General features: G+C 41.8%; 1 protein-coding gene and 1 long non-coding RNA gene across 3 annotated transcripts in view; both read left to right on the forward strand.

Annotated features, from left to right (window-relative positions):
* LOC119019479 overlaps positions 1–18,286 on the forward strand; it is a 39,218-nt gene extending 20,932 nt beyond the window's left edge. Inside the window, exons 3-4 of the long non-coding RNA XR_005075059.1 lie at positions 14,016–14,108; positions 17,826–18,286. This is a non-coding gene — a long non-coding RNA (uncharacterized LOC119019479). The remainder of the gene's footprint in view (positions 1–14,015; positions 14,109–17,825) is intronic.
* A 22,872-nt stretch (positions 18,287–41,158) lies between these two features.
* On the forward strand, positions 41,159–59,359 carry tmem161b (transmembrane protein 161B). Of its 2 annotated transcripts, none has more exons than XM_037098901.1 (12): positions 41,159–41,382; positions 45,611–45,714; positions 46,834–46,914; positions 49,134–49,231; positions 49,343–49,499; positions 50,968–51,119; positions 51,224–51,284; positions 51,399–51,539; positions 53,005–53,118; positions 54,164–54,338; positions 55,826–55,922; positions 56,014–59,359. In XM_037098901.1, exons 1-12 carry the CDS (start codon positions 41,380–41,382, stop codon positions 56,301–56,303), a joined length of 1,473 nt encoding a protein of 490 aa, XP_036954796.1. In that variant the 5' UTR covers positions 41,159–41,379; the 3' UTR covers positions 56,304–59,359. The 2 variants fall into 2 exon arrangements, with proteins under 2 accessions (XP_036954796.1, XP_036954798.1); XM_037098903.1 differs by lacking the exon at positions 41,159–41,382 and adding an exon at positions 41,773–41,896.
* The last annotated feature ends 12,730 nt before the right edge of the window (positions 59,360–72,089 follow it).

Below are 72,089 nucleotides of genomic sequence, written 5' to 3' on the forward strand. Positions count from 1 at the left end.
TTCAGTTCTTTTGAAGGTTCATCTAAATTGAATATTCACTTACAAATAAATGTTTATATATGATAATGGAAAGTAATTCAGTGTTCAAATTTCAAAAGCAGACATTTTTGATTTTCAAGTAGTGTAAAGAGAAATGTTGCTGCATGTTCTGGTCACTGACAACAATCTCTGAAGCTCAATTTATACCTAGTGGCATATAACATTAAAAATTCATGCATATTAGTCTTCCTTTAACCTTGTTGCTTGGCAATAGCTGTCTTTTTACCCCTCTGACTTCCAAGGGTGGGCTATATTTGACTATGTTTTTTATTTATTTCAGGTTTTCTCCATTATCGATGAGTAATTGTGTCCCTCTGATAACCTCATGTCTACTAGCTGCGGACACAACCCCACCTATATACATATATATTTTTTTCAGTTTTCATGTTTTTTTCTCAGTGGTTAACACAGATGTAGTAAATATGTTGAACATATTTTTAAAACAGTGATGTGTAAATGCACGCTTTTAATTTAAGACAATATGCACCGGGTCTTCACTGCATTTGTGTGCATCTGTGCGTGTCTATGCATGCGTAACTATGCGTGTATGTTTTTCTGAATGATTTTGCGCAATTTCACATGCACGATCAAGTGCACGGAGCCGCACTATATTTTCTATTGCAAAGTGTTAAATGCCTTATTGCAGAGAAAGGGATTATGCATTTGTCAGTCGTGCTTACGCTGATGTATGCCCCTGCCCCACAAATGTCACATCCCATAACCCAGAAAAATTACACCAGTCCCACCTAATTACGCATATTCATGATGCTGTTTTGCATAGTGCTGCTAGCAAACTTCTGTTACAAGCCACAGAGCTGAGGGATGTGGTTGAGTGAAAAGGCTTTCAATCCACTGATTCAGTGCGTCTCCGCCACGAGCATCAGCTTGATAACGCCACCTCCGTGCCATTTTTTTTTTTTTTTATGATCTGAGACCATTATGGAGAAAGAGAGAGTTTTCTCTTATTTCATGCAGTCAGTCATATTGCCAGTGCCTGCAGCATGTTCAAACCTAGTGGGAATTTTTAATAAAGAAATTAGCTTTGTCCTAGATTATGAAGGTCATTTTGAAATAGATCCGATTCAACTAATGGTTTTTGAAATACTTTTTGTCATTTATATCTCTGCGCTGCCTCTTTTTTTCCTCCTCTGTGTTTTTATTTCTCCCTCTTATACTCTTACGATGAATGCGATTCTTGTGGTCACTGCTGATGAGCACTATATAAATCACAGGGGCAACAATGCCTGCAAGTGGAGGCAGGGATGGGTTTATTCAGATAAAGTTATGCCTGTAGAAGAAATACAGAGGAGGAAAAGTTGAAGAAAGAGATGGAGGAAGAGACAGAGGAGGGTGGATGAATCGTAGGGGCTGGCTCAGCGGCTTATTGTGGCACTTGCGGAACAGACTTAATCAGACTTGGCCCGGCTGTAATGAAGGAGAGGGTCCAGGCTGTGCCACTGCTTGGGTAAACAGCGATTGTTTCAGTCCAGGGTTCCCAAACACGGGCAACAATGGTACTATTGTCCCGCCAGCTCTTATTAAGAGGCGAACCAGAGATGGGGCGAGGAGCAGAAGTGGGGAAGGGAGGTGGGTGAAAAGGGGGCAAGAGGGGAGAAGGGGGGGGGGGAAGCAAGAGCGAGTGGGAACCTGACAGGAACAGAGGATGGGTACGGAGGGGGAGGTGGAAAAAAACGAGAGGGATGCAGGGAGATGGTGAGAGGTGCTTCTCTGATCCTCCTTTTTTTCCTCCACACTTGCGTTGTGTATTCTTTTTTCCCCACCATGTTCCCTTTTCCATCTTCTTCTACCTTCTCAACCATCATCATCTCCTTCTTGTCCTTTCCTCTCGTCCTTTCGTCCATACTTCCTTCCTGCATCGTCCTACCAGCCACCTACTCTATTCCTTCCATCTGTCCTTTGTTCCTCTTCATTTTCACATTTGGGGTGGTGAGGGATGCTTTGCCTGTCATACCACCTTTGCATCACCTTTTGAGAGAGAGAGGGAGAGAGAGACACAGAGAAAGAAAAGAAGCGAGAAAGGAGAAGGGGATTGGGAGGAGGGAATGAGAGGAGCAGGGAAGAGAAAAGGGGCCAGAGCAAGACAAAAAGGAAAGATCACGCTGCTTCCTGGCTTAATGAACATGGGCAACGGATGATCACAATAGAATACATTATGCTCTTGTTAGTAGAGGCAATCAATTAGCAGAGAGCACACCACTGGCACACCATCTTTCCTGCTTGGCCACTGGCTCATTCACAGCCCAAATGAGTGGCCCAAGGAACCCCCTCGCCTCGCCGTTTTTTCCCACCCTTACTGCCCAGCAGCCACAAAAGCTTTGATTTAATTCCTCGATGTGAAAAGGGACACTGTTGAATTTGCATTTCCGCTGCATTCACTCCACCTTATTTGAAATATTAGTCTGGTTCCGCTACAGTCAAAGGTCCTGGCTCAATGTAAAATGTTTGTGTGCGTATGTTTGAATGTGTGTATACAGGTAATAGCACATATATTAACCACAGTAAATCCGCAAACCTTATTTTATTCCTATCAGCTATGCAAATGGTATTGTGATGCTCAATGGAAAACTGCCCTCTGACAGCAAACTGGATCCATTACCCAATTGCCAAAATAAATGTTGACCATGTACATTTCTGCAAACCACTGCAACTTAACATTTCTCTAGGTTTCATTTTCAATTTTATGTTGTGACAATGCTGTGCATGTTGTCTGGTTAGTGTAATTGGTTAGGGTTAGGAAAAGATAAGGTTTTAGTTGACCCCGTTCTGTTGCCACGATCATAGCTAGTAAATGACATCATCTTGTCAAAAATATGTCCACACATCTACTTAAATACATTAAATACATACATGGTTTCACGCTTACAAATGTTCACATTCTGCATCTAACACTCGTGCTTGGCAACCATCTTGGCCTATCTCTGTACAAAGGCCCTTCAGAACAGTTAAAAGTGGAATTGGATGAAATGTTCCCCTGTGGAAAGGGACAACCCTTGAAGGGCCTCAAAAGTCATCAGTAGACGCTGATGGTGTGTACACGATGACTGGACATTTCCAACATGGCGTCTTTCGCTGTTGTGATTACTGTTGTGGCAATCCCGGTATTACCACAATGCAGTTTGATGAAGATAGAAAAGCATGGATGCCTCCAGATTTTTTCACAACAGCGGTACCAAGTGTGGCAACTTTGCTGCTGGACTATAATTGAATGTTGGGCTTCAAATACCATCAAAGATGGGATGCAACATTAAAATATGTCAAAATGTTGGACTATCATGCACAAATCAGCAATGACACTATAACACTAGCAAGCTTAGCTAGTTTGCTACCAAGACATCAGCAAACTGGTTGCAATTGTTTTATGCTTGTTATAAAGAAAAGGACCAAAACACACTGAAACAATAGCGATGTCCTCACAACCCTTGGTTTGAACTGTGCTTCTCCGTTTGGAGGCCAAGTTGCCCTCACACTTAACCCTACCCCTCTATCCAAACAATCGGGGCAACCTACCCCTTGATGCCAACACGCAAAACAAAATGGTAGGGTTAAGTGGTGTTTTGGGATCGTGCCAAAGTCAGCTCATATACATGTAATATGAACGTGACACCTATTGTCGAAATGTTGATACGATAGGCTACGTATAACACATACAAATTTCAATGTATCCATGATTTGTGGACATGTAAAATAGCACATTTTATTCTGAAGATTGAGCTGGTGCCCACTAAAGCTCGGCTCCACAGGATGGGAATCAGACATGACAATGTCTCTGTGACTGACAATGACAATTGCATACCAAATTGTCACTCAGGTCCCTTCAGCAATTCATACAGTGGTTGGGTGAAATTCCTTCATCCTTTTACCCCCATGTTTTCTTCTTCTTTTTTTGTGTCAGCTAGCGGAATAGCTCCAGATAATGGCAGCAATCTATATTGTGAAAGAGGCAAGGAGTAGTTCTGCCTTAACACAGGCACAAATCACCGCTGTCTGGCTGAGGATCTGTAAAAGTGTCGGTGATGAGTAGAACACACTGCTTTCACTGAGGAACTTCGCTGTGATTCCAGGCAGAGGTTAGAGATGGAGGAAACAAAAGGAAATGAAGGGAAGAGGGATAAAGGAAAATTGTATTAAAACTCAGGATGCGGGCTTGTGCTTGTGTGTGCTGAGAGGAGGATGGCCTCAGGTTTAGGTTCAAGGAGCCTGTTGCTGTTTTTGCCAGGGCGTTTATAATCTATGGTCATCTGGAGATTGTGCATGTGTGTCTGTGTGTCTATGTGTGTGTATCTATTTGTGTGTATTTCAGGCACATTTCCTGTCATGCTATGGGTAGCCTTGAACTCAATTAGTGAGAGTTGCATCTATTCTATAATACACATGACACTTTTGAGTCAAAGGGTGTAATATGTAAGAATTTTGCTTGGGAACATTCAAAACTTGAATTAAACCATCAACCTAATATGAAGGAATGACTTGGTTGATTTGCTTTAACTTCTATGTGTTGCATTGCAAGGCATATTTAGCATGCTAACCAGCTAGCCTTTTCCTGGTTTGAACTCCTGTGCTAGCAGTGGAAACACAAACACTTTGCTGATGCTTTGAGCTCCCAGTCCAGACTGCTAGCTGCGTGCAGCAAACTGTGCTAACTAGCAAATGGTAGCTACTGTTGGAAGCATTTAGCAATCATTCTGGGTATTTTCTGCTGTTTTAAATAAGCTGAAAAGAATAGCAACATGACTGTGCTTTTTTGATAAAACATGCACCATTTACTATTTTTTTAGTGCTAATACTGATAATATTGGTCTGCAGGAAACACCTATCAAGGCTAAAATTAAAATAACTCTTTTCATGTGTTATAATGTCTGATTTTGACCCTTTGGGCTGTAAAAATATAATGCTACCCTTTCTTGTGTGTTTGGTTGTCTGTGACCTTGTGATTGTGTGTCTCGCTTATTTGTACTTCCAGTTTGCATGTTAAATCCCGCAATATTCATGCAGTTTGTACCTATACAAAAAAAAAAAAAAAAAAACACACACAGCGATTAAATTGTACATAACAATACAAGGCTCCTGCTCACAGTCCATACACTATGTCTATAAGAGCTCCTTCACTAATGCACGGATGAATAGGAAATGTATCACAATGTACACACTTTCTTTTGTTACCTGAGGAGCTGTAAAGTGGATTTTATCTCTTTGTACAATGGGTGCATGTACAGCAGTGTTTTTTGTCGGTCTTCAAAGTGCCTCGAAATAGTGCAGGGTTGACCTTTAAAGGAGAGACTGAGAAAAAAAAAAAGCATTGAATTTTCCTCAGAATATCAGTGTATACTATATGCAGACTTGTTTGTTTGTGTCTGTTGGAATATTAAAGTGCAAGTGCAAAATACTTAATGTATTCAGTGTTTTTAGGCTGCAGAGGGCATTGTGTTCTCACTCCATTTTGAAAGTTGAAATGTTGAACAGCTAATGGAAGGCGAGCATGAACAGGGCCTGAGAAGGAGGGGTCCATGCACTATCTGTATGAGTAACGTGAAGTGATAAAAAATGTTAAAAAGAAAAAAAACAAACAAAAAAAAGCATAGCTGGTTCATGGAAAGAGGGTAAGACACTCGGCAAAACTTGGCTTTGAAAAGAAAATCTGACCTGACATACTGGCATTGGAACACTTGTGGTGGAAAAAGTATTGACACTCAGAGAAGTCCTTGCCCAAAAAAAAAAAATTGAAACCACACAAAACATTTGAGATGAAAAGACATGGTTTGTGCTCTGTTTGTGTTGCATCTTTAAATCCTGAAACATTTTAGGCTTTGGGTAAAACTGTTTTTCTGAGAACCTGTTGAGATTTTCCAGCCCCATCGCCCAGATCAGCAGTAAACATTTCTGCGATCTACAGATATGTCCAAAGTTGACATTTGTACCAAACATGGAAAGTCACATTCATATTATGCTCATGAGCCACCTTTCATATCAGAATGTATAGGGGATGGTGGGGCCGTTATTAGAAGCCAGCAAAGCTGCCAAATGACCACTAGATTTTTAAGGAAATTTCTTTTTTTTGTGGAGACCAAAATCTTATTTTTAAGAGGAAGTCAAACCATCTCCATTCATTTTTTTCCTAGTGTTTATTTGGGCAATTGGGTTGAGTTTTCCCTCGACCTTATGTACCTCCTTTGCTTTGCGGTAATGTCTGTTCCTCTCTCTTTGTACTTTCTCTTGACGATCTCCTCTGCTCTCTCGCCGCTGGATCCACATGTACAGGTAGTCATGCTGCTGACATTTGTGTCCAAGCTGGGCCCAGTGACATGGCCTTTACCGCCCCTCGCTGGGTGTCCCTTAGCCATCTCTACCCCCTACTGTTGTTCTTAACCCACCAAGTCCTCTTCATCAGCGTGCGCATAAACATGTGTATGTTTGTGTGTGTATTTGTGCGCTTTGGAGCCGTTCTGTGTGTACGGTGTCTGTGTGTTTAAGCCATGTCCAGACCAGCCATGTTCATACTCGCCTGTAGCCTGTGTGCGCAGTAGGGGACACGGTATGGAGCCTGCCTCTTTCTCTGCTGAATGCAGGCTGAGCAAATACAGTCACTGTGGGCTGTGAGGTAGCGGCGCACACAATGGAAAGAGGTTAGCTCATGCTGGTGTGATAACGGACACATCCGTCTTAAATTGGTTTTGTTGTTAAAAATTGAATTAAGCTTTCATTTTTGTGGAAAGAAACACTAACTTGCTCATGAATGCAATGGACATCTTACCTACGCCACTCACTATGGGTTTTTTGGAAAAATGTTTTGACCGTCTGCGTTACAGAAATTCGGAGGGCTGCTATGTGCACAGACAAAGTGCAAAGCCTCATTGTTCTTCTCCTCAAACACACATACACAAAGATACAGACACGCTCACCGTCCCTGCAGCCATGGGAATGGAGAATGCTGAGGTTCAAGGTCATTTCAAGTATTCAGCAGCCCGGGGCTCTCCATTGTCAGTGCAACACATCCTTTTTGCTCACACATGCACTCAGATGCGTGCACACACGCATGCACACACAACACATTGTGGTGGGTGCAGCATTGTAACAATCGCATCCGAGAGAGCAAAGGGTCCATCAGGTGAGAACATGACACTTCGCGGGTCCATTCACATACACAGTCACAGATGTGAATCTTCAATAGAGACGCAATTATCCATTTTTGTTCCTGTAACTGTCCAGATATGAAAGAATGAAAGGTACGGCTGTTGGACACTTGCCATTTTCTGTCATCATTGCTGTGACTGTTTACTCTTCATGCTCTACAGTCTGCAGATTTGTACACTATTGTCTAAAATTTGGTAAACAGTCACCACTGTTTGGCACCGACTGATTACTTATATTTGGTTTCTATTCAGTAAATGATTGAGATGGGAGGCAGAAATAGATGAGATGGAGATTTTAGAGAAAGAGCGAAGGTGAGGGAGAGAGGGAGAAAGAGAGAGAGAGAGAGAGAGATAGAGAGAGCAGCAGTGGGTGTGATTAGCTCCTTTGTTGGAGGTCTGTTGAGCTTCATTGGCTCCAGAGAATAGGTTCCTAATGAACCCAGCCAAGCTTGGACCAAACTTTGTGCTGAAGACAAACTAAGTTATGGTGGTCTGGCAGAGCGCTGAGGGCGAGCCGACTGATATACAACGCCTGGACATATGGTCCCCCCATCAGGGCCTCTCCCAGCCACTTTCTCATGTCCTGGCTTCTGTGTGTGTGTGTGTGTGTGTGTGTGTGTGTGTGTGTGTGTGTGTGTGTGTGTGTGTGTGTGCACTTTGGTGTGTGGCTGTGTCAGAGGGGATACACAGAAGAAGAATATTTATAGTAAGATATTTCTATATTTGTTTGATCGCTCATTGCAACACAGAAACAGAGAGCTGGAAGAGAAACACAGAGAGTGGAGGGGGGGGCAGAGGGAGGGGGGAGAGAGACTGGTTGATGCTTACTGAAAGCGACAGAGGAGAGAGGGCTGCAGGCTTTGTCTTTCCAGCTGACCCCAATACAGAATCCTTTCTGACACGTCCTACAAGACATGGAGTAACTGAGTAAATCAGGCCAACCTGGCTGTGGTGTAGAAGTGACTGCACCATAACAGATGCGATATGGATGAGAAGCACATGGTATCAAGATGAACTCACAACACAGGCAAGAATATAAAAGAAAGAAGTGTGAAGGCCTGTATTGCATGTTGCAAATAGAAAAGGGTTAGCTCCACAGCACTTTTGGTGCTTTCGTAAGTCCATGCATGTGTGGCCATATGTAAAGAGGAGGCGCAGGTGAGCCTGAGTGCGCTTTGAGGCTAATTGTTTGGGTCAGGGTGGGAGCGTGGGGACGGATGGCTTCCGTGTCCACCAACAAGGCTCTCGGTAACTGAGCCGGCGAGGGGGAGAATGGGCCCACTACAGGGCCACACAGCAGGCTCAAACAACACTTATTCTACTGGCCAAACTGTCAGCCAGAACAACTTCATTGTGCCTAAAATTGGAGTTGAAAGCAAGGCAGAGACTTGGGAGGGGTAGGGGCAGTGGAAAGTAGGGAGAAAGAAGGGGAGGATGCAGGGCGAGAAGGAGGGGGGTCTGTGGGAAACCGGGGGACTGGAAAAGGGGGAGTCCAAGAGAAAGTGCAGTCTTGGGGATGAATAGGGTCAGACGGTGTGAGTTCATTTCAGTGAGGAGAATTCCCATAGAGCCTACACCAGGGCCAGGCAGCCAGGAGCAAGGCAGTGGCTTGAATGGAAATTTATTTAAATTCTGGAAAGGAGGGGACGAACTGCAGCAATTCTGTATTCTAGTGTCTGTACCACATTTTGTTCACAGCCATGATAAGACCAGTTCTCAGACAATGGTGACATAACCAGCTGATGGCACTACATGCAGCATTTTACTAATGTGCAACTCACTCAACTGCTGCTTTTAAGCTTTGAATACATTTTTTGCAGACCTGAGTACAACTGAAATCACGTAACACTGGTTCTCCTTGTGTTGCTGCCTCTCCATCATTTTATATCATGCCAATAATATGTGTGCATATTTCTCAAGCTTATGGAATAAATGACTGTGCCACACACACACACACACACACACACACAGGCTACCCACAAGTATTAGACACTTCCCTGCAGGATTTCCCAGCCTTGGACCCCAGGAGGGAACCCAGCCACGGGCTTTGAACTGTGATTTGTATATAGTACAACAGAAAGTCTCTTTAGACTGACACTAAACCAGTCTAAATCAGTCCAACACTGATTTACGTCACCCTCTTTGTCTCTTCTCTCTTCTCCTGCTGGCTATTTCAAATTCATCTTCCTGCCCTTGGAAACTACTGCGAAAGGGTGAAAAAGTTTACTTAGTCACACTGAGTTTAGGGAGATGAGGAAAGTCTGTGATTGTGTGTGTGGGCGAAGGTGTGTGTGTTCAATCCTGCACGTCAGTGCGATTTGCCCGTGTATGTGTGTTTGCGTGCTTGCGCGTGTGCAAAAATGCACACACACACACACACACACCCCTGTTTGATCCAGAGCTAGCCCTGCAGCTCCCAGAGACTCAACAAAAGGCCTCCTCTATCCATTGTATGAGCTGTGTGTTTCCCAGGAGAGCTCGGGCTCAGAGAGAGAAGGGCCCCAGATCACTTTCTCCTGACATGGATGTTTATTCGCTCTATGGTCCGGCAGAACACCCTCCAAAAGGACCGGCCTTAGCGTTTTGACATGCATGACACATAGTTTGGGAGAAGAGAAGAAGGGATAGGTGGAAAGGAAAAAGAGTGAGTGTCTTGACAGATCAACAGACATGCAAGACGGACAGATGGAGGAAGGACCTGTCTGCGAAGGTGTTCTCAGTGCACTCATATGAAAAAGAATATTCATTGTATTCTCCACCATTTTATTTGCTCCTTGTCTTTACACTAGTCAGCTTTCTTGTCAACCTTGTTCATGAATGTAGATCCAGCCGGTGGGTGGGTAGAGATTTCCCCCTGATCTTGACAAGCTCTCCCATCCCTGACTGCATACTAATTCCTCCAGAACTACTGAACCAGTGCAAAACAAATACAAATTGCCACGGCTGCTCTTCATTGCTTGAGAAGTATGGTCTTGGGAGGTTAGGGAGATAGAAGCTGTCTATTGTGGGTCTGTGATTAATCAGATTGTCCGCTGTGGACAGAGAAGCTTACAGGGACAGCTGTTGTAGTCGGATATATGATATCTTTAGGAATCTGTCAATATGTCTGAGTTTAAAATCCTGAGCTAATGAAGGACCCACTCATTCACTCAGCAGTCAATTAAAAGTCCATCAAATGTTCAATGCGATCAGTCGGACAGCAGCTGATCATGACAATGGTAGGTTTGCAGGTTTCGAGGATGGCTCGGTGTTTACAGACAATGATCTGTCCCCGGCTGCGCTCTCTTCACCAGCTGTCTTTATCTAAGAGTTTGAGTGCTATCTATCAGCATACTTCACTTTCTTCTGCAGTATCTAAAAGTTTCCTTGAGATTGAGAGCGCCTGCGGGGTCGACCATAGATCTCAGTAGAGCTGCAGAAGCCGACAGTTGAAAACAAACATGGTAGGCTGATACCATCTAATCTGTTGAACACCATTATCGTCTAAGATATCGCTATACTCCCCTTCCATACCCACACGCACCCACCCTCCAAACCAGACTTTCTCTCTCTCTACACCCTTTGAGGTAAAAGCTTGTGTGTTGAGGCTGAGAGTGAATGTAAGCCATTGTTATGGTGTAACCGGACTCCACAGCAGGTTGTTTGATCCTGTTTTGGGCCTGAAAAGGTTTTTTTTTTTTTTCTTTTTTTTTTTTTTAAACTTGAACCACCATATCAGCTGAGAGGGTCAGACAACAGACTCTATTTGTAGAGTCCTCCGTCTGTCTGCTTCGCTTTTTTCATCCTCACTTTGTCTCTCTTTGTCAGTCTAAATCTCTCATCCAGATTTTGGTTTGAGTCCGAAAGCTTTAATTACCATAAAGAGGAACATGCAGTCATTCACATACAGTACTTAGACACAAACGTATGCTCTTAGGCACACGCTGTCGCTCTCAATTTCTCCCTCGTTCTCTCTCCCCTTTTTCTTTAAACAGGATCTTCTTGTACCACTCTATCCGTACAGACACTGGGATTGTATTTCTCACTTGCACCGCCGGTATTTCAATAGCAAAAGAGGATGCTCCCGGAACGTGTTTAAATGACAAAAGCTTTCGTAAATTGTTTTGTTAACCCACAATACAGCCCGTGATACAACCAAGCTCTCGTTTTCTTTTCCTGTTTACCCAACATCTCTTCATTATTTTACATTGCAACATAAAACCATGCTGGCGTATGTTTTGGCGCACTGACTTGCACTTCAACGCCTTTGTTACTGTTTTGGCATTGTGTTCTCGATTTATGATCTGTTTGGCGTTCGGTGCGGACAATGTGCATGCAAATATCCTCGTCCCATTATGCCGGCTGTCTTTGTATGTCAGCTTTCTTCCCTAAGAGGTATAGATGAAGAGTTGGAGGGGGGATGGAATGGTGCTGTATATTTTTTTTAGGGAGATTTGTGCACGTGCGCACGCACACACGCACAGACACACACACACGCACCCATCTGTGTCCCCAGCCCATTTCAGACATGAGAAACTGTACCTTCATTTGCATAAGAATAATTGACACTTCAAATTAGCCTTCCAATCAAAGAGGATTCTTTTTTCTTTTTTTTTTCAGCATATGTGCAGGCACTGAGCACTGCCATACTGGAGAATATGAAAGGGAGGGCAAAAGAGAGCACGGATGGGAGGGGACACGTCATAAAAGATTAACCCTTTCATTTCCTCATTTCAGGGCAGAGAATTTGATGTGCCTTTTTATTGGAAAATATAACCTGATATACAGTAAAACAGACTTTTAGAGGGGGATTAGAAATGATTTCTACTCTAAATCAAGGGATCCTATGACTGCCTGGTGGGGCAAAATGTTTTTTTTCTGATTGATAGGTATTTACCTTTGAAAGGTTTAGGTGCGCTGACTAGGTTACGTGCACTTTTACACACCTATATTCACCTCAGTGGCAATGAAAAAGTGAGTGTTATTAAGTAGAGTGTGCAAGTGTGTGTGCATGTGTGTGTCAGTGTGGATGTGTGTGGATTGAGGATTTGCTCACATTAAACCATTAAAGCAAGTGCAATGTTGAATTATTGATAATGGCTAATGAAAAGGATCAGTTCAGGATAAACTACAGGCTTAACCATAGCCCTGAGGGCTAACACACACACACACACAGACCTAAACACACATACACACACAAGCCATTCATTTCCCCTGTTCAACATCTATTTTAGGTTTTCTGAGTCGAGCTGTAACTTTAACTTGGTACTGGCTCTGTCTAGATAGCACTCTTTCATTGCTCTGTTGCAACCCATTCAAGTTAAGAGCAACAAAGGCCCCGACACTGGGACAAGATAGCTGCTGTGTGCTTCCAGGCCTCCCCAGTTGACAAGCAGAGAGTCTTTTTGAGGTTGAGCCGGTTTTTTCTGGGAGAATAAGGGACAGCGATTCAGTTTTGGGGGGAAGGGGATAGAGAATGGGGGTTGAGGGTTTGGGGGGGGGGGCACGGCGCCAGCCCCTCTGAAGCGCTCAGCATCCCCCCGCTTATAGGATGGCGGATGTGTCTGGGGGTATCCATGACAACACTGCTGCATGCCAGGGACAGACCACAGCAACATGGCCAAATAGAGTTGGTGTATGTGTGTGTGTGTGCGTGTGCACAGATCCATTAAGGCCCACATATCTTGGTGACATTAATATTCACTCAATCAGACGGGGAAGCTGCTGCAGCCTCAATCAGTTTGCTGTCAGACAGTCTGTATAACAGTCTCCTTTATTTCAGCCTTTGAGTCAGAGGCTCAACATGCCCACTATATATCCTCTCTTTTAAGTAAATATAAGCCTGTTTGTGTAGTTGACACAACTGTCAAGAAAAACGCCTTCTCGCTAATGGTTTGGCATAGCAGTTTTTTCCTTGTACTATATATATTCTACACTTTCACAAACACAAACACACACACACACACACACACACACACACACACACACACGCACGCAGACACACACACACACACACACACACACACACACAGGGGTGCACCCTCACATTCACTCAGGTCATGAAGCACAGGTCAGGACTCTCTTACCATCCAACAAACATGCACACATTCTCACACACAGGCTCACAGAATCACACCTATAGCTCTTGCACAGATCAAACTGTGTTATAATAATCCCATCTGGGACGACCTGGATTCTTACTCAGAAAGTGCCCACATAATGATGCTCTGATGAATTCCTGTGTGCGGTTCCAGTGTGTGTGTGTGTGTGTGTGTGTGTGTGTGTGTGTGTGTGTGTGTGTGTGTGTGAGAGAGAGAGAGAGAGAGAGAGAGAGAGAGAGAGAGAGAGAGAGGGTGCTTCAAGTGTCATGGGTTATATACTGTTTTATATTTTAAACCCATATTTCGGCCCACACACATGCACACTCTCACACACACATGCACGTAGACTCCAACTCAGATCCTGTGGGAGTGTATTTTTAACCCCGGCTGCCTGTGCATTTGCTGAGGGGTTAAAGGCCCGAATGGTGAATCAAGTAAATAATTCACAATAGCTGAAACTCTTTCGATGTAACCTCTGAATGAATGGGGGAGGGAGACCAAAGAGACTTAGTTATGTAGTGGCACACAACAGACCTGTCCAATCCCACTTAGTGTTTTGACTTCACTGTTCAAAGTATGGTGAAACATGTAGGTCAAAAAGCATTTCCCAATATGTCATAGAGGAATCTCATCGGAAAAAAATGCAGTGTGTGTAAAAAATGACTGCAGTGATATGAATGCATTGCTTGTTTACTACTGTACGCTTACACTGAAAGCACTAAACATTATGCATTTCCTGTGTTTGCAGGTTGGACCTCGTACATTTTGACCCAAAAACAAATGGCGCGATGACTGGAGTCTCCGGGCTAAAGACGTCAAGGATATTTATCTGATCTCAGAGGTGACTACACTCTCTTCTTTCAAGCATTACTGTTTTTGCCCTCTTACTATATGGGTTATATTTTTCACAAAAATTCCATGCTATGGATCAGTGGTCTCCGTATCCCATTTCTCAGAGAGTTCTACATGAAGGTGTTCGTAAGACATTTCTTTTGAGTGACATTGCTTCTGTCAAACGGCTGATTGAAGGCGACGCAGAGAGAAATGCTGTGCTAATGAAATCGTCTGACCCACATCCTTTAGTGCTATCCTTTCCTCCTAAGACACAGAAAGGGCATTTATACAGGTAAACCATGACTGGTCCCTAAAGTGAAAGAGGGTTTTTTGCAGAAGGAAGAGGAACATTCATTATTTACTATACTGGGGTTGCTAGACACTTAGGAGATAATGCAGTGCTTCAAGCATACAAAACATAGAGCCTCCTCGGTGCTGGGGAGGCCATTGTTGTGTGTTTTGAACATGTCTGTTTCCATCCATACTGACAGATGAAAAAGAATATGTCTCCCTAAGGTTCAGAAGCACGGACAGAGATAGACAGAGAAAGAAGGAGAGGGAGAGAATGGGGTGGTGCTGAGGTGTGTGTGTGTGTGTGTGAGCTGTGTCTATATGTATGTTTGGTATTCATGTCTTTGCATTTGTGTACATATGTGTCTATTTATTCCCCCCAGTCTGTTTGTTGGCATCTGTGTGTACAACACTATGTGTCCAAACCTACTTCTGTCCTGGACTGTATAATGTAAATGAAGTAGTCTGACACATCTGCAAGCACATGTCTGCACCTGTATGTATGCATGCATGTGTATGCATCATGTTTCTCCTGTCTAAGTAGTCTGTTCTTGCTCTGATAGGCTTCAGTCGAGTCCTATATTCTCTGCAGATCAGCAGCAGCATCAGTTGCCTCCTCATGGAGAGTGGAGGCATCTGACTGTGGTCTATTGGGAGTAGTTAGCAGAAGGAGAGCAAGGGATACAACTCCTCCACCCTGTTATCAGACTTAGGGTAACACCAGGCACTACTTTCTGCCTTTGTCAGTTTCCCCAGGGACACTTTGACATGAAATCCTTTTTTGTGGATGAGGGGAGACCACTCCCAAATATTTCTGTATTTTTCTGCATAACTGCGCATTGTGTAGGAGAGCATGACAACTATCCGTGTATGTGGATCTGGTCTTGGAAAATCTGGGTCAAGTGGCATTGAAGAATCTTCAAATTAGAATGATAAAATAATGATAGAGGGTTTTTTTTTATTACAGTTCAATTCTTGATGTCAATACATGTTTTTTTCTAGTTTTTTTTTTTATTTTACAACCATTTCATTTTTCACATTTTTGCTATTTGCTATTGATACTAACAGTATCCAATTCAACAAACCAAGGCCCAGTAACAATGTTGCCAGAACCATGTTTCTACCAATGATGTGCTGAAGCTTCACATTTCTTGAGGATGCAACTTTACATTTCATTAGGATTTTCTGTGCGTATGACATGGTCCTCACCATGTGGATCATGTCAAGTATAGGCACAAAATGCTTTGGCTTAAAACACCTGATTTGGTTGTTACAAACATGGCTGGAGATGTCTTTAGGTCCCCTTGAAGAAATCCAGTGGGTTCAGGCTTACAAATGTTGTAACTTGTGACTGATGTGGCAGCTCTCTTGCTTGTAACTCTACCACCATCTGCTTTCCATGCAGATATGACAGGTCATAAGCATGTAAGAGGAAGGTCAAATTACATGTTTTGTAGAAAAGTCACTATCTTACTTGAGCCTATGCCACATACTAATATGAGTGTATCGATAGTTTGCAGAAAGACTGCCAATATCTTTGCCTGGCTACTCGGCTGATTCAGCAGTTTCAATGCAAATACTGCCAATGACTAACACTGATAGAGACAGAATGCGTGGAGCAATGGATACATGGATGATCAGATGATCATAACCACCAACACGACCACCACTCACCACCAATCTTTTGTACAATTAGAGTGAATCTAGCAATTACAGTAAACATGCTGCAATGTCTTGTGGGTCTGCTGTAAAGCTCTGTTTACCAGAGCTGTCTCAAATTGTACAAATGGCAAACTGACATATATCACCACCCCCTTAAAAACATGACCACACCAGCATACCAGTGACATGTGTACTGGATCTTTATAGTATGGTCACAGTTTGGCTAGGTTTAGGCTCTATGTTAAACTAGGTGTATTAAGACATTGTGTTTTGGTTAAAATAAGTATGGTACTTATGTGACTTAAGTTGTGCATATGTTACATACATAACATAACTACAAAAATTAAGAGGCTACTGCCTAACAAGGAGCATATATATATATATATATATATATATATATACATTACTTGACTAAGTGATTTCCGCCAAGCATACACACACGTGTATACTGCAGACATGACCCTTATATATAGGCATGAAACTGCAGTGTCAGCAGAGAAGATGAGGAGGAAGAGAGGGGCACATGTAGCTTTGACTAAGATCAGCTGCCACAGATAGACAGGCAGGCCAGGCAGGCAGTGTGTGCCCTTGAGGTGCTCTGAGCAGGCAGAGGGGTTGTCTGAATCCACCCTCCTTCATCTTTTGCAGCTGGGTTGAGTTTGGCTGTTGATGTCCCAGCAACCCTATATCAACCTTTAAACTGTCAACCAAACATCAGAGAAATTTGTTGAAGGAGACAGTCTGGCCAAAAATGTACTTTTGTATATTCAGAATTCCTGATAAAAACTGAGTGGAGTTGCTGACCTATAACAACTTTCAAGGGACGCCTCCTTTTTGATTGCAAGTGCCTGACAAGATAATTTAGCAAATGCATTTGGAGCAAACCTTTGGGAAACACTTCTGTTGAAGTCATGGGATCCTGAAATGACGTGTTGCACTGCCTTTGTTCTCTGATACAGACAATGACACTGTACATTGAAGATTTAACTGAGTCAGTCAAGCTTCTTTACTGTCTCAAATGACCCCAGCTGTTCTGTACAGCCTATACATTCATATTGGCCCCCTGAATACCTCCCATGATTGTCACCAAACTCTATAGTTTCAGGGAAATGTAATACCATAATGTCTTTCTGGAGGAAGGGAGTGTCGGGTATGGCCAGAGTAACGTAGGAAGGGCTGGAGGTGCAGGTAACCCAGGTTAGCCTGGGTGTAAAGGGGATCCGATAAGGCGTTCCCCAGACCCTACAGTCTCCCAGTCTCCTCTATGAGAGAATAATAAGCAGTTGTAACCCTGAGACACTCCCAGGCCTGTGTCCTCAGCTACAAAAACCTTCAGTGGACGTCTTATCAGGTTCTAAGGATATCACGTAAGACAATACATGTGAGAAGTGCAGAGGGAACAATGGGACGAAAGTGCAGTGTGATATGAGGGGGACTAATGTCAGCGGCTATTGTTGAGGTCTTTGTAACCGTCAAGTACACCAGGAACTCACAGCTCACTGAACTCCTTTCATTCGGGGATCTTGCTTTGGGATGTGATGAAACTCTGCAACAAGTGCTGTCCCTCATGCTTTAGCAATGGCAAACAGAGGTCCACAGAGGTTGTGTGTTTTGGGGTAAACTGTAGCTAACAGGTTGCTGAGAAAGATGATTAAGTCTCACATACACACTGCTTTGATGTAATAAAACATAATAGAAGTTAAACGATAAACTGATATTTTCCATGATGTCTTTGAATTGTTTTAATCATTTTCATATTTCCCTTTTTTAGGTGAATTAATCCCCGTGATCAAGTAGAGAGGAGCCTGGATTCCATCAAAGACAGGTGCCTCAAGGTGTCGGAGCTTCACGTTACTCTCTACGGGACTTGGACTTGCACTGAACTCTGAATTTCTGTCACCTGGTTTTACGAGTTAACATGCAAAAATATACCCATATATTTATTTTTTTGATGGAGGAATATGATGGTAGAAATGGACTGAAAATACTCCCCACATTGAAACTTGTATTTATTTCATATAATTGATTGAGTTTAATAAGTATATTTTTTGACAGCTAAATAAAGGTTTTTTTTCTCCTTTAAGTGATGTTTCAGTTGAGTTATTTTCCTCCTTGCTGTGTAGTGCTTTGGCACTCCAGGTAAAGAACAACGTGCTTGACATAATTGGGTCCTATTTGGTTATGAAAAGAGCATGCGTGCTGATAAAAGCTGGCAGCATGATCAAAGTGCTGCGCGTCCTGATCAAAATCATACACCTGACACAGTTGTAGTTTATCCAGACAGACTTACGAAATGTGGGGAAACATATTTCAGACAGTACCCAGATGCCTCCGTTCCACATGGTACGTGTTTTTGGTGTACTACTGTCTGTCTGTCAAATCAAATGCACTTGTTCAAAATATGAAACAACAATTAAAAACTAGAACGATTTTATGCTTCTTTCTGACACCTTTCATTGCCTTTTCCATTCCTCACTGCATGTCAGGTTTAAAAAAAATCTTACTTTTGTCTCTTTGTCAAAGTTTCCCTAAAATTCTACAACAGGAAGGCTCAAAAGTAGGATCCATGAGATATTTGACAAATTGTTTCTTATGGGAAAGAGGCCTAATTTTTCTCCATATTCTATCTTTCATTACTCTCCATCCATTTTTATGTGCCACTCCATTTTCCCTTCTCCTTCCTAATCATATTAATTCTCTCTGTCCCTCCCTACTTAACATTCATCCTCACTATTTTTCTCACGCTTACCCCATCTTCATTTCCTTTACTGGCATCACTCTTCCCCTCTTTCCTACAACCGTCTCTCAGTCCTGTCTGTCCCCCCCTTGTCTTCCCCCGCCTTTACCCATTCTCTTTCTACCTTTCTCTCTCCCTCGCCCTCTCTCTTCCTTGTCTTTCTCCCTCTCTCGGATGTCAGATCACAGTCTAGTCTTCCGCTTGCCCTGTCATCACATTTTTCACACAACCCCATCCCTTAATTGGGCCTGTATCATCATATCATATCATGTAGAATATCTGATCACAGCGAGAGATGAAAGATGGCCTCCACCTATCCCCTCACAGACAGACAGACACGCACATACTGTAGTCTCACACAAACACAGACAGCCGAGCTCACACAAACACGTCAGTGGTCGTATGGGACAGGAATCTGAGGTGAAGGCTGTGTCTGTGCACATTTTTACACCTCATGTTTGCACCAAGTTGTTGATGTGATTGTTACAGCATGACAGGCGAGATGGTGTGTTTTCCAAGAGTGTCCAATGATGTTTGCATCAACTGCTAGTGGCTTTTGTGACGAGACAAAGGATGCCCTGCAGCCAGCAGTGTCACATCTACAGGTAACTAGCAAAATACAGGAAACATCAATAAAAAAGTGTCCCGGGAGTGCTAAAATAGCTCCAACATGTCTTGGCATCAGCGTGACGGATGCAACACAAAATCTTGTGCAAGATATCCAGTCATTCCTGATGCTGGCAGGAAATGCTTCACATCAGAGATATCCTGGAACAAAAAGCCCACATAATGAAATACACTGCCATGGGCTTCTGATTGATATTTCATTCATGTTCTCTGATGGCTTCTTCTATCCACAGCAAAAGTGCCAATAACACAGATCAGCACTAATTTTTACAGCATTTTTTGATTTAGCTCGAGTCTTACCAATGAACAATACCTATAACCATGAGGATACCAGTAAGAATGTCAGCAAATACACTAATGAACAAACAAGTTCCGTAGACAGTATCGTCAAACACGCACTGGACGCTCCAGCTCTCTTGGCAGCTTTGTTAAATGGATATTGACGGCCTTATAGCCTACCTCACCCGGAGATAAAATAAACCAAAAACCCCTGAAGGATATGATTTTATGAAATTCTTCAAAGATGATAAGAGGAGTTAGGAGAATCCAACACTCTGCTACAAGAGTTGTCTTTTGAAGACCAATTCTATTTTAACATTTGTATGAGTCATCGTCAATTATTCTGGGAACTGTCAAAGAGGACACCAGCAAAGACAAAAGGAACTTAAGTCATATACATTACATAAGCGTTCAATAAGAATGTTTGAAAAACTAAGAGTCATTAGAACAGACCATCCAAAAAATGTTTGATAAATGCCAGCAGTAAACTCACATAAAAGAGGTAGGTTGCAGTTAGAAACCAGCTTTATAAGCACTCTTGCAAGATTATTTTGTAGAAAAATGGCCCAAAATCAAAATAATTGATGGTCCTGTAAATTCAAATGGATTTTGATGGCTGCCTGTGTTTCTAGCATTCATATAATCGTTCTAAAAGTGGTCCCAACGATTTTATTCATAACTGTCCTGGTTACAGTTGTGGTGTGGACTCCATGATTTTTTAAACAAAAGTTAGTCATAGTGATTATTCTTTTTGTAAACAGTGCTTTAGTCTTCAGATGAAAATGCTTCATAACTCACAATGATCCAGTTTAAGTTGACAAAAAGTGCTTACACTTCAAGTCAACCTTTCTTTAAAATGTCTCTCTTTAAAAGGTGCCATATTATGAAAAACATGTTGTCCCTGGTCTCTACATATATAAGCTGGTCCTCCCTGAGTCTGCCAACTCCCAGAATGAGGAGAACAAATGATTCCTGCATGGTCTCTCCAGCCCACCCACTGGTAAAATGGCGCTCCTACAGGCTGTTCAGATTCAGCTCCTTTCATTACGTAACAAAAGGAGTCATTTTCATAGGCTGGCCTCCTCTGCGCGATGACAGGAGATACCCAAGAGGGGGCGTCCATCCCCGAGTTGAGGTTCGGTGTGTCCAGCGGTAAGACAGCCGTGTTTCGCAATGTCGTCGCTCAGAGCTAGACACACAAATTACTCTGTTGTTGGTTGTAAAAATGAACACAAGTGTGTCCCAGCTACAGAACAACAGAAGAGACAGTGGTTGCGTTTCATTTTCAACAACAACGTGCTGGCTGCGGTTCGTGTAAGTTTGTGTGTGAGCTAACCACTTCACATCGGACTGCTTCAGTAACGAGGGTCAAAGCTGGCCTCGACACTGACCCTCTTAAAAGGATCAGTCCCACCCATACCATACCCAGCTACCCGAGCCACCGATAAGTGTCACGGTGGTTTGACAGTATTTACAGTTGCCTATGGGTACGGTGAAGTCAGCTGGAAATTGGCTAACTAGTAAGCTCCGCTTCAGTCCGCTATGCAAGGGCATTTGAAGCAAGTTTAATGTTAATAATATTAAGAGGGAGCTTGGTTGTCCCAGTAAAAAGTCTGGAAACGTGCAGACTGGAGACAGAGACGATGCGAACCGTGTCCAAGAGTTTGGAGACAAACACAGCTTTCGCTAGCTGTTAGCCATTAGCTAAATGGTAGTAATTGTAACAACACATATGAACAAACTAACAATATTGAGACACGCTAACCAGTCTGAAACGTCCTCCTGCAGCAGCGGAGTCTGTACTTCTTCAGGAGCCTCTCCTTCTGGGTCCCATTCTGGGTCAAACTGGTACGGTTGAACGACAGCATCTCCGTGAGCCATAGCGATATTTATCCACCATTATATTAGCGCATGCTACAGCTAGCGTAAGAGGCATCGTCTTCCTGAGAGGGGCGTGTAGCAGACAAGGCAGGCGTTGACAGACGGAGATCATTAGCATTTAAAGGTGCAGGCACAGAAACAGCCTGCTCTCAGTAGAGCTCAGTTAGAGTTCTCAATGGGTCGGCCCGGCCCGACAATCCAGACCAGACCCGCAGGTTCGGGACGAAAAAATATGCAAATGAGCCGGGGCGGGGCGGGCCTCGGGCTTCCTTTTTTATAAAACACATAAAACTTATTTCTTGCAGGTTGTAAATTATATATTGTTTGTTCTGTGAATCATGACTATTTGCGTGTGGTGAAGACTAAGTCTGGCTGCTGCTTCATGGGGAGGGGCAGACGCACCTGACACCACTGCGTAAAGTTACGATAACAAGTGTATGAGGAAAACAATGCAGGTGCGCGGGGGGTCGGGTTCGGGCCCGGGCAGACAATTCATGCTGGTGTGTGGGGCTACGTCGGGTTTGGGCTTAAAAACCTGCGGGCCAGGTCGGGTCGTAATTTTCAGGCACGCTGAGAACTCTAAGCTCAGTAGAGCAACTTTTAGCTGAAATTCAGGACCATGGACGAGTTTGTGGCAATGCATTTCGAATAGTGTGGTTGGACCTCTGACAGCGGTGTGAAATTAATGAAAAACAGTGTAACATGGGACCTTTAAACATATTCAATTAGGCTTTTGTTTTTAGCCAACATTGTCTTCCTCTCCATGTTTCAATGGAGCATCACAATACATGATAAAGCATTTCACTTGTCTGACTTACACACTAACATTGTCTTGCACTTGTATTACATTAATGGTCAATCCCTGCATGCTTTGAAGCAAGCAATCACATTAACCAAGCATTAGCAAGTGTTAGCCCTGAAGAAGGGTTCATTCGTTCATTATTTTCATATCTCAAATTGAAAACATTTTTTGCGAGAGAAACTGTTTTCCAGCTAGCCTAAGCCAACATGGCTTGCTAGCAAATTCACAGCAAGCTAACACTGCCGTCTGCCCAGTAACACTGACTTAACATTATACAAATGTATATGCACGATGAATTAGGACACAATTAGCTAACTTACTGTGGCTTTAATAGCAGGGTTGTGCCCTTTCAAGTGCTTCTTCAGGTTGGTTGTATTCTTTGCTGAACTCGTAGCCTCCGGGCGTCTCTCCGTCTCCTTTTTTGACACTGCATTGCGTTTTCCTTTCTGCTGAATTGTAAATAAAATCTGTTCTTTTTGTGCTGAAGCGATCACGTTGTCATTAATTCACTGTCAGGTACAGTATTACTTGGAATCCATTGTAGCAGTCCTTTTATGTAGTACTCACTATCTTTGTTTTAGCTGCATACCAGGGTTCCACTGGATTGACTGCAGTGGATTAGGATTAGGATCACCTGTGTGCAGGATGTGGCCCCTAATTAATGAGGTAAAGCAGCTTGGGGCATTCTCGTCTTCAGCCAATCAGGGTGGGACAACACCCCCTTTGTGAAGGCTTAAGAGAGGTGAGGAATGGCACCCAGGTGGGATGGATTTCCATTCTGTCCTTGTCCATGACACACTGCAGGCCTCATCCAAACAGACTGTCTACTTGAGACCACCTCCAATCGGCTGTGATGGGAACACAACACAACATGCTAATATGCTAATATTTGACAATTAAGTGAGATGTCTCAATCCTCAGCAACTACTGTCATCAGCTATTATCAGGAAACAAAATGAAAAAAAAAGACTTTGTTGAGAAGGGAAAGAAAACTTGTCCAATAGCGATTGAAAGGAGTTAACTGACTTTTTTTTAGCAGGTTAACCTGCATTAAAAAATACACCCTGATTTTCGTGTAAAAGTGGTGTATGTAACCATCTAGATTTGTGTTGCCACCCTTTGGAGGGTCAGGTCACAAACTACGATCTAAAAAAAAACTAAACTAAAGCCTTGATCTGCACAGCATCCTCCTGGTGCTGAAGTGCTTCTTTTCCAGTGTATCTACAGGAGCAAACTGATAAAATGGTTGACAAACAAACTTGCATGTCTTTTAGCATGTACAGTAGTGTATTGCAGTATTGCTGTGCGACACGTGCTGGATAGCACAAATGGTGGATGGACGGCATTTATATAGCTCTACAAGACATGCCACATCTATCCATTCACACATATACTGATGGCATGTGATGGCAAGGCTGCTGACCTTATCATGAGGAGCATTACAGCGCTTTCTATACACAAAGCTATTCATACATATACCTACAGGAGCAGATTCAGGCTCTTATCTAAGGGCACTTCAACATGCAGCTGGAGCCAGGGATCGAACCAGGTTGTCTTCCTCTGCCGCAAAGACTCAGGTTAGAAAAACAACACAATATAGGTAACAAGCCTGTTTTCTGTGGGTGTAAACCAATATAAACACATTTTGATTTCTCTTAGTAGAAATCGTGTTCCCAACAAGTCTAAATTCCTGTTCAAGCATTTATATCGAGTGGCTTGCTCCATGTCCCACCTACACATTAAAAACCTGTTTTTCAAAAATTAAAGTTTTAATGGTATTTTAGAGTTTGTGTCTTCCTGGGAAACCACTGAAAATGTCGATAACTTATCTGGCACACAGGGGCTTATGATCATTTTTCGTCCAGCTAGCGCTCTTTTTATTTGATGACACTGCCATGGATGTATAAAATGGCCTGCTTGCCTTGAGAAACTCTGAACGGATATTTTTTACTTGATACTTAAGTAACTGCTTTCAAACATACTGATAACCAGCAACCTCTCAATGAACAGCTCCAGCCCAGAGCTGGAAGCAGCCTCCATGATCAACGACAGAGGCCAGTTGAAGTACAGAGCTAATTTATGGAGTTTTGAAATAGAAAGATCCCAGTAGCTTTGCCGCTATAATAAGTGATTTACTACTGCTAAATGTGGTTAGTTGCAGTTTCCAATTAGCTGCTTGGTTGGCAGGCCTTGCTGACTCGGCCCTGGGTTGCCAGGCTGCAAACCTGGAACGAAAACCACCTCAGTACTGTAGTCCCTTCAACAACCTAGCCTACATCTTCTAGGAGGTGGTGTTTTTCTGTGCTTGACCTGGGATAGTCAGCGTCTGCAACTCACTGGTTAGGGGGTAGGGTGGGGTGTAACGTACTTCCCATGCTATTGGCTGCAACCTATTTTTACAGGAAATACATAACAATGCTATCATTCTAGCAGCTAGAAAAGGTTAAGAACTTTTTTTTTCCTTAATCAGAGTGTCAAATATGGACAACCCTGTTTCTGTTCTATCCTGTCATGACAAGAAACCTACTAAATTTTACTGAATTTGGGTTCTAGCACAGGAATATATTTCTCATCAGGATCTGTGGCTGGATAACATGCAAAACCATTTATAGAGTGTTAGATGTACTGTACGCCACGATTTTGTACCCTGACAAATACTTGAAAGAATATGTTCACCACAGGTTGTATTGTGTTTCATTGGCTGGTGGATGAATGCAGAGTTAAATCCAATTGAGACAGATTGAAACATGTGAAGACATGGATCACAGTTTAAACAGGTCTTCCTGGAATCATAATGCAGCTGTCTACATCTTTCAGTACAATTGAATTGAGCCAGGAGCATTTGGGAACCACAAAGATCTCAGATGGCACTTACTTAAGATTGATCTCCTGGAGGCAGTAAAAAATAAATGCAAGAAATCTACTATTGACGCAAAAGCTTTGAAGGAAAACCTCTTTTTTATATTAAGGTGTTGTTTTGGCTCTGGAACATGACCTTGGTAGCTTCTGGCAGGGAAAAGTAAAGAATAAAACTTCCAAACTCCATTATGTGATAGAACTTTTTTTTCTTGCTCCTTTCTTTGTCTCCCTCCTCTTTTTTTCAACTAGACGGCACAGTATTTCACTTTTATCTACAGATAGCAGGACTTTGTGTTATCTTATTTTGTTTTGGGAGAAGATTCACAAGTACTATCCGCCCCATGATCCCAACAGACGACAAGATACAGAGCTCCAGGTCTGCAAACTTCACAGTGAGAAAAATGAGGTCTTACTGAAACTACCTTTGGTGTGTGTTTAACTCTCTGGTTATTCCCTCGGAAGATCTGGAGAGCAAAGAGGCTGCTGGCTGAATAGAATTACAGTGCTTTAAAATGTAGCTTTTAGTAAGCAGCTGAAGATCACAACTGAAATCTGGTGCTCGAAAAAGGAGTTTGATTGGATTATGGAGGGTTGCTGGGGGTTAAATGGACTCAAGTTGGAAAGCAGATGTTTTCAAATGAAGTCATACAGTCGCAAGCTAACTGGCTTTGATCGACTTTCCATTCCTCATCAGATACATCGAGCAAAATAACTTATTTGGTAAAATCAGTGGTTCCCCATCCCACAGTACCCCTTCATTGATACCACCTGTCACGTTCCAAAGTGCTCATTTGAATTGAGTTTTAAACTGAATGTTCACAATATGAAAAAAATTCTCAGCTTTAAGCTACAGTGCCGTCCTCACACTTCCAGGCTGCAGTCAGTCAGACAGGATCAGGCATTGTGGCAATAAGCCGCAGTGTGTTGCTGTTGGTGTGGGAGTGTCCTCCCATGACCCATTTTGTGAACTTTAACCCCTTGCTCTGCTATTAGCATGCTGGTCCTACTAGTGACTGTCCACATCATCAGATTCAAAGAATGATAATACACAACCAGGATGCCAGGCATATCATTACAGTTGGTTTGAAGGCTGTAGCATTTAGCCATGCTCCTAGTGGCCCTGTGACTGACCCGTTCCATTCAGCCTCTGGTCTACAAGGCCCCAGGAAGAGCACCAGGCATTGAAGCCAGTTTTCGGAGTGACCAAACCATGTAGTTACATCATCACGTGATGCACTGTGACCCAAAGAGACTTTTTTTCCTTACATTGTGAAATAAGCGTCTCTAAAATGGTGAAACCATTTTTTTGAGCGTTACTTGTCCCACAAAATGACTCTTTTCCCTGTCAGAATCTGAGCCATTCAGTCCAAAAAAAGTTTTGGAAGTCTAGAAGAGCCGCAAAATTTAACTTTTTTTATCCCCTTTCAAGTTAGTGGGGCACTAAACTACTCAACTAAATTGAGTACGTATCTTTTTTTGGACATGATGCTCACTGATCACCCACTTACGAGATTGGTCACAGTAGCGTCACTTCGGGCTTAGTTTCTCCAAAAGTTGAGCCTGTTTCATTTGTTGTTGTTTTGTTTTGTGTTTTCGCTGCAGCTGGCTGTATATTTTTTCCTGGCTCCCCCCTGCAGCAACTACATGGTGAGGCTTCTGAGAAAAAAAATCACACCTTAGGTTAAAATAATTACTTTTGGTTAAGGAATTTGTGTACTGTCATTAATTCACTTAAATAACGTAACTTAAAAACAAATCAATCTTGACTAACATAAGAACACTAACACGCAAGACATGAACCTCAGTCCCTTGAGGGAATAGAGACCCCTGTGGGCCCTGTGGGACCTTATTTCAGAAAAAAAAAACTTTGTATGACAGAGAATGGAGAGAGACTAATAATTTCACACATATGATGTTTGTCAATTCAAAAGATAATTTTCCAAATCAATAAAGTCGCAGTTTGTCATAAAGCCAACAAAATATAAAACTGTGATGTTGTCTCGGTATACGGTCACCATAACCTGTAACCAGTGGTCAATATGGCCAGATATATTGTGATTTAGATTTTTTTTGTACTTCCTTGTGTGTACCGATGGCGGCTATGTTGCTGTTGGTGATGTTTGTAGTTAAGTGTTGACGAACAGTGTATGTGTCATTCATGGCACAATTCAAGCGGGATCAAGAAATGATTTGTCCCTCTCCATTCACTGTGATACAAGGTTTCTCCCACAGGGTCCACCGGGAGGGGCCTCGGCTGTCTGTGTCCTGTGTATCCAGCCTCCCTGACCACCCTCTGACTCAGACTATTTTTGACTCTTTATACAGCTGCACTGCAGGGGTGCTTCAAAAAGTGACTCTAGGGTGGTAACTACAGTGTCAAACTTGGATGCGCGAGGCCACTGATGTATTTGACATGCTGAGAGTGAAAACAGGCTGAGCTGTATTAACTGTTCATTTATTACTTCTAGCTACACTTGTGAACCGTTTATGTCAACCAGCTTTCAGTTTCATCACCATTTATCCAATACTACTTATTTCAACTTATTATCCCTTACCTCTGGCAATCTGTTTAAATCATTTACGCACTGCTTTTAGCTTTAACTGTCTAGACTTCTCTACTCTGCACAACACATAGCATTCAGGTGTTACAGCTGACTGAATGCGTTGATTTTGGTTTTTACGGGACAGTTTATTTTTGAGCTACTCCACAAACTTCCCATGTGCCCCCACAGGTAACAGTAGAAATACTCTTCGGCGCACAAATATTGTAGATGAACTCTGCATCACGTTGGAAGCTGTAACAGGTAGCATCTCTGTTTCCGGAGAATGCTGGTGATCTGACGTCCTCTGTTCTTGTCGTGCAGCCACGACGGCCCACTAACGCACGTTGCTGTGACATGCCGAGGCTGCCATGTTGAAGCCGGACAAGGACGCCGCCTGTATCATGTGAATGTATATTTGTTTGCAAGTGAGAGCGTGCACATGCGTGTGGCTGTGTGCGTCTTTCTCTATGTGCTCGGTAGAGAGTGATTGATTTTGAAGTGCAGAATCTTGACAGAGTGTTCGGCTATCCCAGGAGGCACAAGACCACAGGGCCGAAACAGACGAGCAGCCCTCACTTTCTTCTCCTCTCTCTCTTTCTCCTTTACTCTCCTTCTCCCTCCATTCTCCTATACCTCCGTCCTGTTCCATTCCCACATGCCATCCCCCCTTTCAATCTAACCCCGTTTCCTCCCTGCTATTTCTACCCATCTCTCTGATGGGTTTATTGATATGTAACATTGATATTTATTGCTGGCTAAAATGAGCCGCCGACTTGAAGGTGGTGGGTGGGGAATCCTGATGTGGGTCAATAAGAGACAGACATGCCTGGTGATTTGCTTTGAGGGAATTCACAGCTGCTGCAGCATATACTGCTGAAATATAGCTCATGTCAAACTCTCATCCATAGGAGGAAAAAACAACAGAGATGTGAAATGGAAAGGTCTCAGGGAACATTGCAGATTTTCAATATTGTTTAAATAGAATACCATATTGGCATGCTCTACAATCTTTTCACTCACCTATCACTTACTGTCCATAGCTATTTACAGTCTATAGATACTATATGTGCAGAGGAGTGAGGAAATAAAGAGGTTCTGTTACAAGTGCAGACGCAAATGATTTCATTTATTTATGGCAGCCTGAGAACTACATCACACGTGGAAATTATGGAATTCAATTTTCACAAACACTTATGGAGCCATCATGGCTTTAAAATACAATAAATTTAAATTACTTTTTGTACCATATGTACTGATCTTCAAATTACACTGATGATTGAGAACATATTTCAGATATATATATATATATATATATATATATATATATATATATATATACACTATATTACCAAAAGTATTCGCTCACCTGCCTTTACTCATTCTATGAACTGAAGTGCCATCCCATTCCTAACTCATAGAATTCAATATGATGTCGGTCCACCTTTTGCAGCTATTACAGCTTCAACTCTTCTGGGAAGACTGTCCACAAGGTTGAGGAGAGTGTTTATAGGAATTTTTGACCATTCTTCCAAAAGCGCATTGGTGAGGTCACACACTGATGTTGGTCGAGAAGGCCTGGCTCTCAGTCTCCGCTCTAATTCATCCCAAAGGTGTTCTATTGGGTTCAGGTCAGGACTCTGTGCAGGCCAGTCAAGTTCATCCACACCAGACTCTGTCATCCACGTCTTTATGGACCTTGCTTTGTGCACTGGTGCACAGTCATGTTGGAAGAGGAAGGGGCCCGCTCCAAACTGTTCCCACAAGGTTGGGAGCATGGAATTGTCCAAAATGTTTTGGTATCCTGAAGCATTCAATGTTCCTTTCACTGGAACTAAGGGGCCAAGCCCAGCTCCTGAAAAACAACCCCATACCATAATTCCTCCTCCACCAAATTTCACAGTTGGCACAATGCAATCTGAAATGTACCGTTCTCCTGGCAACCTCCAAACCCAGACTTGTCCATCAGATTGCCAGATGGAAAAGCGTGATTCATCACTCCAGAGAACGCGTCTCCACTGCTCTAGAGGCCAGTGACGGCGTGCTTTACACCATTGCATCCGACGCCTTGCATTGCACTTGGTGATGTGTGGCTTGGCTGCAGCTGCTCGGCCATGGAAACCCATTCCATGAAGCTCTCTGCGTACTGTACTTGGGCTAATCTGAAGGTCACATGAAGTTTGTAGCTCTCTAGCAATTGACTGTGCAGAAAGTCGGCGACCTCTTTGCACTATGCGCTTCAGCATCCGCTGACCCCTCTCCGTCACTTTACGTGGCCTACCACTTCGTGGCTGAGTTGCTGTTGTTCCCAAACGCTTCCATTTTGTTATAATAGAGCTGACAGTTGACTGTGGAATATTTAGGAGCGAGGAAATTTCACGACTGGATTTGTTGCACAAGTGGCATCCTATGACAGTTCCACGCTGGAATTCACTGAGCTCCTGAGAGCGGCCCATTCTTTCACAAATGTCTTGTTTCACAGTCTGCATGCCTGAGTGCTTGAATTTATACACCTGGGGCCAGGCCAAGTGATTAGAACACCTGATTCTGATCATTTGAATGGGTGAGCGAATACTTTTGGTAATATAGTGTATATATATATATATATATATATATCTATATATATCTATATATATATATATATATATATATATATATGAAAAAAAAACCCAGAGGAGCCCTGTTAGATCCCATTCAACCAACTCAATATTAAACTTCAGATTTGGATCCTTGAATTGTACTATGTAGTATCTTCAACCTGCTGGTTGTCACGAGGACTAAGGGTAACAAAATAGAGGCAGTGTTCCTCTCTGCACCGCCATTAGTGAAATCGTGTCACCCACTCCTGGGGCTCCGGCTTTGTTTTCCCATCATGCCCTCGCTGCCTGCTGGTTGGTTTAAACAAGCAGTATTCTTCTTCAGCCTTTCAATTATACCATGCCCCGCAGCAGCACCCTGCACCCTCCATATACTCCGAGACGGGGGCTAAGAGAGTAGGCGGGATTGATTTGAATTTGGTGTTAAAAGAGAGTTTTGGTGTTCCTGCGTATTGGTATTGTCATTGGTTGGTTTTCATTCAATGTGACTAAATATCCGCAGTATTAGGTATATTGTGTGGAGAGGCACACCCACACAGAAGAAGTGGAAGAATGTAGAAATCGTCAAAAGAAGAACTGAAGTCCATTCTGTGGTGGGAAAAAAAAAAATCAGTTTAGAGTTCAAAAGTCAGTTTTCACAATAATAAACCTTGATCACATGGAATCTAAAAATTCAGTCTCTGCACTACTTAATCGCCAAAAATGTTCTCCTTCCATTGTCATCCCCTGTCTCTTAAGTCCATCGCTCCCTGTCGCCGAGTCCCATGGAAGCTCGATGCAGGTCAAGTTCTCTCACTGAAAGGGTGAGACAGAGGCTGAAACCCTGCCACCACAAAAGCAGGCCGTCTAGACAAGGCCCCACAGTCTTGACCCCAGTTACACCCTGTCCCCCCAGGGGCCTATAATACCTTTGTTTCCATGTTGATAAATTCTATTTCCTGTTGTACTAGCTGCACAACAAACACTGTGACTTCCAAACTTTGAAACTTGGACTACAGGCATGTACTGAGTAGAGAGTCCATTTCAGAGTAGCAACTCGTTTTTAAATGAGGACGAATTTTACAGATATAATGTCAAAAAGTTTGATGACACTGTTATCTGGTTTAAAAATAATCAGCAAAAAAAAAAAAAAAAAAAAAAAGGGAATTTAAAATTTTACAAACAAATATTTTTCAATAATAAGTGCTAATATTAAGAAACGATCTGGGTAAAATAATTCCTCCCGAGTTTTAGTTCTGTTAACAGAGTAGATTTGTCTTGCTGATGTGAGTATGTCTGGTGTCGTGTTGACTTAGGGTCTTTGGTTCCCATAGATGCATGTCTGGATTTTGGGTTTGGTCGGGGGGTGCAGTCTGGTGATTTAGCCATGACTTATCATCTAGTCAAACAGCGTAAATTAACATACAGCCTTAGACACAGAGTACACAAGAGCAGGCCACTTCTATTCAATGGCCCACAAGGGAACACGGCCTGCTGGTCTGAGACCCCTCATAGTGTCTGTTAGCACACGGCCTGCTCATGGCTAGGTGGTATGCTAATTAGCTTGCATTTGCACATACATTTGTACACGGTCATCAATTGTTGTCTGTGTAGTCTGCGTGCCAACACTTATTATTGTCTGACCAGGAAAAAAAATGATTTTAAGGGACAAGGTTGTCTACAAAAAGTAATAAAAAATGACAACACAAACAAAAATTGAGCAGGTGCACAAGCTGTGAGAATCACAACAGCCATAATTCAGACACTCACTGATATTCCTTTATTTACTGTGTGCAATATGATAGAAGGCTAATCATCAGTGAGTGCCAGAGTTTTGTCTGCTCTGTATAAAAAAAAATAAATAAAAAAAAAAACAACATCGTCAGTAACAGGAACGATGAGAACATCTGGGGAAGAAAATCAACCACTGCATGTCACAATCCAAGGAAATATCCTATCGTTGCATCATCTGCAGTTAGCGCCCCCCCTCACGTTGGCTGGGACTTTCTCTGAGCAGTCTCTAGTTTCGTAGGCTGCAAATTAATCAAGCAGACGATTAATGGATGCAAACAGAGAGCCATCATTTTTATTTATTTATTTATCCGAGTATCTGTCGATAGTGTGCACCTGATAACATGTTGTCGTTGCCATGTTAAGACAAAGGCGTCATCCAGCATTTTAACACAGTTTGAGGGAAACCCTACTTCCTGTTCTTTGTCCTCCATTTTCTCCCACCATGCCTGCTCGGAGCTTCGACCTGAAACGCACACAAAGAACACAAAAACTCCTTGCCCTCACTCCATCTTCTGCGTCCCCACAGAGAGCCATGAAGTGTCTGAGTCATTCTCGATTACAGTATGTATTTATAGACAGCAGAGTCAGGACCCGGGCCCTGTGTGTTTGTGTGTGGGTCTGTGTGTGTGCATGTGTGAGAGTGTACGTGTGTGTGTGCATGGGTGGGTGGATGAGTGTTTCCACCTCACACTGCCTAAAACTAAGGCCCTGGGTCCAATGAGTCACCTCTGCTACTGGACGCTGCGAGCACGTTGACGTCACCTGTCCTAAGACCAAGAGTTACTGCTCGCGGTGACCTCACTCCCGTCCAGGTTAGAGAGGAAAAGTGCCGGAGAATGTCTGTCATGTCAGCGCTTAAAGACAGTACCTCATTTCCTCATTTTCTGAGCACAGGTCAGAGTAAATATGTGGCATCGCACTTTGTGGTTCAGGAGCTGGGAACAGTGCAGTCGTTACTGCCCTCTTTGTCTCCGCTCTGGCCCACGGACGCACACCGCCATTCACCAACTCTGTATTTCTGCATGTGTGCGTCCCAGATTTGCGCATGCATGAATAATCATCGGTGCTCAAGTTTGGAAGAAAGACAGAGGAGTGGCTCACACCACTGCACATGCACACACATACAAACACATATGCATGCGCAAACACAGGGCTGAGGCCTCCGCGTTGTTGATGTTTGAACATTTCAATTGAGAAGGCTATAAGACGCGCAGCTGCCCGGCTCGCCCTGCTTGAATAGGGGGGCCTTTTTTTTGGGGCGGGAAAGGGAGAAGGCGGTGAATGCTTTCCCAATGAGAGATGAGGCATATTGAAAACTATATTAAATTACCCTGATTAACAATTTAGCCACGATCAGGCTAGCCATAGGGGTGCTCTATGGGGAGGCCCAGGGACTATTCATCCCCACAGCGCCAGGGTCGAAAGGTGCCCCAAGTTCACAGGCTCAGGCCCTTTGTTATGCTAACACCCTATCCCAAATCAGCTGCCTGCTCCGTGGCCAGACACAAGCACTTCCCTGAGAACTTTTGAGGGAGTCGTCATCCCACTTCATCTTAAACCCCCCTCCCTCCCCAACAGCACACACGTAGACAATTCCGACTGCCAAATTCCATGCACAGTTCAACATAGTAGAAAATGGGTGGGCGACATTTGGTGTTGGGTCTGTGTGTTCTCAAGACTGACATGAAAAATGTCCCTTTATCTATAGCAATATTTTATCTTGCTCTGCGAAAAATATTCAAGGACAAAATTGCCATCATGTATTTTTGCAAAACTTTTAAAAAGGAAAATTAAAAGTGAGGATTTTGTTTAATTTTTAGATTTTTTTTTTTTTGAAGTGCACGTTAACACTGAGAAAAAACCTCCCATTTCAGAAAAAAAGACTTCAATGAATGTGTTTCAGTCTTTCTGTCTCAAGGGAGGGATGATCAATACACATTAACAGGCGAGATGATAAGACATGTAGTAGAGGTCAAGAGTCAAATGGTGGTCAAATACCCTTGACCTGAGGTCAAAGTCTTTAGTGCGAACATGCCGTTGGTGCACAATCACATATGTGTCAAATCTTGACTCAGTAAATACCAAAGTGCATTTAATGGATTTAAGAGTTTTCACAAACAGACAAACAAAATGAGCCTTCAACTGTATTTCTGGCACATTTTATTTGATGAGAATAATCACATAGATCATATCACAATATATTTGCACTATTTCTAACAACATTTGAATTGTAATGCTTTGGAGACCTTTAAATGCAAAATTAATTTTAAAAAAATATTTCAGTTTTAGGGATAAAGCAAAAGCATACATAATGCTCCTCTCTCTCTCTCTCTCTCTCTCTCTCTCTCTCTCTCTCTCTCTCTCTCTCTCTCTCTCTTCCTCACACACACATGCATTCTCACACACACTCTTGTCTCTGACATTAACAATGACATTTACAATACTAGCAATCCATACACACTGTACCACATGAAATTGAATAAAACATCTCTAAAAAAAAAACATGCAATATAATTATATACCACTGTTTGGAAGACACTGATTGTGTACAGCCATGGTCCTGAGTTGTAGGCGTGTATGACTGCCCTCGTCTCTCACTCACTACCGCTGAGCCAAAACCTCAAGCAGAAGAGAAAGAGAAAAAAAAAAAAAAAAGAAAAATCGTCATCAATGCAAATTAGAGCCCGGAACCTGGGGAGCCTCGCTTGAATCACCGGTTCTCCAAAAAAACAAAATCACAGGCTTTCACCTCCAGATCTTGTTGTCATACAGGACTACAGATGCTCCACATTAACACAGGATAGTCAGTCACATCCATGGATTAGGCTGCAGTCACTTAAAAAAACGTCTCCACACTCAGGCTGCCACAAGAGAAAATAAGGACGCTTCTAATTCTGCCAGCATAATTGCCTGATTATAATGAGCTTCTCTCTCTCCCCCCCTTTCTCTCTCCCCTCTAGCTCTGCCTTTATTTTTCAGTGTGTCTGTTGCTGTATGCACACACACACACACACGCGCATTCACACAATGTAGCCTAATTCTGATATAAATCAGTCTTCAATTGAATGGGGGGGGGGGGTCTGCATTAATATTTTCTGGTGCTGCAGTGGTGCTCTGCTGTGTTTGGTGCAACCTGGTATATCCCTGTGACTTTGGCAGTCAATGGAGGAAATAAAATATAAACTGTAAAACAACACTATACAGTAGAAACAAACCACAATGACACTCAACACCCAGACAATTCATAATTTTGTGCATTTCAGACAGGCGGCAACACTGACGGTAACCACGGGCTAATGTGATGCCAAGCATATGCCACTGTGCTTAATGCTGCATCATTAGTTTGTTGACTTTCTTTGTCTGCGACATAGAGGAAGGAAAAAAAAAAAAAAAAAAAAAAAAAAAAAAGTAGTACATGGTTAATCCTAATGGACAACAGCAAAAACCCAACTCAAGCCTAAAGCCTCTATACACACATGTCACATTAGCTCCCATTTTCCTCAAAAGATCTAAATTGCACATTTCGGTGCATCTTAAAGTCCTAAACTTTGTCTAGTGGAAATAGAGTATAACATTTTCAATATCACATTTAGCAGAATTAAAATGTATATGATCTTTTGTTGCTTTACAAAGGTGTGGCAGCTTGGGATACTTTGAGTAAATGAAATATGAAAATCTTGGAACAATTCAGGAGAAGACAAAAAGTGAGATTGTTCAGATTCATCTCAATAGAAAGAAATTTCTGGAAGATAATTATGATTGAACACTTAGATTTTATTACACAGTAAATGTCACCTACAAATGCTATGCTTATTTATTCAGATAAGAATAGAATGGCATATTTATGGAAAAATGTATGGTAAAATAATATTGTAGGTCTTTTTAAAAAAAGATTATCTCTAATTTTTTTTTGCCAATGTGGTAATAATATATATATATATATATATATATATATATATATATATATATATATGTATATATATATACACACACACACACACACACACACACACACACACATATACAACACGTTGATAATCTTTAAAACAAAGCAAGAATAATGCCCTTTCCTTGTCATTATGTTTTTCACCCAAAGTCAGTCAGATGAAAGTGTAATACAGTGTCTTTGTGAGGTAAGGCTCGTCAGCATAGGGGTCATTTGCAGTAGAGATGCTGGGGGACATGTCCCCACCACTTTTTTTGTAATGACCAGTTTTGTCACCACCACTTTTTAAAAGCATAATTATTTTTAAATGCTAAAAAAAGCTTGCACTAAGAAATGGTAAGTAACAAATGAGATTACATTGAGTGTAATGTGCCTTTTATGCAATTTTTTCCAATCATAATTATCCACTCTGACCTCATACAATCCCCTCATACAATGTAATGCATGTTACATTGCATATGTAATAAAAAATTGCACAAGCTGAAGACTGTTTAAAAAAAATATTGTCTTGTGAGCCTGCCACTTTTTAACACAAAGTGATGTCCTCGCATGTCAGCTAAAGAGAAACTACCTATGAGCACAGTGAAGTTGCAGACGGCATAATGTTATAAAGAAAAAGAAAAGAAAAAAAAACATACATGCAAAGTTTTGGAGTAGTTGTTATTCTGTGTGCAGTGTTTTCACTTTGGCTATAGCATACATTGCCTTGTTCCACCAGGATTTGTTCTTTCATCCTTTTAAAGCTGTCTAAGCCCAGACGCAGGCTAAATGAGCATGCCCACTCATGAATGCTGTTGGTTAATTACAAACCCTGATGGAAAAACCGCTGAGGGAGACGACTGAATACAGCCACACGTTCAGACAGAAACACACATTTTTTATTTATTTATTTATTTATTATTATTAAAAACATAAAATGTATGTGTTCAAGTGTATATCAGTGTCATTAATTGTAATAGGTGTGATTTTCTCCCAGCCCCCACAAAAATACGGAGGCAGTCTGCATGTGCTTCAATTTGATTTGCAGAAATTAGATTGATGTATTGAACGGGGGTCCTTGAAAGATCCTGCATACCGCAGTATCTGAGAATCAGATCTAATGTCAACAGTGGTTTGGATTGACATTTGCATACAGTATGTTGGAGGTATTTAACTATCAGCCACTGTGAATGTGGGAATAAATGAATGTTGGCAAAAATAATAATTGAACTGCTGTTAGCTATAACCTATAGTATCGTCAGGTAAAATTTAGCTTGCTGTTGCAGGTTCGTCCAGCCAGAGTGGACCAAATTACACATCAACAATAAAGAGGGATCAATGATGTGAAATCCAATTTTAATGTTAGACCAGAAAGACAAAGAAAGATTGTTTTTTCATGTGTCCTGAGCTTCATTTTGTTCAGCATCATTAGTGAACACATGGCAGAGAACATCATCTGAGACATTCATTAATGAAGATGCATCTCAGATATTTAATCCTGTTAATCGTAGTATCTGCACATCTTCACTAAATTATTTAACTGAATTTCACACGGTGAATTTCGAATGTATATTTCTGCGGGTAACCAAATGTGTGCTTCGGATGCCACATTACTCTGTTTAAGCACAAAAAAAAGCTCCCGGTTTCTGTGAAGGAACTCTACGCTACACATAAATTATTCAGTAGTATTTGCATTTGCATTGTAATTTGCATTCTTGTAGATTACAGAGAATGGAGAAGGAGGCGCTGCACCAAAGAGAATTACATTCTGAACCAATTTCAGTCTTACTGGTGAGGAGCTGACATGGATTTTTGTTCTATTTTCCTCCTCTGCTTCGAGGTATGCTGCTGAGATCAGTGACACACATTTCAAACTGTTGTTTGATTAATAAAAGAAGGAAACGATGTATAATGCTCACCAGCACTCACTCACAAAAAGAACTGCCATTAAAAATGAATCGTGACATTGAACAATGAGTCTATTTGATTGACTAGGCTGAGGTTTTTACTGTAATATTCTCATCATCTTTATTTATATTGTAAGGCTTGTGAGTTGAAACTCAAAGGAGCCAGTAGGCATGGAGGAGATGTCATATGGATTAAACGCTAGGAAGGGGTGTGAGACTCTCACAGTACACTGAAGATCCTGGCTATTATGTTTCATCTAAAAATAACAAGACCGACTAAAAAGAATAGACAACAGTGAATGTGAAAAGAAGAGAACAGAAAAAAAAAACCAAAAAAAAACACGAGCTCCAGAGAGAATAGAGTTCAAACAGCAGCAGTAATAGTGCTGAGTATGATACCGAACACAACGAGGAGGATGTACAGTATGAGAATCCCTTCAATTATAAATGAAAAGGAAATCAGTGTGAAATGTATGGAATAACCCAGATACTGAAATAAAACACTGTCTGTCTCTCTCTGGAGCCACTTTTGTGAAACATCGTCCTGTTTTTCAGAATCGCAGACACGGACTGTCTTGATGTAATTTTCATTTTCTCATGTGAGTTACAGCAGTGCTTTGACTTAATTGGATTCATTGCTGACATCATCATTATTAAACAGCAATATTTAGGGAGATATACCTCCAAGGCCGCAGGGCAGAATGCTAATTAACGGGGGGAAAATGTGCGAGGGAGTAGATTGAGACAGTGTGGAAGCACAGTCCTGCAGTGTGTGTCTGTGTCTATATGCCATGAGGGGCTGGTACATTGCATCAAGGGGGTGGGGTAGGTATCCCTGCAATAAGAGAGGAGGGCTTGGCAACGTATGCGCATGTGCAAATACAGCCTAGCCCTTATGTACACACATGTTGATGTACATGCCACTCCGTGTCTACAGTTTAGGTTTTGAGTGTCTCAACCATGCTGCTTGTTATACTCATGTATTTTATTTTTACATACATGTAATTAGGTTTCGACACTTTGTGTGCCTCCTTTTTCCCCCTAAATACAGTATGAGAAGAACAACTCTCATTTCCTCTCTTTTCTTTTCTTTTTTTATCTATCTTTATTTATTTGAAATAGCTAAAGGAAAAAGATTCAATTTACTGAATCCATCAGGACTGTTAGTGTAAGTTATGCCACTGACAATACATTCTTCATTCAGTGTTTTTTTTCCACTCATTTTCCACTCTGAGTGCATTATGGAAATGACCAAATGTCACTTGTAGTGGTGGAGAGAAAACAGTGCTCCATAGGAAGTGTAATTCCTACATTTTAAAAGTTTAGGCAAATATATTTAACTATGGGCAATGGCCTACCATGTAATTAAGTAGTGAAAGTATTTTTTTTGCTCTTCATTCTGAAGGAAATACTGAGTGCACAGCGTAATGGCTGAAGAAAAAAATTACACTATTGATGTATAGATCGGTTCCCTATAAGCCTTGCTTTCACTATGCTATTCGGTCTGGCAATAGACTGGATTTGTTCAGAAAAATATGAAGGTCCAATTACAACACAAAGGAAGTGTGTCTGTCATTGGGCAAACCAAACTAGGAAGGTCCACTATTTTCCCTGGTTGTCATCTGCAGGTTACGGCGGAACACTCAGAATAACTATGGAAACTCTACACTGCAAAAGAAAGAGAACCCGCTAGATGAGGCGGGTAAGACGTTGAAGAGGGCGAGTGATAGTAACCGAGGTTTAACAAGAAAGAATAGAGGAGCATTCGCTCTTTGGAGAGCACTGCAGTGTTGTGTCAAAGTGTGTTCCCTTGCCAATACGCGCTTCCTCATACCAGTGGGCCTTGCGATGGTTCAAAACACACATTCTTTCTAATAGATCAGTAAGCTTCAAAACCTGCCTATTACTGCAACCAGGTGTTTTACACTGTCTTTTTATAGTGCTAAGATTTAGGTTTCAAATTAGGTCAAATTAGGATCCTAACATAGGGTTAGGGTTAGGGTTAGGGTTTTTGTCAGGCTGTTGGCAGCAGCCATGTTGTTAATGCTGTCTTTGCGATAGAAATACCAAGGGGAAATGCTAGAGGAGGGAAAATTGAAATGTTGGTCTATTTCCAGTATTATACTGATTTATTATAAAATATAACCAATAATTCTGTTTATGTGTTTTAATGCTGTAAGTGATGCAGATATCACTATGTCTAACTGTACTCATAACACAGCCAGAGCGTCATTTATTGGTGTTTACCTTGATTTCAAATGCCATAGACTTTTTGCAAAACAAAGTTAGCAACTCGATCTTTTCGACACTATAGGGATGAAAAGTAAAAATATCAATTCCAGAAATAGTGGTCTGACAAAACTCATGAGTGCCTTGTTTTCCCTACATGTTCAGTAAACGGAAGACATAATAATCTTGTTAAACTCTGAGTTGGCATTCAATCATCACATGAGATTTCATGCTAAATATAAATTCCAATCACGTTGAACAATCACTAAACACAGCCTCTGTCCTTTCACTGGGTTTGGTGAACACTAACTTTAAGAGCAGAGAGCTTGTGTTAGAGTCCCTAGATTGTTTAAGTCAGATGATTAGCACAAATTATGCATCCATAATTTCTGTAGTTTACCGTACACAAGCGAATGAATCTTTAGTAATTAATAATGTCATAACAGCGACAGACTGTGAGAGTAAAGCATCCTATGACAGTCACCTTAGTCAGGGGTAGACATGCTTGCAGTACCTGCTTCGTATACCAACTGATGCAGACACAAAGTAAAATGTATATATTGTGTCAATAATCACATTACGAGATCAAGCAAAGCAGAAACCAGGAGACTGTTCTGCCTCTTGTCATTGATGTACACTGCCCACTGCCAGACAGCTGATGCAGGTACAGATCTGTCATGTGCGGTGGTGATTCTTTGCTCTCTTCCGTTTGCGGCGGTCCTAATGCATAGGTTTAGCAGTCTTGTGTGAGCCTTTTCAAAATGACAAAGTATATACACTATTTAAGTCCAACTAAAAAATAACAATACAAACGTACATATATAATACATTTGATGAGCCCAGTTTTATTTCGATGTATGCAATGGAAAATAATTAAATCCCCACGTTCTACTCTACGTGTACAGGCATATCTGAGGGCAGCCCTTTACCCAAAATTTTAGCGTGACCTCTACTGCAGTTGAAAACACTTGTAAGCGGAGGTTGGATCCATTGAGTTTTCACGATTTAGCCCATCACTGCAAGGATACGATGGAAATTTGAATGAGAAACCCCTTCATTTTGTGCACAACCATCGCAAAAAGGGCTTATGTGCTCCTCGCCGCTTGATTTCCGACTCGGGGTGCTCAGTGTTGCCGGGGAAGAGTCCGTTTCAGCTGCACTGCATCAACATGGTGAGTGTGACAGTGAGCACCTGAACGGAACGGTTTGTCGAATTTGTCACACTTCATTGAAGGAGCATTGGTTGCTGGTGACAGTTTTCATATGGATGTCTTCCGTGACGTTACTGACCCATTTATTTGTTCTAGCAGTTTGTGGTTGTGAGATCAGTGAGACGTTAGCTTAACTTGCTAGCCATAGCAACTGCTTGTAGCCGGCTAGGCAGTGTAGCTATGTAGCTAGCGTTAGCTAAAAGCCTGTAGCCGGGTGACGTTAACAGCTTATAATGCTTTGTGTTTGAAGTGGCGTTAACCTCGATACTGTGTTTGTGAATCCCGACATTAGCTGGTGTTGTAGGGGGGAGGTTAAAGATAAGTTACATATATCAGAAATGAATCACATTCAGTTAGCATGCCATTCATTCTGCAGCAGGATACCGGTAGGAGAAGTCAAGGTGTGTTTACCCACCTGAGGTTTGACCTCAGGATGCCCTCAGACGAACTGTGGATCTAACAAAGTCTGCCTAAAGTATGTAAACTGTTGGTTATTCTGTAAGCATGCACTGAACATGTGACTTACTGTGGGAAAATACTAGCTGCACTGTATGCACGTTTTACATTTGTGTGCTAGTCGTAGGCATCCATGATGTTTTGTTAAAGTAAATGATACTCCTCAAAAAGTAGAAGAAGGGAGGCAACAGAATAATTTCACCAACACAATCAAGGAGTTTGTCTTCGTTGTATATGTATTATCTACATTTATGTACATTTATTAACCTTTATGTATGTTGATTTGTATTATTCTTCAGATAATCCAAACAGATTTGATAAAACATATGAGTACTATTGTGGAAGCGATTACCAGGCAGGTAATGGCATCCATTCTTGATCTACAGTGTATCGCAGAAAATGACGGATTCAGGGTATCATACATAGTGTATTGATGCATAATGTTTCTCAGTATTTGAAAATATTTCAATATTAACATTCCGCAGTATCAATACACTTGCACCAGCTGCACTTTCTTGCTGTCTCCTCTCTCTGACAGTGAGCTGACACACCGGCCCTGCCTTATATCACTCTTCTGACTTGTCGGAAGTAAATTTACGTAGATAAAACTATTAACTCGTTTTATCTAAGTGAATTTACTTAGATAAAAAGTCTTGTTTTATTCAGCTTTTAAGAAAAATCTAAAGTTGTATGCCATCAGTGTGGTGTCATGTTTTCCACATGGTAGACAATATCAATGTACTTCAAGGTGTAGAAATTTCAGTATTGTCACATCACTACTCTTACTTCAATTTTAGTATTTTGATATACAATTTTGTTCAATATTTCTGTTTGAATGTGTGTTCTTAATTTTCCAGTGGCCAGTAGTTGGACAGAGAGTTACCTACACCAAGACTAGTCAAGATGAATGAAACTGGGGCAGCATCGATCAATAAGGGGTTGCACTCCTTCAGAATTCATGGGCGAAATAGTAGTGAGGTGTTATAGTTCTTATGGATGGTGGTTATCACTGGAGCTCCCACTCCCCACCCCCTACAGATTTCATTTGGTTGTTGTGTGGAGGGGGTCAAGCGGACTGGGCAAGATAAGAGAGTCCATGCTGGCTCAATTTCCCCCGAGCCTGGGATCCTTGCAGGGCCCCCCGCAGAGAGTGGTCACCATCCACCAGACGCAGGCTGTGTGCTTTTGACCTACATAGCCGGACCGTTACTCACATGGAGGAAATGTCTTGAGTCAGAAAGGTTGCATTTGGTCACACGTCACATCTTCAGTGAGTGTGATTGCCAAATTAATGGCACCCACTCTCCCCTCTGTGACTCCAGAGACGTATTGACTTTAGCATTTGGGACTTACCCCTTGCTGGGTGATGCTGGGGATCCCCATGACCAATCCAAAATCTAGGTCTAGTGCCCAGGTCTGGCCTCACCATCTCTCCTTTTAGGTGTCATTCATTTCCATCCTCTACACCTGCTGCAGTCTGACAGAGGTTCAACCTTTATGTTTACTGTTATTATGTGCAGTATTGTTCATTATAATGACTTTATGCTTGTTGTCTAACCTTAAGTTAAACGCAGGATATGAGTTAGCTTGGGTTAGCATGTTCAACTATCTATGCATTTTGACTTTTCATACACATGCAAACCTTGTTTTAGGTCATTGGAAACAGACCTTTTTGAAACCTCATTCCAGGTTGAAGATAGTCCAAAACCTCCTTGTCAGTGTTGCAGTTTAAACAGGCAGAAATGGAGATTTTCAATAATGATACCCACATTTGCCTCCTAATTGGGTTTTATCAGTGTATGTAGCATTGTTTGATTATTACAGATATGTTATGATGCTGTGTTGTATTGAGTTTACACAGCTAAAGAGTGAATGTTGTCTATATTAGTGAGGCACAAATGGACACTGAAATACAGTGACGTAGAAAAGACACAAAAATATGATGTTGACAATGTTTTGATGAAATTCGCACTGACTTGTCAAGGAGAATTCTGTAAAGAGCAGTCTTGTTTGACTGCCTCATCACTTTTGTCCTGTTTTCAGGAAAAAATGGTTTCTGCAAGAGACGTAGGGTATGGTTCATGCAGGCGGCATAGGCCCAGCACTGCCCATTGATTGACCGACCCAGAAGACACCTTTTCAGCATCTGAACGTCAGCAGATTTGTTTCTGTTTTAGGAAAACAGTGACTCCTGCAGTAGTTTTACATTCTATTAAATAAAAACATGTCTCCTGATTGACCAACAATTCTCTAAATTTCCCTAAATTATTCTTTTAGGGTCGCTCTATTGAGGGGAATTTGGTGAGGTCATGGAGACTTGCGTAGCCTAATATTATTCATGTGTTGACAAAACAAACTACACTGGAATCTTGGCAGCATGTTCAGAGGATGAGCTTGTGTGTAGATTCACTGGTACGTTCCCAGGTGCCGGCACAGACACAAGACTGTTGTTGGAAAAGAGATGATATTTTATTGGGGATTAGTTGGCTAATTGCTTCTTTTTGCTCAAATGTGTGTAGGCACAGATATCAATGATTCCTGCTGATTGCCAAGTAGATAGGCCAACCCGCAGACCTTACCCTACAGTGTGGATAAAAGCGCAGCATGATGGGAATGATTTTGGCCTCTTAAGCCTAAGTGAATATTGATCTAAGTGTGCTGGGTTGATATTGAGCTCCTTATGTTGTTAAATCTTGTGGTACCGACCACGGGAGTGCTGGCTGTTCATTCTCCTGGGCACACGGAGGCTGACATTCAGATGAATGCTACTGACAGCATTGGTACATTTTATTTACACCAATAAACTTTAGATAGTTAATAATGAAATTCTTTTTAATTCAACTTGATTCATGCTGATGTGTTGAAAATAGTTTATACAGTAAATACTACTGGTAGGTAAAACAGAAGAAGAATTGCTTTGAATCTTACATGGTCCAGTGTATCATCTTTATTTTGACTGAATATCAAACATATCCCCATATAACATATCATGAAAGAGCAAAGCGGTCTCACACATTAAAAGCACTTATCCTCCTGGGAGGATAAAGCAATTTTGTTTACAAGTGGAACTTAAAGACTGATGGTGTAGCTGAAGGAAAGTTCAGGAGTCATGGTCACCAAAAGTATTATGAGGGCAAAGAATATTCTTGCCACATATCTTGGCAACATATTAGGCGACTGCTAGTGGGGCATACAGGCCCATTATAACCAAGTCTATCACCTCACCTCTGTCAATTAATAGCTAACTCACACATTCTACTGCTCAGGAATTGTCCTCTGAAAGACTAGAGGCAGTGTTAAAGAGCTGTTTATTATAATTGACCTTCATATGCACAGTTTACATTGTTAGATAGTGCATCAGTAAAGCAAAGTCTGACATAACGAGTAATCACAAGCCTCTCGGCACTCCTGATGTTTGTTGGGACAACACTCTGTATGTGGTCCCTTGAAAAATGTGTTGTGTATAAACAAGTTTGTTGGTGTGTAAACGGTATGTAGAAAGAATTGTATTAATCGCACAGGCACTTGAGATTAGGGTGTAATGCCGAGATGTGTGTTCTGAGATTGGTAGTAGAATTTTTGAAATTCTAATTCATTTGAAACACTTTCTAAGGTTAGAAGTTAGAAGATATGCCGCAGCATTTATCTTGTAGTTATCTTGTATGTGTTACTGGTTTATAGCACGTCTAATTACTATTTGACTGTCATTGAAACCCCAATCTTATTTCCACAGGGTGTGATCGGAGTGCAGCTGGTGGTTACCATGGTAATGGCCAGTGTAATTCAGAAAATCATACCTCATTATTCCTTCGCAAGGTGGCTACTCTGCAGTGGCAGGTAATGTAGCATCCCCTACATGCTGTTTCAGATATTTTCTCTGCATGCAACAGGTTCTTTTTAAGAAGTATTCTAACTTGCCTCCTGAGATGTTTTTTTCAAAAAGGGTCCACAACAATGCAGATCGTAATGTTTACTGAGATGAGAGAGTGTTCAAAAGGGTTTAAAGAAATAAATAAATAACAATAAAAAAAGAGTCATTAAATCATACAGCAAAGACCAAAGGGCATCCAAATGTTGTGATGACCCAAGAGGACGGTGCTTAGAAATCAAGTGCCAGCCTCATTTCCTCTAATTAATGCCATATATGTTTTTCAGCAGCTTCATGGAACATGTTGAATAATTGATTCAGTTTCCTTTTTCAGGGCACTGTAGAAACAATTTTCAAAAAGTTTTACCCCAAGCATGAGGCCCAGAGTGTCCCTCCAGAATATTTACTAATTAATTTTCCATAATAAATAAGTGTGCATGGAGGAAAAACAAGCTTGTGCTCCTTCTCTACGCCTCTGCCTCACAGAGTGCTTCTCAGGATACGCTGACTAGAGGGTTTCCAAACAAAGTTAAGGAGGGTGCCTGAAATGTTTGTCTTCTAAAAGGATGCTCTGAAATTATCTCCTGTTTCAATCTCGATCCTTAAGGACAGATAACTTAGCTGTTGTAAAGCTTTTCACATGCTTATTAGATGTCTATCAAAGTCACTGATATAAAGTAAAGCACAGAGAAACATCTGGTGTGTATGCGTGTGTGCTGGGATAAATTTAGGCTTTGACTCCTGCTCAGAGAAGCAAACCTTTATGTCAGTTTTTCTTATAATTTCCTTAAAGAAAGATTTCTAAGGGCTTTTTCTGCTTCAAACAAAATTGCCTTTATGCTTGCACGAACTGGAAGTGAACACAAGTTATTATCAAATATGTCTCTTGTTTTGTTACATAGCACTTAACCTACACTTTCCATGCTGTCGGATAAGCATGATCAATTAATTTATACTGTATTTCTTCATAATAAAATATTACAGTCATTTATGTTGAAGCATCTCCTTTATTGTGTCTTTCTTACTCTTTCCTCCTCTGTCCGTATCTGAGCCTGATTCCACATCCCTCTCCTGCTCTTTGTTCACAGTCTGCGTTGGTATCAGCACCCCACGGAAGATGAGTTGAGGAGCTTAGCTGGGAAACAAAAAGGACAGAAGAGGAAAGACAGGTAGGTAGAAGGGGAGGGCTGGAATGAAGAAGGGTTATTGTCTGGGGGCTGGGGAAGTGCAGCGGCAGAGAGGAGGAACGAAAGGTACCTCTTTCATCAGAGAGGAAAGAAAAGATGAGACGTAGATATTTGAGATGGATGGAGACCACAGGCATGTCAGCAAACAGATGAAGCTGATGTGTTTATGTGGCTCATTTAAGGCCTGTTTGAAGTAAGGAGACAGAAGTCTGTTTTTGTTGTTTCATTCCTTTATGGCTCGTCATCGAGGCTCAGAGCAGCTCGGCTTAGAAGTAGCCCTGTCTAGCAGATGTGAGGAACGTTGGTCCTGTTTTTTGGGACCATCGCTATTTAGGCTATTTTAGGGGATGACAGTTTAAAAGGATTGCATTTTTCTGAAATCAAAGTTTCCCAAACAGCAGTATGTCTTCAAAGTGGTCAGATGCCAAGCTTTGATCCTTGAAGATGATTTTCCTTCAGGAATGTTTTGCAATTCAAAAAAATGGACTGTTAATTTTTAAGGCTGCAGGTGGAAGTGGAACCATATGTTTAACACATGAATTTAGTGCCATTTTCTTTGTACTCTCCTTTTAAATGTGAATTTGAATTGAAGTGACCATAGAAAGTAAATCCTTATTGTTCCTCGTGGTATCCAGCTCCTAACTTAAGGCGGTTTTGTAGCGCAGTTCTTTCTCCGACCCTGTATGAGGCAGGTCAAGGCTTCACCACATGTTCAGTAATCCCTTCAAGAAAAAGATGGACCCACTGTCCTTTTGCTAGCTCGTGCCATGCAGCTCCGTTCTTTTTGTTAACGGTCTGACTCCCGCAGTCGGGGGTGAAGCTGAGCCTCTTTTTTTTCCTGTCAGGTGTCTCGGAGTTGAAATCTGTCCAAGACATGTTTGGCCCTTGAGTCTTACAGTGGTATTGTCCTGTGAATACAGCACACACCGGGCTGAACAAACAAAGGCCAGAACAGTGGAGGCCCATGAGGTCTTCAAGCCCAAAGAACAGATCTGCATTGGCCCGCTGTTAGGGATTTAGCACTGCATATGTATTGCCCCTGTTGAACACGGAAGAGTACAGTAGTACTGGTTGTAATAAAAGTATGAAGACCTCTGCCAACAGTTAAATAAGGGTGTTTGAGCTGCATTGAACGTCACAACAAGGAAGGGTATACCTGTGATGGATTCACTATCACAATGACTGTTTGGGAGGTAGGAAAGCAATTTAAAGTTGAAGTTGAAGAACAGTTCTCCGTTTAAGATCACCATCTGACTTTTTACCAGTATTCACCATAGATATGCTTGAAAATAGTCACACTGCTACGTCTTTTTGTTTGTATGCAAGGCATGATGAGACAACCTTTAAGAGTAAAGTCTGGTAAAACCTTCCACGCTATAAGAATATATATTTGTGATGCTTGGCAATATGGTCATATAATGATACAGCAATATTCTTGGACTATATCACAAGTAAAATCAGTATGTTGAAATCTTGTTAGATGCATTTAATCGAGGAAAAGGACTGGGTGTCAAAATCAGATATCAAAGTATATTTGACCTGATACCTTGATATCAATATTATAACAATATTAAAAGGTAGCATATTAGTAGTATAACAATTGGTATATTAATGAAATATTAACAACAGGAGATTTTTGATAAAAAATCCTCAGTAATTTGAATACAAATGAAGTAGGTAAAGGCAAGTATTTGAACCATACTTTGTTGTGAGTACTGAAAAACGTCAGTTAACCTCAATGCAGCCTTTTTATTATCCACGCTTAAGCCATTAAACAACATCCAAAATTTAAGATGACATACTAATTTTTCATAACAATAATAACTGTATTAATGTAGCATTTTTAAAAAAAAATAGGGTTTTTTTTGGACAGACAAAGCAAAGGCTTTGAAAAATCAAAATTGATATGCAAAATGGCGATGAGAATAAATACAAATAAATGAGGCAATAACACATCAACACACATGTGGAATTAAATTCAGATAAAAAAAAAGATATCACTATATTGTCTCATATCACAATAAGTACTGTACATTTTCAATTTATTGCTCAACTCTACTCTTAAGCATGATGCTTTCTAAAGTGTGTATCTCTGTTTCTATGTCAAACTGTCTAAAATTCTGTTTACTCACATTTTGGAGATTATTTCTGTTACCCTGACCCCAGTTGTTGTTGTTTCCTTGCTCTCTTCTTTGTCCCAGGAAATACAATGGTCACATAGACAACAAGCCGCTAACAGTTCCCAAGGACATAGACCTACAGCTGGAGACGAAATGCATCACAGAAGTGGACACATTAGGTATAAATCTAAGCGGACGAGTGTGTAAACTACAGTTCTGTCTTTTCAATCACTTGTTTAATACACTGTGCCATGTATGTTTGGATTTAATTAAGCTATTTATGCCCGCAGCATTGCACTACTTCCCAGAGTTCCAGTGGCTGGTGGATTTCACCGTGGCAGCAACTGTGGTCTATCTGATTACAGAGCTGTACTACAGTGTGGCTCAGGCCTCGGGAGAGATGAACATCAGTGTGGTCTGGTGCCTGCTGGTACTTGCATTCGTCATGTATCCTTATGTCAGTGTCTTAACACCTTTTTCTTCTTGTCAGACTGACTCACTGCTGTTGATGTAAACTTTCATTTAAATCGAAAAGCATTTGTGCTGTACATTACATTATGTCTGTGGGCTGGTTAGCATCTTTCAGGGTTTTCTATAGTTTCTCCTCTACGCTCAGATATTTCCGTCCTATCCTACATCATATACTGTCGTTGGTTAAATCTCTTCGTCTCTCAGAGACAAAATCATTCCAGCTTGATTGTATGGAAGCTTCAGTGACGTTGTGAGACTATAAAATGACTGCTCAAGCTCCTACTGGCTTGACTTCCAAGCACCTTTATGCTCCACAGCTACCGGTCATTTTGCTACGCTGAATGGCAGTTAAATAATATGCATTATCCTTGCCACCAACTGCAGGGATCAATCTTTCCAGTACTCCTGGTCAGGCCCCAGCTCACCACGGTCAGATGGTGTGTCATTTCCTGCCTACGTCGGAGATTGGAGGCCCAATTTTCACAGCCCAACAGACTGATATGCTTGGGGAAAAGGACAGACTGTGGAACAGATGAAATGGGACTATGAAGAAGAAGATGAGGGAATATGTTGGCTCAATATATGTGTTAATGGGACACTTGATTTCAGTTTTCCTATTTCAGCTCTGATGATATGTTTAAGACTCTTGCCCTGGAGATCAGCTCTGCTGCCTTAACCTTCACTGATAACCCGAGAGCAGCATGCTCTTCAAGTATCTGCATCTTATGGTAACTGGTTTTTCCCCCCTTTTTACTGAAATTTATAAATGGGACTGCATATCCTCACCGTTGGCCAATGTTCACAGGTCAAATAGGGAATATATTAATTGTATAGCCTGCAACATGATCAGTCGAACAAGCTCTATTTCTCTTTGAAGCCTCATGCTGGCTCAAACTTTTTTGGTAAGTGTTTATATTGCTGAAAAGCTATACTGAATAGAGGAAAGGAGAAAATAAAAAAGAGTTAATTGGAGTGAATAGCCTTGTGGAAATCATATATAAAGCTGTGGAAAAATGGACAATTGTGTCTCAGGAAACAGAGTTTTATCTCTTTGGTGACCTAAGTTTGCTTTAGAAAGATGTTCTGTCCATAGCCTTCTGATCAGTTTCCTTTGGAGCAGAGAAAAATACTTTAAAGCATCAATGGCTGGCTTTGTTGCTACACATTCTGTACCTGCACATGCTGGGTTTGTGTAGCAGTAATGGGTGGAAGGCTTACACGGGGCCTGGACGTATGCACAAACTCTGTTTAAAGACGACACACTCCTGTCGTTAACAGCTGTGCGTTACTGTGTTCTAAATGTTTTGTATTGGTTGGTTGCAGAGACATACTTCTGCCTCCCTTCACTGTGTAAAAAGCATTGAGAATACATCTGCCAAGAGGTTTTTTGCTTTGTATGCCTGTGTGCGTCTGCAGATATTTTTCCTTGACTCGCTCCCCACAGTAAAACCCTTTTCTCTCTAACGGCCCACTACTTCAAGCTGGAGGAAGGAGGCGAGCGTTCACTCTGCATTACTTTTGCTTTCTTCTTTTTTGTCAAAGCCATGGCCATTCTCATCGTCACTGAAAACTACCTTGAGTTTGGTCTGGAGACAGGTGAGTGCCCCACATTCACGCTAATGTCCCCGTTAGTCACATCCAAAATTGATTACTTCTGTCAACCGTGACTGAGTCATTGTCAAACATGTCTTCATCTCCAGGTTTTGCAAACTTCTCTGACAGCGCTCTACATTTTCTGCAGCACCAGGGCTTAGAGTCCCAGTAAGAACAAAATCAGTATTCTCATAGTATCATATTTGTTGTCTCTGCCTTCATGAATTCTTTATGACTCGTGAAACTACAATAGTATCTCACTATGCGTTCCCTCTTTCACAGGGGTCCCATATCTAAACTCACCTTCAAGCTGATCCTGGCCCTGCTCTGCTCCCTGATTGGAGCATTTCTTACTTTCCCTGGTCTGCGATTGGCCCAGATGCATCTAGATGCACTCAATCTAACCGAATGCAAATTTACACAGTAAGTCTGCTATAGTAATGGTCTTTACTTCGATGGTCACTTGTGTATTTTTCATTGAATACTTCCTCATGGGATGTCAAAGGTGGAGGGTCATGGCAATCTTAGTTAAAACAAGCCTTCTCAGACTAGTTCCTGGGCAGTAATAATTTGTAGTGCTGTGGCCATTTTTGCCAAAAAATAGACTTCAAGATGTGATATGTAACACTGCTGCGTTAAAATGTCTAATAACTACAACTTCTGAGAGTCCAGAGTAAGGAAGGAAGTCAGCGAAACGCAACTAAACACAACAACAAATTTTAAAAGGTGACCATATCCATGAACGTTTCTGCAGGAGTCGTGGATGAATTTACATCAACATTCAAGACAATAACTCCCAAGATTCCACACTACTTATGTCTTTTGATTTAATTTGTATAGAGCATTTTTGGGGGAAAAACATATAATACAGTACACATACAATATTTTCATTGCATAGGTGGGATATAGTTTTTTTTTTTTTTTTTTTGTGTTTTCTGGGAAAAAAATAATCAATTAAAGAACCTTATATAATTAATCATGAATCATAAGGAATTTTCTGCACAAAGAGTAGATGAATAAATGGTGGTTACCTAAACACCCTATGTTTTTTCAGTTTAGAATCTGTTGTATTTCCACACATCTAATTTTTTGTGTGTGGGATACAATGTGCCTTCAGCAACGGTGACAGGCTTAGGCAACTCAAAATAAATAAGAAAACCAATGTAAGACTGTCTGCCAGAAAATCTAGGCAGCCTGTTCAAGTCATTCATGTGAGGATAGTCATGATTATCTCCATTATCCTGATAATGAAAATGAACCATAATCAACTTATTTTGAGTTTTACATTGCGATCCGTGATAGTGAATTGTTCCTCATGATAATGGAAAAAGCTGTTGGATAGGCTTTAATTAATACATAATGTGGTCAGATTGGTCACAAACACAGTGCTCAAGAGGTACCAAGAAGCCAAATATAGTGCAGTTGCACTTGTCTCCTTCTATTTCTGAGTCTGTCAGATACAAGAGAGAGCACCCTGCGAGTAAGTTGAAGACTTCCACAGTTGGGGTGGATTTCTATTTCAGAACTCACTGGGTGGCATGTCTACGACCATGATAGGGGGTGTAGAGCAGGGTGCAAGTCGCATCCAGATAATCCACTTTGGCACAGCAGACTCTCCAAAATGGCCTCCTCTTCCATTCCCCTTCTTAACTGTCATGAGCTTACATCCTCAGACCCTGTCACTAGCAGGGATTATCTCCGAGCCCTTCCAAATCTGAGCCTTGGTTATCTTCTCACCCCTCTCTGGGAAAGTTGCACTGATCGCATGGACCACTTACTGAGCTGGGGTTTTTTTGTCATACATCGGAGTCATTGATGAGTCTTGAATAGATTGTTTGATCGGTTAAGTTTAACAACACGTTCTTCCTCACCTCCCCTTTTTCTATAGGACTCTGCTTTATATCAACTTCCTCTCCCCTCTTATCATGGTTCTGCTGTGGGTGAAGCCCATTACAAAGGACTATCTAATGAACCCCACTCTGGATAAGGAGAGTGTGCCTTTGTAAGTAAAATAAATTAATTATCCTTTATTCTGCTCTGCACTGTTGTCCAATTTACTCCTTTTACACTTTTATATTATTTGTGGATTGTGCGTCTGTAATTTATTCTTATATTGTAATTTATGAGCATTCGCTTATCGTTCACTTAAAAGTTTTATCTTTTCTTAAATAACTTGCATGTAGAGCCATGGTCCAAAGATGTTTAACCTTTTTTATTGTTGAGTTAAATGTAGGAGAAGCAACTGTTTATGTTTCAGTGACTTTTACATTCGCAAGTACATTCTTTACTAATAGTAATGAAAACTGAGCATGGACAATGAGTTGTAAAATGCTTCGTAGTTCATGTATGAGCTTGAAAAAAAGAGAGTGCTAAAGGTCTATGTGCCCACCATTTTTTGATTGATCTGCACTTGGTAGGCAGGCCGGTTAGACTCCCTCGATATCGAGCGAGCTACAGTTCAAACAAGAGCGAGAGTGACAATGATGCAGAGCTCTGAAAATACAAGTAACTGGCTTTTGTCCTGGAAAATGATTGTAAACAACGCAACAGCAGTTATGAAGATGAAATTTACAACCATTCAGTGAGATAAGGAATGTAATCATCTCGTAGATGAAGTGACGTCTACTTGAGATGAAATTCGACTGTAAACAGGGACAGCTCTTTATTGTCTCTATAGATGCAGCGTCTCGTTAGCTCCATCAAAGATAATATCTTTCATTTGTTTCAAGTTTGAACTCTGTCGTGTGTCAGACTCTCCTGATGCTGACAGTGACTGTGATGCCATCAAGGTCAAACATGACTGAGCCCGATTTCATGTTACAGTACACCCTTTTCACCTTTTAATCTCTCAATTTCACCCTCTTGTACTTTCTCTTCTGGGTAGTTTATGACTTTTTTTTGCTTTCCTGCCTGTCTCATTGTCTCTGCCTACCATCCGCACGATGGAGCGGATACATGATGTTGAGTTTGCAGGCCAGAAAAGGCTGTCATCGCTCCATCATGTCCCCTCTCTTACACACTCCCATCTGTCTTTCTATTTATGTCAGGATGACTGAGCAGACGTATGATACGTTGCGGTTATGGACCATCATACTGATGTGTATACTCCGGCTCGCTATGATGAGGCATCATTTGCAGGCCTACCTCAACCTGGCCCAGAAGGGTGTGGAACAGATGAAGAGAGAGGCAGGACGGATAAGTACTGTTGACCTGCAGAAGATGGTAAATATTATTGAAGATAATCCTTATTCCCCTCCTCTGCAATTCCACATGGATTTATACATACAAAATAAAATCATTATCTTGTTAAACACATGCTGAACTGTTGAAGGGATTAAAAGGCAGAGCAGTGGTAAAATCAGTCAGTCATAGTTTATAGTATCTATCTGACAGGGACTATGGGTGGAAAATGGCAGTTCTCCTGGTTTTATATAAGATTAATGTTAAGATAAAATAAAAGGTGAGACATGAAACTAAGATGGAACTGCCTTGCTGGATCACGGAGTAAATCAGTTTCCCTTTATTGAATGCAAATATAGACACAACAAGTTGACAGGCACTCAGTAGAGCGCATACCTCCGCCAAGCCTAATCTGATATCAAAGAAAAAAATTAAAGGAACAGTTCACCTCAAAAAAGAAAGTTCAGTCATAATCTACTCTTCCCAATTCCAATGGAAAATCTGTGAAGTTTCCAGGACAAAACAGCATTGCAACATAATAACAAAAAAAACACAACATTGTTCCACAGCTTGTCTGGCATACTCGGAAACTTGGATTACGCCGGACAAGCAGTATGGAGTGAGTTATGTTTTTTATTTTGTTTTTCTTTTCTGTTGTAAAACAAGTCCCTATCTACTTCAGCTGTTAAGTTTCAGAAATGTTTTGTGGACTACAAAACTTAACCTGACTTTTCATCAGTGGGAGATTAATTCCATATGAGCTCTGGATATTTACTTGAATCTATATCCAATTGTAATCACTTATAGATATCTTCCACCTAAATACACCCGATCCATGCATGAGTTTTGTGTAATCCTGCTCACAAACCAACCAACCAGTCAGCAAATGAGCACAAGCAAAAACATAACCTCCTTGGCAGAGGCGTGGTCTGGACTTTTTGAATTAAAGAACAGAGCACAAAACTCAGTTAGCTGCATACAGGAAATGCATTATGCAGGAGGCATGCAGCCCACCTGTGGTGCACTTGGAAATTGGATACATTATCAGTGAGTGTGTTTACGACTGGCATCACTTGTGGCCAAACACATCAGCTCCTATCACCCTGCCTGTAAAAGCTGTCCCCAACAGGAAGTACGGACAGTTTGGTCTACTGCTATGTTACAACTTGTATTCTTCGGGATGCAAAAGTCAAAACATCAGCTCAAATGATAGAATATATGGTGCTGCAAATACAGGTATGCTGTCAGGAGTGTCTATTGTTAGGTGAATTTTATTTTTAGACTTCATGGTTGAATGAACTCACCTATCTAACGACCGTCAGCAGTAAAAATGCCATTTGTTTGATTAGATAAAACTGAAACTGTAACTAGCCACAGGCTATGTTAAATAACGTGTGAAGAGATTGTTTGAGAGAAATAAAAATCAAATGAGAGATTTCATCGTTAAACCTTCAAATCCTGCAAATGTCTTGTCAAACCGTTTGTGTGAAAGCCCATCGTAATGCAGTTCTTCTTCCGTTTTCACCCAGGTTGCACGTGTTTTTTACTACTTGTGTGTAATAGCTCTACAGTATGTGGCACCATTGGTGATGCTGCTGCATACAACTTTGCTGCTAAAAACCTTAGGTAAGTCATGCACCACTAAATGAATTCAATTTAGAATATTTCATTGCCATCGAGTTCAAAGCATTTTAGTCTTTTGCCTGCTTTATTACAGGTGGACACTCGTGGTGGGTCTATCCTGAAGAAGACCTGCCGTGCACCCATGATATGAACTCTGTGATGGGCGCGGCACCAATAGCGGCCCCAACACCAGCTTCAGTGGCAGAAACAGGAGCGCGGGCGTCGGTAGCCCAGCTGTCAATGGCTCTGGGGAGCCTGCGGACTGTCTTCAGCCCCTTGCTTTTCCGGGGTCTCTTCTCTTTCTTTGCTTGGTGGATTGCTGCCTGCCTCTTCTCCACCTCCCTCTTTGGCCTCTTCTACCATCAGTATCTCATGGCGGCATAGCATCACCAGCCATTAAGAGGCAGCGAGGCGCCCACAGGGTTACTGTGTGTTCAGCGTGATCAGAAAGAACTGGTTGGTGGCAACAGAAGCCTATTGATGACTCTGCTCCATGGCACCTCCTTTCCCTCCTCCCTCCTTCCTTCTTCCAACCACCTCACAATGACTGAGCATATCATCAGAGCTCCTGGTTCAACATGTGCTTCCTCCACAGATGACTCTGTGAACTCTTGTCATTGTTTTTACTACACTCCCTTTTTATTTGGAGAGCAAGATTTATAAAAACCCTAATAATAGATAGACTAAAGTATGAGTTTCAAGAATATTATTCAGTGTCAGTGGTGTATTTGCATAGTGGTGGGAAACTGGCCCAGTTTGCTGTATGAAATAACTATGAGGAAAAATACTGTAGTTGAGAGTAGTTGATTGAAATTAATTCAACTTTTCCAAAATTGGCCACATGCAGTGTATTAGTTTCTTTGGATTCATGATGTTTTTTACTTAAAAAAGGTCTAAATGCAGCCTCTCAGAGGCCAATCACACCAAGACGCGTATCCAGCAAAACTATTGGTTTACCATGGTACGGTCTGTTATTCTAGTGATTTTTTTTTTTTAAGAGTTCTTAACTTTCCAGTTCAAAATTGCACTGCTTTTCCCATTTTTTTCCCTTTTGAAGGGTCGACTGCGCAGCCTAGATCCAAAGACGTACCACCCTGTGTTGTCCAAAAGGATGTTTTCCCAAGACGTTCTTCAGAGCGACTTCACCTGTAGTGATGAGTCTCTGTAATCTGTAACCTACAGCTTCATATATGTCAGGAGTCAGATTTCAGACTATTGTCCTCGCCTCCTTTTTCAAAACTCATAGATCAGTCCAGGAAAAACTGCATACATTCGTATGTGCAGGGACTTCACGTGAAGTCCTGCCGGATGCCTACAAAGGTACGGTGTGTTTATATTCCAGTCATATCACAGCACATGATACTGCTAATTTCCCATAGTGATATGAGGTGAGAGGTTATATTTAGATCGCAGAATGTCATTGAATCTGAAGATATTCATGGAGGCTTCAAATGAGAGTAAAGTCACCATGTATTTTTTCCTTTTCTTAGTTTTTGAGGGAGCCGACAACTGCCATACATGTGCCCCATTTTTGTCTATTGATCAAAACTTTAAAGTGAGTTCAAGCCACTTAGCTTATATAACTCAAATGTCAAAATTCCATTGCCCCAGACCACAAAGTGGGAGAGAGAGTCTTAAATGTTTGAAGGAAGGACCAATGCATCTCTGTTCGAAAGAGGAGGAGGGAGGAGCAGCCTGTGGATGTTCCCAGAATGGCTGGTTGGGTGGAGCTGTCATGCAAGCTTACCAGGGTTAAGAGAGTGGACAAATGAAGAAGAATCGTACCTGCAGAGGAGGAAGAGGAGATGTTTAAACTCATGAAGAGACATCTCATTGACTTGAAGCTGATGTATTTAAATGTGTCTAATTGAACCTGCTGTCGAAGGACAAGCTTAGGTTTTAACTGAAAGGCGTTCCAACAGATTTGTGATGTTTCATTTGCATTGTGACCTCCCTGGTTTTATCTGAGCCATTTTAGAAGCTATGAGAGAATTTTAAAGCTCTTTTTGAGCAGCAGCAATGGTTTTAAAGGGAGGACGACACCTAGGGCTCTGTCAAGGTGTGTGCTGATGTCCATGTGTCTGTCTGCATGTGTAGGAATCTCTGCTGTAGGTCAGCTGTAATCTGAAAGGGCATTGTGATGAAGAGGAGATGATGTCAGCTACTGTTGATAAGCTACAGCCTTCGTGTTCTGCTTTCCCTTTTTTTTTAACTTCTGCTCATCCAGCGCTTTTAATTTTATCTGAGAACAATCTGTTTGTTTTTATTCTTTTTCTAATGGATCAAATTGTGAATTTGTAAAAGTTCAGATTTTTTTTTTTTTTTTAAATGGTGCCAAGTCATTCTGTCCCCTCGTCCCAATGTCTGTAGATCTGGTGTCTGCAAGTGTTTGAAACTACGTCTGGACTACAACTCTGCGGCCTTCTGTCTTCTGTAGATCCATCCTGATAAAGAGAGGAATCACAAGCTCTGGTTCACAGTATTTACAGTGTCTTTGCACACTGTAATGCTTTAGTGGGTAAATGTACGCACAAACATTGTGCTCGCGAAGCACTCGCCCAATATGATTGTCCGGTGTGTTCAGGAATGTAAGGTCCGTGATGCCAGATTCATTACAGATCACACAATCTGGTGGTTTCATTTTGTCAGTAGAGCTGTAATCTATGTGTTCCAGTTCCAGTTCATGAACTTTGAACAGAAAAAAAAAAAAAACTTTTTACAAAGTCAAGCAGCACCATATCACATTTTTAAACTCCTAAAGTGGAAAGTCTTAGTTTTAGTTTGGTTTGTTTTTAAAATGACGGGGAATATGCACATAATGAATGTATCAATCCTGCCTAATTTCTAGATTTGTTTTCATGAACATGATTTGTATGGTGAGTTGATTTAACACCCCTAACCCCACCCACCCCCTCCACCCCAAACTCATTACTTGTACTACCATCTGTTAAATCTATCTTTTCAAACAAGCTCTAATTTGTCCTAATGACTGTTTTTTTTTTTGTTTGTTTGTTTTTTTTACTGATTGATTTTTTTCTTTGTTTTTGTATTTATTACACATGTCGAGGCCTGTAAACATTTCTAATTTTAACAGCAAACACTTTATTTTGTTATGTGGAGTGCATGGTGGCTTAAGTCAGGTTTGAAAAATGTGTTTGACAAATCAGTTACAGTTAAACTTTTTTGTTTTTTATAATTATTATTTCCTTTTATGGTATGGTCCGTTATAAAGTAGCTGGGATACTCAGAACTCAGTGGTCCGATGAGGCGTTGGTTCTTCTGTTTGTTACCACTCGAAGTGTTTATTATTCATTGTTCGGTTCACGAAGTAAATTAAACACATTGTTGTTCTTTCATGTATTTGCTTCTGTTGGTTTTGTAAGCGGAAGTAAATACATGAAATATTGATTTTTGTCTTAAATAAATTATGTTCTTTACTATGTCCTTTTTGTTTATTTCATCACTTATGCTCCAGTAGTTTTATGATCGTCCTCAGCAGTGGGCCAACAGGGACACAGGGGTTCACTTATGAAGCTTTAGATGTTTTTGGATCTCACTGGTAATTTCAAGGTGAGCATCTAAGCATTTGAGGGTTTTTTTCTCGGCTCCTGTAGAAGCAGAAATATCAGATGGATGTATGGGTCGCAGTCATTAAGTGCTAAAGGGAGAAGGGAGTTTAGATATTTAATGTATCTATATTCACTTTGAGTTTGATAGCTCAATTAAATTACCAAAGTGAAAGCAAGTCAGTATTCCTACTGAAGCTTGAAGGCACAAAAGACCAACTAACAGCCTCAGAACTGATGCCTCACCAAAGACTGAGTGAAGTGAAAATCATCTCAGTCTGTCGTTCCTTGTTCAGTCTCATTCTCTCTTTTCCACCAAATCAGGCCAACAGAAGTCAACGTCCCTGAGATGGGGTTGATGACGATGAGCATGTTTCTGTTGGATCAGAGAGTAAAAAACTTAAATAACTTGAAAATAAAATGGTTACACTTCATGTATCCTTATGTAGCCTTAACCGCGGAGCAGTTTCCTTCAGTGGCACGGCCTTGTCATGAAATTTACGCATGATGATTGTTTTTCTTCCTCAAATTCACATGTAGGATCTTGAGTTGCGAAAGGTTTCACAGAGGTGTTCGCCGTTTAAAGCTGTAGTGTTCAATCCTGCAACTGGGCAGTGAAAGCAGATAAGACCCTCTTTCCAAAACAATGCTTTGTACTTAAAGCTTTTCTGCTCATTTTCATTGGTTCCTTTTTGGTTTCCCAAGGTCACGGAAACCATTCATAATTCCACCCTTTTTGTTAGCCTTGATAGTATTTGATTGGTGCTCAATAATACTGTAATTGTGTTTCAGGATCACTCTAATCATGAAATGTGTCCTTGCACAAACTTTCATTGATTTAAGCAGACACTGACCATCAATTTGCTTTTCTTAGTTTGGCTTCTCTATTCTTGTGGGAAAGGTTAGTGGAGTAGATGAAGGGATGAAATGACAAACGTTCCCAAACTCCTCTTAATGCACATCATTCTCTGGGAATAACATCGGGCCAGTTAATACAGGCTTTGAGTGCCATTGTCCACATGAGCGGGAAAACTGGGCCAATGCATTCATTCATAGGTAGACAGATCAATAAGACAGCTTCCAAAACAAACCAGTGAAGAGGTTCCTTTATTCCTCTTGAGTGGGGCCTATTCACCGGAGTCCTTCTCTCCGTAGAGCGGCGTGGAGCTCCGCTTCGGGAAGACCCCCACCCCTTGGTCCCAAACACAGCCAGGAGAACTAAGAAACTTCTAGAGGGGTGACTCGATAATAGTGGGCTTTCTGTCTGACACAGAATGGTGATCCCACCCTCATGTTGATTGTGAAAGGCAGCAGCTATACTTCATGAATGACCTGACCTTGTATCTTGAAGGCCTAAAGGAGAACACTCTACATTGATTGAACTCCTCTGACCTGTTTTTTTTTTTTTTTTTGAGCAATTTTTTTTGTACTTTCTTTACGACGATACATCTGAATTATGACAAAGATAACAAAACCAGAGACGGCCCCCCACTGAATTGAGTGCCAATTACAGATTGGCCGACTGAGATCAGCACGTAGCAATCACCTCAGATGTAATACATGCAATTACCACCTTTTCATTACCATGACAACAGCTGAGAAGGTAGCACAAAACATTTAAAATTGTGTTTTTTAATCTGCAGCGAGCCGACTGGCATCATTTAACCAATGTTCAAAATGTTCAGTGAATTCCACAAAACAGCGTAAGAATTTTACCACATCATTCAAAAGTGTAATCAAATTTTTATTTATAATTGTGATAAAAGTGCAATTAGTTTGCAGGTAGGAAATACAGGAACAAGTCGCAGTGTATTCAAGCTGCCTTCACGAAGCTGCAGGGCAAAGCTCAGGGAAAACATCATGAAATATGTTATTTTTAAATAATGAAAATGCAAAGTTTTTACATTGTTTGAATCACATTAGACAAATATACAGGGTCAAGTGTATCATCCAGTGCAATATGACGCATAGAGAGCCCAAGATACACGGGCAACACTAAAGATGATGTAGCATTCCGGAGAATTTTTTTTTTTTTTACACATTTTCTGACCCATACATCATTCACAATACCCGCGTATGGGAAATATTGTTCATCCATAAAGCTGTCTGCGTGTTATGACCTAATTGAGTTAAATGTGAACCAGTTATCAGTGCAAAGCAGGGAAAAATGAGCGAGGAGAAAAAAAAAAAAAAGATTCTCGCCAAGCAAAGTACATTTAAATCTCGTCATGGTTAAAATTTGAGGTCCACTGCCTCGTTGCTGGAAAATATGAAATGGCTGACTGCCCTCGTGGTGATCACCGCTGCTCTTACATTAATTCATCTCCAGATGAACATTGTTCCTTTGGGGTTTCCATGCTTCATTGTTGCGGGGGCCTTTAATCAGCAGCCTCCTGATAGACACTAAACACACTGTATAGCTCCTTCAGATGTCTGTGTGTGTGTGTGTGTGTGTGTGTGTGTATCCATGTATTTAGCGCTTAAATGAATTGCTTCTCTTTGTCGCTTAATGTAAACCAACAGTGACATTTCCCCCCTTTTTTAAAAAAAATCTAATATGGATTATATTTAGTGTTATTATTCCTAATACATCCTGGCATCGTTTTTCATTATTATCGAGGATTAAACTGAAATGTATTGTGATAAGAGTGCAGCTTATCATTTTCTCACAAGGTGCAGGCAGAAACACTAGTCTGCATATTAACAGTTTTAGAACAGCCTTTTTTCCCCCCTTTTTTTTTACACCACCGGATATATTACTATCAATTATCTCATACTGTGTCATTTAGATGCATTCAACTTCAGACTTAACGCTCCTCTGAGAGTATCATTAGCCCAACAAGACAGGCGAATTCCATATTCTGTGTCTTCTTTATGTAATACATGATTTACTCCTAAAACTGTGCCGAACAAATTAATGGTACAGTCCAAATTAATTAGCAAAAGCAGCACGACTGTACACAGCTTAATGCCTTTCATGGTGAAAAAGCAGGACATTAAGCTCACATAAACCTAATAGATTTTTTAAGAAACTGACATGAATGACTAAATGATTTATATATATATTTATATATATTTAAGCTCTTGCTGTGTCCTCTTTCTCTTGGTGAAAATTCCCCCTGTAGATGCCTCCTCAACAATCCCAACCAACAGAGTGGACTGCCCCCTAGTGCCACCGACTGAGTGTGACAGCGTGAGGAGGAGGGGGGAGGGGGAGAGCCTGCTTTTGCTTTGAGCATTAGCAAGAATGCCAGCTTTCCCGATGGCGTCCAATCAGAGAGCACCTCGGTAACGCGTTCATACATCCAGCGGAACTAGGTGGCGAATGCAAATGCTCCGAGATCAAGGTTTCTCCTTGGCAATGGTGCGGCACTTGTTTCTCCCCTTTCATGTCCGAGTGATGGTGGTGATAATAAGAGGGGAGGACAGGCCTCAGATTGAGCCAAAGGGGGAACGAGCATCGATGAGATCTTTGATATGGGATGCTGCATCATATGATATTAGTGTCATTCACGGTGCGGTTTGATTGACAGTTTATTAGAAAAATTGTGAGAAATGCACCATTGTGTTCATCCATTTTTCATGTTTCAATTGCTGACACTTTGATGCACTTTGGCGAAATGTGGCGCTCGAACTAGGACAAAGGAGCTGCAGCCTACATCGCATTTTCTTCTTCTTCTTTTTTTTTTTGCTGGAAAGAAAGAATTAATACAGTAACAAACACATTTCTATAATCGCCTCCTTTGTGGCTCTACGCTCTGGCAAATGCACTTATGTAAACACACACAAGAGCACACACACACACATGACTGAAAGCTGCATCATTTTGCTTCAGGGATTCTGTTGTTCTGCGTGCCGCGGGTCCAACAGACTTAATTTTCGGTGTTATATTTTATTAGGCTGATGATGCACATTGCATTCATGGAGCAATTCAACCTGCAGGTCCTCCCACACATTTCTGTAAAGCCAGGCTGTGTTCCTAATTAAGACGATGTAACTCGGCGCTGCTTTCAGGAGATGTAAAACTGATTGGAATTAAAGGCGGGCATAAAGGGAGACGTGTGTTTGCAGCCCGTCGGTTAGCTTGTACCTCGAATACCGTGTGTGTGTGTGTTCTGTGTGACTGTGAACACATCTGATGATATTGATACACAAGGAGCTTGTGTTTTCAAGCTTCTTTAGGAAGGTTAGAAGACAAAAAAAACCCAGAGTGTTATGTTTATGTCTTACTGTCTGTTGATGGAATCTTCTGGAATAATAAGAGACACTGCAGTAATAATATCCCATCTGACCATATCTTGAGGTTTTATTGCCATGTGAATTGTTTTTACCTTGATCCTCGGTCGACTGGATTTGACTTGGTGAAGAGAAAAAAAGGCTTTCGTCGTAGTATTTACACTTTTAAGCTGTACGTTCTCGGTTTCTGAAGCTCTGCACATCTCGAGTGAAATACGTGTACGCTTTTCTGAGAGCTGAGGTGACAAACCAATTAAACAGCTGTCGTCGTATTGAGACAGGAAATTCAAAACCTAAACAGCCATGAATAATTTGCGCAGGAATCCTGTCGATCCTTCAAACACAAAGTCCAGCCATGACCCTGTTCAGCTGAGTTAATTTGCCGTTTGATCCTGTCTGTCTGCGAGAGTGTCACACACTGACACCATGTTGCTTCAAATGATCTCTGACCTCTGGCTGCGACCTGCTGGAACCACGGAGGAGGGGAGCAGGTCATTTAGAGAGGTCCCGAGGGAACCCGGCCCCTGGACACCGGGCTGCCGGCTTCTTGCAGCGGGGAAACACACGCAGACTGCAGCCCCGGTCTCTTCGGATGCTCCTGTCGGCTAGGGAGACATGGAAGTGAAGGTAGAAAGAGAAAAAAGGCTGTTTGTGGCTGAGACACGGAATGCATATTTATGCTGTATATGCATCAAGAGTGAATGTTTTTGCAAAAAAGACATTTGCGAAATTATTTGTGTGTGTGTCTCTTTGTGTTTTTTTTTTCCTTTCCCAGCCAGCTCCACATACACTCAGGAGACTTTGAGGGGGGAAAAAAAAAACTGAAAAGCTAACTTTTTTTCACCCTGCAATATTTCACTCAAGAATATGAAAAAGGAACAGCTATAGAAAAACGGAGCACACTTTCATCATTATCAATTTTGTTTCTAATGAAAGACTGGGAATTATATATCACTTTTAGCACATTAGGGGAGAATATAACATAAAAATTCCTTTTGAAGGCATTTCTTTTATTCTTCCTACAAAAAGACTATTATCTGGCAGTGGTGAATGCATATTAAGCAAGAAAAGCAACTATCATTCATCTTCTACAATGCAGAGCTGTAAATTATGGCATTATCTCTGCTGGCATAGAGGGAAAGTAGTGGAGGATGAGAGAAGGGCTGGGGTGGAGATGAGGGAGGGTGAAAATAAAGAAAAAGGGTGTGGAAAAAAAGAGGACAAACCCACACACACACACACACACACACACACACGTACACACACACACACCCTTCGGCCTGAAGTCAATGAGAAAGATTATGCTTGGCCTTATCCAGTAGGGCCTGTCAGATTTATTTCCAACATCAAGGGACTCTCTGCTGTCTCCAGCCCCATCCATCAGTGCCCTGTCTGGGTTTCTGTGTGGTCAGAGTCCTGGATGGAGGCTGGGAGCGGAGAGCTAAAGGACGCTGGAGGAGCTGTGTGTGTGTGTGTGTGTGTGTGTGTGTGTGTGTGTGTGTGTGTGTGTGTGTGTATGTGTGTCGAAGAGGGGGTGTATCTGAAACGGGAACGGTTGCCAGGGCACACAGGCCCGTGGCATTCTCCACCGTCTGGCATCCCAGGGTGCAATGGGAGCACTAGTCCTCGGTAAGTCACCAGTGGAGGTGAAAAGCACTGTCACAGAGATGAAAGGGGGCTTCCCCCCACCCTCTGATCTGTGAGAGAAAAATGAAAAAGGCAGACAAATATGGGGAGCGAGCGACGGAGAGGGAGAGGGAGTTTTAGAGAGTGTAAAATCGCTCTCACTGTATTTCATGTCAATATGTCTCACATTTGAAATCCTTATTATAGATTGGGTGTGGAAAAAAGGGATGTGCTTTCATTGTTCAGGGACATGTCCCGTCACACACACAGACAGACACACACACACACACACACACACACACACACACACACACACACACACACACACACCATTCCACTCGCCCGGGCGCCTGTGCCACACCACCCACCCCTGTCGTTCTGCGCGATGTAACCTAGCAACTATTTAATTAAAATAGCATCAGCAAGGATAGAGGCTTTTTTCCCTCCCTTACAAGGATTTCCTCCAATCTCCGTGCTTTTCAGCACACCATGAATCAAAACCAATGCCATGTATGCAACTGTATTGTCCCCCCTCACGTCCACGTCTTTGTTTCTGCATTTGCTTATTTCCACAAGACCCATATATCCTGACACCTGATCGGTAGACCGGACCTGAGGTCATATATCTGGTGTGCCTGCACTATATCTGCTTTAACTGGCCGGAGATTTAATGCAGGACATTATTATGCCACAGAGTTGTACAAGCAAGGCCATCACCTCTCTGTCCTTCAGAGTAGTCTATCAGGAATAATAGAATACCTCCTCTTCAAGCCCTTCTACTCCTCCTTCTGCACTTCTTCTCCCCCCGTGCCTGCTTTTTCCCTTTGTATGCCAAATCACAGCAGCCTCTGTTTCGACCTAAAAAGAGGCGCCTCTTACCATGCTCTACATGTGTGCCAAGCTCGGGCAATGCGGAGCAATTAGAGGAAATGTGAAGCAGCTCCACATGTCAGCGTACATCGGACTCACTGTCACTCAAACCACATCCATGACTCCTCTGCTCCGAGAAACAAACAATGGAGCAATATTCTGGTTCAGGGCTGTCAAAACACAAGGTCCAATCTCTGTGTCTTTCTCTCTCTCTGTCTCTCTGTCTGTCTCTCTCTCTCTCTCTTTCTGGTGCTCTTTCTACAGCTAATGGATACCCTGATGTGTCATAGAGCAGCAGTTATCTGTCCTTCCACGATTTTCCGCAATGAAACGCTCTGTATAGTACAGGTGCGGCAGAAGGATACACGCAACTCTATTCACTTGCCCTCGATGGGAAGACCTCTGTCATTACTTAAGAAGCGATGCAGTAAAAGTCACGGTAAATGGCTTTAATGATCCTCCCTCCAAATGGTTACATTATAGGGCTGACCCCCACTTCAAGCACATTCATGCTTTTCCACCAAAAATTACATATTTCTCCACGTGCCTCTTTCCCCTTCTTTTTTCTCACGCATACTATTTCCATTTCTGCAGAGCCGCAAAAAACCACTCCAGACACTGCAATTCAAACGCAGACATTTAAGTCCAGAGGAAAGAGTTAAGAAATGTAAAAAGGATAAAATCACACACTGTATGCACTTCTATATCTAATAGTCACCGAGAAAATCACTTTAAACCCAATTTAAGAGGGTTCTGGCACTGGACCATTTAGCATGATCTCTTCAATGAAAAGTATCAATGGATGACAATCCTCTTAACTTGGAGAATGTATTCAAATTTGAGCATGTGTCGGGCTGAGTTGAATTGGACTGAAGGCCGGACAGATTTGGGATTTGTTCATCTATCTATCTGCCTCAGGTTTTCATTTAAAAAGTTTCAAGCTTGGTGATCCTTCAAGCTATACCATTTTAAAGAAATATATACTGTCACTGAGGAGTTCTAGTCAACCAATCCGATGCAATGTACCTATGCACTTGTATTCATCGCTGGGTGTTTTTTTGTTTTGTTTTGTTTTGTTTTTTGCTTTTAGTATATTGCTTCACACCATGTGGGTATTACTATTACTATGGGTGCAATTATCATGTGCAACTGTCCTTCTTAGTCTCATCTGCATATGAAAGAAGAATAGTGTACACAGTCTTTATTATCTTTTTTTTTAATTCTATTTTTCTATTATTCTCTTTTAACACGTTTTTGTATTGTTTAATTAATTCATCTATCACTGAATCGCTGTGTTACCCTCTCCTTACGGCCACTGAGCTGCGGTAATTAGTGAATTTATTTCCCCAGTGAGGGATCAATAATGTCTACTCTATTATATACTATTATATCTAATCATAACAACTGCTTTTTTGCCCCGAAAAGCAAAAAATTGCAAAAGACTGTACATGCATTTGTTTGACTTGAAAAAAAAAATTTGTGACAATAATGACAAAGACATTATGTCATTAAAAATGGTGGCAAATGCACTGCACATGTATAGTGTTTTTCTACCTTAACTGTCAAAGCATTCTGCAATTTTACCCTTCATCCATTTACACACACACACACGTGAGCTGTTGGCATCGTGGCTGCCAAACAAACGCTGGCCTGCCCATCCGGTGCAGCTCGCCCAAAGACAGAGATCGAAACCACCGACCCCGTGATTAGTCGACGACCCGCTCTCTCCCTCCAGAGCCGCAGCTGCCACGCACACACGTTAATGCAGCGATAATGTTTTAACCTTCAAGGGCAAATGTAAAAATATTCCCTTATTTTCATAAATGTTCCCACGCAATATGTATCTCTAAGATTAATTCTGTAATCATCTGAATTCACCGCTGCCTATAGCCCATATGGGCTATGTAAATCTTTGAGAGTGTGTGTTCACACGCTGATTTGCATAATGGCACATGATTTTGACAGGCAGGACGAGAGAGAGGGACCCCTTGACATTTTTATAATGGCACTTTACAGGGTGGACAAGGTTGGGGGTAGGATGGGATACGGGAGGCAGTGCTGGTGGAACAAAATACAGGAAGATCCAGTGTGTGTCGCACATTTGACGTGAGACAGTGACCCACAGTGATTTCTGTTATTCATCACAGATAGTAAGGGCCTTAGACACGGATGGAACAGAAATGCATGATGGGTTGCTGCAACTGGTAACTGGAGCGCATGTTTTTAAAATAATTCATTTGCAGCAGCTGTTAAAATTGCACCACTATTTGATCAAATCTAAATGATATTTTGACTTTGAGCAAAAGACAAGCTCTTAAAGTGCAAAAGACTCCAAGTGGCTGTTGAGGATGTTGAGGATAAACTGATTGATGGGAAGAAAAAAGTGGAGCAGTGGATCACATTTGCACTGGGTCACACCCTCTGAGAGATTCATGTGAATGTTCCAGGAAATGATTTTTAATTCTTGTCAATTTCACATTTCAGGCCTTGTGGTGATTCTCTCACAGGCCATAACCTTGCGGCATTCAACCTAATTTAAAGCAGAACTATTCTCAGACGTGTGGGCATTTTTTAACGGGAAAAAAAAAAAATGTTCGCGTTTGGATTTTCCTCCTGGGTTACATCGGTCAAAATGAACCTGGCAAACATGTCCCCTGTCAATACTGATGAGATTGATAGAGTCCCAAATAATTGAATGGGGCTTGTACGGCGGACACAGAGGTCTGTGGGAGAGGCCACCAGCAAATTAAAAGGTCAGGGACTTCGGAGGCATTCCCTTTGCCCTGACACACGCCCCTCCATCTTGTCTGAGTGACACGTGCAACAATGCGTTTTTTTTTTTTGTTTTATCTTACTCAAACAGCTCAGACAATGCTGCCGCCTAGGGCCATATGCTGGGCCTATGGCCATCCACAAGTCCCCCATCTATCCGTCCGTGGGAACGCCGCGCAGACAGAAAGGGTTGTCTGGGGTGAGACCCTTAACAGATCTCCACGGATAATTTTTTGTCACATAGTCTGGGACATGACAGACACAAGAGCGCTGATAAACAGTGGATAATGTGACGCTGATAGTTGTGAGAAAGTGAATCAGACGGGATTGTTTCCAGCACACAGTGAAGGAGACGGTCCAGGCTGCAGCTGAGGAAGTCATTTAGAATTGATGCATTAATGAATAGTACCATAATAATAGAAATAATTTATTACGGCCTCCGATCAGTTAATGATAAAATACACACAATCCGCACACCTTTTTTGGGTAGCCAGTGCAGTCTAAATTAGCACAAGGGTGCTTTTAACTGTACTTTGAAGCTGAGAGACGTGTTATTTCGGAGCAGTAAGATGAGAAGAGGCAGACTTGAGTCACAGTGTCTACTTCGGGGTAATTTCCCGCAAATTATTTCTACATTATTCGAAGATGCATCTGCTGTGTTCTGCACTCTTGAGCCCCTGTTTTTAATCCCAGTCGCACATCCGTCTCTCTCCATGCCTCAAATCCCTGTCATCCTGACACGCAGACGCACACTCACACGTACACAGACACCCGATTAAAATGCATAAAACCCTTTGCTCGCACGCACACCCCTGCTGCATGCATTAATTAGCACGCTGGTAACAAGCTAGCCTCTCCATTCATTCACACGCTGAGCCTCTTTCATTAGCATGACAGTGGCTAGCAGCGGCCAGGGGCCCATAGGCTGCAAGGTTCTCTCCTCGGGGCCCCTGATTAAAGGGAGAACCCCTAGGACGCAAAGCTCTCGATTCCTTTCATCATTGCACCCATGCAGCGTCTCACGGATGATCCCCGGACCGCAAACTGTCAAGTATACCTGTTTCTATGGGCCCGACCCCCTTTCCATCTCTTTGACTCTGTTCTCCATCTCTTCACACTCCATCCTTCCTCAACTCAGTCTGACCCACTCCAGCATACTTTCTTCCATCTCAATCTAATTGTCACCTCCTATCTCTCTCCAGACCCTTATGGGTTTCTTTTTTTTTCAATATAGCTCCTAATACATGTATGCAAAAGGGGGAGGTCTGGCTGGTCTCTTTGCACATAGATGCAGATCACACAGGCGTACTATTTCAGGTCGGCTCCTGGCCTCACAATGGCAGCCCCAGGTGACCCAGAGAAGGGTGCTCATTTTATAAAGGCTTATCCTTATTTCTCACCCCTATAGAAAGCCCCTTCCCCTCTTCTCAGCGGCAAGTGATCCGGACAGCTTTACACCTGACGTACAGGGTGGCTATCATCTCCACCCATCAGGGTCTCCCCACATCCAGCCTGGATTTCAAGGCAAAACGTCTCATTAGCTGTGGTCCTTGAAAGAAGGGCACTCAATTTCAAATTCAGTTACACATTCCCTTTGAATGGAACTAGGAGGCAAAGGAGAAGAGCGAGGGAGAGGAAGGAGAGAAAGAAGGCATGGGAGATGGTCCCAGTCGAAGGCTGGGGCCTTGGACCCAGAGGGAGGGAGAGCAGAGAGGGGAATAAGCTCTGCTGAGGCAGCCATAATTTCACGCCATCATTACCTCTATGGGCTGGAGATTTATGCTAATGCCATTTCAGGGAAGAGGTGCTGGACAAAACGGGTTTAGAGGGTCAAAAAGGAGCTGTGGAGATGGTTGGCCACGGCGCAGGACTGATTTTTTTTTTTTTTTTTCGGGGCTGAACATGCATGTCAGTGTCTGGTTTTCAATTTGTTCAATTTGCATTGTGGAATACTTTAATTTCCACGCTAACTCACAGTTGATTGTATGCTTTTCTTTGGTGTGTTGTACCTGCTGTAAAATCATTACGGAAAGTATGCAGGGAGTCACATCTCTATCAGTGATATCTGAAAAAAAAAAAAAGATACAGCCCTCTCATCTACACTGACCCCTGTCATCCATCTTGCCACCCCCATGACACTGTATTGCTAAAGTCAGTTAAAACTCCATCAGAGCTTCACACCAGTCTGGACAGAGGTGAAAATCAGATTTGACTCAACTGGGCGATCCTGTCTTCTTCCCCTACAGAGCAGAGAGCTCAGGTGGATGTCTTGCTAAGCTCCACGATGAACTCGGACTGCTCTGAGCTGAGTGGTGTAGGATTCATGTTCCGGACGTCACACAGCTCCAGGACAGCATCCTGGAGCTCAAGAATGCTGGTCCGAGAACCTCGCTGTGTGGCAGCCACATCCAGCACTGTCACTCACTAATGATGGTTGTATGGTAGCGGCTACATGCAGCAGGGGGCGAGCTGACTTTCTCTAACGAGGACCTGTCTCACAGAGAGACAGGTCAGGGGTGTAAGGGCCAGGCAGATATCATAACATAACACATAACACCCAGATCAAGAAAATGTCATTTTCTGGCCCTCCAGCCAGAGCGGAACTAATAATTAGGATTAGTTGATGTTACTAAAAGCACGCAGGTGGTGCTGGCATCCTGCAGGGCTTCATAGTTAATGACCAACACACAACAGCAGAGAGGCTGCAGTGCAATAATGTAGGAATCGATCTGCGCTGACCTTTCAGTGATTCCTCATTCTGACCTATCGATCATGACACCTATTGATCTACCTTTCTACTGTGTTCTGTTGCAAGTGTGGACATCAGAGATGAGACCATGGTGAGATGGAAGGGGGCGGATGGGTAGTTATCAGCAAGACCACCTGTCACTCCTCTAGCCTTCCTCGACAACCTCATCAGAACTCTTGATACACACCCCAGGAGGTCAGGCCATGGTAATAATAAACCAATTGCAAGGATAAGGACACAGTCAGAATGGAAATAGGCCATGACAGGTTTCACTGAAGGTAGAAGCCCCAGCCACAAAATCACACGAATGCACTACCTCCACCTCATTATTTCAAGGGAATCGGTGACACG

The sequence above is a fragment of the Acanthopagrus latus genome, chromosome 5 (genome assembly GCF_904848185.1).
Source record: "Acanthopagrus latus isolate v.2019 chromosome 5, fAcaLat1.1, whole genome shotgun sequence".
Lineage (NCBI taxonomy): Eukaryota > Metazoa > Chordata > Actinopteri > Spariformes > Sparidae > Acanthopagrus > Acanthopagrus latus.

Bases quoted from the DNA above. Each gene is read 5' to 3' on its own strand.
- tmem161b (XM_037098901.1), top strand. The intron at 49,232-49,342 runs GTATAAATCTAA...TTATGCCCGCAG, and splicing joins CACAGAAGTGGACACATTAG to CATTGCACTACTTCCCAGAG. The intron at 55,923-56,013 runs GTAAGTCATGCA...GCTTTATTACAG, and splicing joins TTTGCTGCTAAAAACCTTAG to GTGGACACTCGTGGTGGGTC.